The 72,089-nt window shown below is 37.6% G+C and overlaps 4 protein-coding genes across 28 annotated transcripts in view; 2 read left to right on the top strand and 2 right to left on the bottom strand.

Annotated features, from left to right (window-relative positions):
* Nucleotides 1-22,656: 22,656 nt before the first annotated feature.
* LOC311095739 (uncharacterized protein) lies at nt 22,657-27,213 on the bottom strand. Of its 3 annotated transcripts, XM_084134455.1 has the most exons (4): nt 26,763-27,213; nt 25,621-25,690; nt 25,244-25,299; nt 22,657-25,149 (listed from the first exon to the last, which is right to left on the bottom strand). In XM_084134455.1, the coding sequence occupies exons 3-4, from the start codon at nt 25,290-25,292 to the stop codon at nt 22,763-22,765; spliced, it is 2,436 nt and encodes an 811-aa protein (XP_083990581.1). In that variant the 5' UTR covers nt 25,293-25,299; nt 25,621-25,690; nt 26,763-27,213; the 3' UTR covers nt 22,657-22,762. The 3 variants fall into 3 exon arrangements, with proteins under 3 accessions (XP_083990581.1, XP_083990580.1, XP_083990579.1); XM_084134454.1 differs by lacking the exons at nt 25,621-25,690; nt 26,763-27,213 and adding an exon at nt 25,387-25,487; XM_084134453.1 differs by lacking the exons at nt 25,621-25,690; nt 26,763-27,213 and having other exon boundaries at nt 25,244-25,382.
* Nucleotides 27,214-27,337: 124 nt separating this feature from the next.
* glrx3 (glutaredoxin 3) lies at nt 27,338-44,085 on the bottom strand. 2 transcript variants are annotated; one of them, XM_084134456.1, is made up of 11 exons: nt 43,961-44,084; nt 39,243-39,351; nt 37,451-37,525; nt 36,280-36,481; nt 32,333-32,505; nt 30,719-30,780; nt 30,584-30,641; nt 29,497-29,549; nt 29,319-29,358; nt 28,994-29,086; nt 27,338-27,950 (listed from the first exon to the last, which is right to left on the bottom strand). In XM_084134456.1, exons 1-11 carry the CDS (start codon nt 44,023-44,025, stop codon nt 27,900-27,902), a joined length of 981 nt encoding a protein of 326 aa, XP_083990582.1. In that variant the 5' UTR covers nt 44,026-44,084; the 3' UTR covers nt 27,338-27,899. The 2 variants fall into 2 exon arrangements, with proteins under 2 accessions (XP_083990582.1, XP_083990583.1); XM_084134457.1 differs by lacking the exon at nt 28,994-29,086 and having other exon boundaries at nt 43,961-44,085.
* Nucleotides 44,086-44,809: 724 nt separating this feature from the next.
* Nucleotides 44,810-47,871, top strand: LOC311095741 (uncharacterized protein). 2 transcript variants are annotated; one of them, XM_084134459.1, is made up of 4 exons: nt 44,810-45,180; nt 45,740-45,874; nt 46,624-46,686; nt 47,125-47,871. In XM_084134459.1, the coding sequence occupies exons 1-4, from the start codon at nt 45,109-45,111 to the stop codon at nt 47,152-47,154; spliced, it is 300 nt and encodes a 99-aa protein (XP_083990585.1). In that variant the 5' UTR covers nt 44,810-45,108; the 3' UTR covers nt 47,155-47,871. The 2 variants fall into 2 exon arrangements, with proteins under 2 accessions (XP_083990585.1, XP_083990584.1); XM_084134458.1 differs by having other exon boundaries at nt 46,621-46,686.
* Nucleotides 47,872-64,514: 16,643 nt separating this feature from the next.
* The window catches only part of ebf3a (EBF transcription factor 3a), a 93,465-nt gene continuing 85,890 nt past the window's right edge, over nt 64,515-72,089 (top strand). For 18 of the 21 annotated variants that reach the window (XM_084134436.1, XM_084134449.1, XM_084134439.1 and 15 more), the window contains exons 1-6: nt 64,515-65,551; nt 65,799-65,955; nt 66,274-66,337; nt 66,615-66,670; nt 69,141-69,214; nt 70,730-70,798. In XM_084134436.1, the coding sequence (XP_083990562.1) occupies nt 65,418-65,551; nt 65,799-65,955; nt 66,274-66,337; nt 66,615-66,670; nt 69,141-69,214; nt 70,730-70,798 (554 nt within the window). In that variant the 5' untranslated portion in view covers nt 64,515-65,417. The remainder of the gene's footprint in view (nt 65,552-65,798; nt 65,956-66,273; nt 66,338-66,614; nt 66,671-69,140; nt 69,215-70,729; nt 70,799-72,089) is intronic. The other 3 variants (XM_084134443.1, XM_084134442.1, XM_084134440.1) reach the window with 3 other exon arrangements.

Raw genomic sequence — 72,089 nt, 5'->3', positions numbered from 1 at the left:
TTCAAACTTTAAAGATTTAATTTAAACAGTCTTTTAATTTTAAAAGATCTAATTTAAACTTTTAAGGTTATGCTTTTAAATGAGAGAGAGAGAGAGAGAGAGAGAGAACCACTCTGTGATTTTATATTATATTATATAATTTATATACTTTTAAAGAATAGAATGATTTATGTAAGATGGATTTTATTTTTGTTTATCTAAAACAATTGGTTTCAGTAGATATTTTTATAACCATTTAATTTATATACTTATTAAGAACAGAATGGTTTTTTTAACTTTAGTTAGTGTGAGATACACTTCACAGTTTCACTGTTACCTTTGGAATGCGAAGGAGCAGAAGGAGGGGGGTGTCACGGGGGGGGGCTCTGTTTGAGAGACTTTTTTATTAAGACTTTTAATAATGTATTGAATTTAAAAACATTATTACGACTTTTAATAATGTATTACATTTAATAAAATAAAAAAAAATAATAAAAAAAACATTTTATAAAGATATCATTTAAACTTTGAAATAAATTTAGCCCTAACACAATGTCTCATTCTGATCGCTGAATAAACCCTAGGAGTCAGAGACCGTCAGGTGGTGTTGTAAGAGAGAACCACTCTGTGATTTTATATTATATTATAAGCAATTAATTTATATACTTTTAAAGAATAGAATGTTTTTCAACTTTAGTTAAATTAGCAAGATATTATTTTATAACCATATCATGTATAGTTTTAAAGAACAGTATGTTTTCAACTTTAGTTTAATTAGCACGATAATTATTTTAAAGGATAGAATGTTTTTTGTATGACATTGTTTAATCAGTGTCTGAACACCACGTTTCAAATGTCAGAGCTCAAATGCGAAGGCTGGGAGAGGGAATCCTGTGACAAACACAAACAAACACACACACACACACACACACACACACACACTACTCTGGCTGGTGAGGCATTCAGGAAAAACTTCTTTTTCTTCTCACTTTTCCAAAGGGGTCCACAATGCTCTGGAATGCGGAGGATATGCTGACACATATCCTATATAACAGCGCCTTCAAAACCATCAGCAGCATCACAGTGACCGAACCGCACATTTCAGATGTCAGAGCTCACATGCAAAGGGTGGGAGGGAGCGCCTGTGGCAACATATACCCAGACAGAAACCCATTTAACTGAACCTGACACCAACTTCAAACTTTCTGTCATACAAACACCCATCAAAATCACATGATCTAGGGATAAAAAGGTTCAAATAGGGCAAAACTTTCTGTCAAAATCACATGATCAAAGACTAGCAAGGTCAATAGGGCAAACCATAACAACATATGCCGGAAAGACACCGGAAGGCCAACCTGTCAAAACACATGATCGAAGGGGTAGGTAGGGTCAATAGGTCAATCCATAACAATACAGGCCGGAAGGGCGACCGGAAAGGTCAAGGTCAACAGGAAGCCATCAATCATTTTGACACATGGTATATCCTAATACTACTGCTGAAGATTCAGAAATGCTGTCTGGTCTCTTGTCTGAAAGAAACTCATCTGAAAGGCAGTGAATTGTGTGAATTCATTTGTGCTGTATGAGTTACAGCACAGGTGTCCCACAGGTTCCCATAGCCGGTTTTCCTTTCAAAGGGTCATATAACACAGGTCTATATTAGGGCTGTCACTTTTGTGAAAAAATCCTGTTCGATTTTTGAGACATAAGTGTTCATTGAATCGATTGTAAAATCAATTTTCCATGTCTAAAGACGTTTCCATTTTAAACGCCAAATATAGGCAAATCCACGGACAACTAACAGGCATTAGGACGTAAAGAGGGTAATATTCAGTCAGTAATACTATTGTGTACAGTAGTACACAAGTCAGTAATATTCCTGATGATTTATTGGCGTGAAGTTTCGTGCACGATGACAAACAGGAGTGCAACATTCTCGAAAAACAATAAGCAGAGTGAACTGACATAACATCAATGAAAAACATCACTGTAGTCTTCAACATGGCTGTGTTTACGATTAGAAATGTCAAACAAATTTCACCTACGAAGGCGATTGTAGCCCGAATCTGTATCTGTATGCATGAGACTGTCTGAATACCGACAGAATTCACATGTTTGTTGTAAAAAGAGACACATTATGCAGAAGTATAATCTGCTGTTATGTGTGTGTGTCAGAGCCTGCAGTCGCTGTGTGACGCGCGTTTGCTGCGGCCGTATCGTGACGAGCTGGACGCGCTCCGAGAGAAGACCGTTAAAATCGATTCCCTATTTTCGTTTTCGAAACTTGCGTTGGTTGGTCTGATCGATTGTGCAATCGATTTTCGAACGTAAAGTGACAGCCCTAGTCTATATATAATAATTTATCAAGTTCTCTTTTCCAAAGGATTTTATTTTTATTTTTTTAGTCTTACACTACCATTTTCTACCTTCTCTCGGACTGTTAGAATTAAACACGAGGCTTTTTGCTTAAACGCCTTCGTGACAGTGATACAAATGTGAAACGAGTAACAGCTCTTAGTTTGAGTTTTTGCAGAATATTTATGCAGCTCGTTCAAAAGTTTGAGGACAGTAATATTTTTTAGAAACTTACACTGATCAAATTTGACACTTAAGACAGCATATGTTACAAATGATTTCTATTTCTATTTGATATTTCTATCTATATAAACCTGTGCTAAAAGTCATTCTACATCTGAGAGACTATTTTAGTGACCTATTGGAAATGAGAATGACAAGGTCTAAATGGAGATGCCTACATTGGTGTTTAGCCCACAGTTAGGACCTTTATTTACTATAAATAAAGAATACAATTGTTTAAAGTTGATGTGTGTCTTTTTTCAATGTAAAAATACTTTAATTTACAGCTGTGAGTATACTATCTGTAGGTCAATTCTCCAAGAAAGTGTAACACAGTGACTGTGTGGTACTTTCAAAACATTATTCTGTTTGTTTGAGCATCTCAAACTGCAATGGTTTGAGTTTGGGTCAAGGCTATACCGTCCGATTAAAAGCAGATGGGGGAAACAAGAAAAAAAGTCATTATTTTGCCGCTAACGGTGCACACAAAATTAGGTACATGTTCACAAGAGTGTTTGGTGCCTTGCAACTATATATATCTTAAATCTACAGCACAATCTATTAGTGGTTGTTTCAGTAGTAAAAGACTGTACATTTAAAGTTATTCTTCAATGTTTTTCATTTCCCTGCTCATTAGTTGCTCTTTGTGTGTAAAAAAATCCTTCTCCGAATTACTTCAGGCACAAACTATATAGGCCTACTCTATGAAATATATACATATTATCTCTGGAGATAGACTAAGTACTTTAATGGATTTTGTGAGGGCTCTTTTCCACACATAACTGAACAGCTAAATTAGTATGAATTATAAAACTCCCTCTCACTCCGTCTTTCACGCACACACACGCATCTGAAGTGTGACTAAAAACTGAAAAGGGAAAAACAGAAAAAATATTACAAGTAAACATAAAATTAACTTGTCAAACAGGTGCTGAGAGCTTAAGGACCTTAAACTCTTGCTCACATTGTGACTAATACAGACCTTCATTACCATTCAGATATACTTCCATCTGGAGTGAAGAAATAAATAAATCACACAAGCAGTGAAAATTCAGTCACTTTAGTTAAGGGTCCAATTCTCACTATTAACTAACTATTAACTACGACTTTTGCCTTAATAAACTCCTAATTACTGCTTATTAACAGTTGGTAAGGTAGTTGTTAAGTTTAGGTATTGTGTAGGATTAATGGATGTAGAATATGGTCATGCAGAATAAGTCATTAATATGTGCTTTATAAGTACTAATAAACAGTCAATATTATAGTAATATGCATGCTAATAAGCAACAAGTTAATATTGAGAATTGGATCCTAAACTAAAGTGTTACCAAAAAATTTGAACTCAAATTAATATTAGATCTTACGCCTTGTATCGGAAATTAGTGAGCTGCCTAGATAGGCTGCATTAAGGAATCATACAAAAGTTGTGCTCACAATGTGAAGGCAGAAAGGGATATTATGCTATGAAGATGCCTATAAGGTAGCACTGCATACTGTATCATTCACAGAGAAGGTAACACCATAATGCATTGCAATGGGGATCATAATAATGATGTTTTACCGTTTTTTAGCTTAGCAACATGCTATCAGTAAACACTTTTGAAACCAATTTCAAGTACAATCTAAGAAAAGTCCATAACAATAGTGCACATTGTCACTGTGTCAATATGAAGGAATTACACTTTATTTCAATTTTTCATTTTTTTTATGCCCACTTGCAAAGTTGCAAAGTTACTTATAGTTAGTAGAATGTCTAATGTAATGTCTAATGTCTAATAGAAATGAAGTGTTTCCGAAGGAATTTTCCGTATAGATTTTTTACCCGTATTTTAAATTATACATTACATTGTGTTGTATTTCAGGATTAAAGGAAATGTCCATAAACTTAATGTTCTGGCATAAAATACCAGTTCCTTCGCTGTTTATAGAGAATTTTTTATTTTATTTTTTTACAGTGAATCTCTGGTGCGCTTCACTATTTTGTATAATGCACAAAGTTGCTGCCTATGTAAAACGTTCCAAATCTGTAACGCAAGGCAGAACAGAGCTCAAGTGTTCATTACCCCAGCTTTACATCCTCCTCAAACATTTCTTTTGTCCTACCTCACAGAACACATGACAACAAAGCATTGTCATGATATCCGGTTGATCTGACTCTTTCGATCCCATAATTAGCCTCCCAGGAGAGCAACGCTGGCAGACCAGTGGAGACAGATCATCTCTAGTGAGGTGAGTGTGGTTGGCCAAGTTTCGTCCTCTGTAATAGTGATCTTTCTGCTCTCGGGAAAACAGTATCTCTGAAAGAAAGATTAGCAGAATGGAACAAGAATGAGTGTTGTGGAAACAGCTCCACAGGAGCTACATGTCTCAGTGCTTCAGAGCTTCATTTTGTCCAATGCTCTTGTAAACATTTCAGCTTCATGTTGGCTACAAATCTGTAGTGAAATGTTGTCACATCGCAATAAAACGCAGTAAATAAAAGAATAGTTTAAAATTCTGACATCATTTACTGACCTTCATTTCAGTTCATTGGAGACAAAAGACTTGCTTTTTATTTTCCAGAGTTTTCAAAGGCAAAAATTACCTAGACATTCAAAGACAACAGTTAATCAAGTCTAAATGTGCGATACGAAGTCAACTTTGTGTGTACGTGAAATGAAAGATTTTAGCATTGCTTTTCATATCCAAAAGCAAACATATTATAATTAAAATGTGTTTTAACAGTACATGCATTTGCATTTCTTTCAGAAAAAGAAGCCAAAAAGATTCTATAGGCCTGCATGCAAAACTAGTTGTGCTTTTAAATATTAAATAAATACATTTGAATTAATAATAAATGAGAGATTTAGCATCTCTTTAAATTGTTAGTCAAGTCTCAAAATCTGGCCTCTGTAAACCGAAATTCTTGGTTTGAGCCAAGAATGTAAATGCTGAAGGATTTAAATATGCATGAAATTTTAATGAATTTACCAGAGTAAAAAAAAAAAAAAACATCAAACATTCTCTCAAACCCCATGAGACGTTTTCTTTTTGAAGTCCAGTGTTTACTTTTCAGGCCAGGATTCACCTTTATACTGCTGTGAACAGCAAGTTTTACTTTGGGTTTAACAAAGAAATACATCGCTGCATGCAAGTCAACATGACCCTATTTACTTCATTAATGCATAATCCTGGTCTTATTATTACAAAGAAAAAATGTTTGTCTTCATAATATTGTATTGAAATATAATGACTTTCTCCTCCTCTAAAACTGCTTTGTTTTTTGTTTCATGCCCAATAAAGCAGCGTTTCCATCCCAAGTGTTCAAGAGAACAAAATCGCCACTTCCTAGGAAATTTGCACAAAATATCTGCAATAAAATATCTGAAACTAGTCCACTGGTTAGTCCAGATATCCAATCACATCCACTGCTGAGGCAAAGTCACGCAAATTATTTTGTTGCACATTGAAGGATGTATTCGGTAAATGACCTGCAAAATTGAATTAATAATTCTATTGATTTTTTCTGCCTTGAGTTCACGAAGTTTCCAGTGTTTCTTTTGCAACTTCTTCCGTTGACAGAAAAATCTAAAATGGTGAATCATTTATTGGATAATATTATAAATTATTTGCGATATGGGTTAAGACATAAAATACAATCTAAAAACTTTTTGGCTAATCCCTCTCAAAAACTTTTATAAAGTTCTGGAGTACTTTATAAATATTTAAGGTCTTTTTTTTCTCAATTGCTTCCTTTCCTGCTCTGAAAAAACCTTTCTGCTATCAATTTACATGTAGAGTTTTGGGACAAAATGCAATTAGAAGGCAAGATTACAAAACTGTTGACGTTTGGCTTTCGCAAAAGTTCCTGCATTAGTGCTGATCTGGTGGAAAAGTACAAATATATTTAGGATCATGGAGAAACACTTTGCTCTCGCTTGATTTTCTCTTTCAGTCACCAGGGGCCTCATTTATAAACGTTGCGTACGCACAAAAGAAGGCGTACACCGCTCTCTACGCAATAATTGGTATTTATAAAAAGCAAACTTGACGGGAAAATGTGCAGTCCTTCACATTTACGCAAAAACGGGTGAAATGAGAAATGGCGACACCGTCGGCTGATGGAAGAAACACGTGAAAGTGTGTGAAACTGTAGACCGTTGTGTAAAAGAAATGGCAATACTGCCTCTCATAAATAACATGAAGACTTCACAAAGCAAGTCTTACAATTAACAGCCTACACAAACACCCGTTTGATCGATCTGCAGTGTAAAACAAACAAAATCAAACGAAGATTACAACAGAAATGCAATTTAACACATATTTGCAAAAATATATAAATATGTTCTGCAATAATATTAGCATGTTATGCAATTCATCCTCATAACACATCTGTAGCTTGTCAGATGCAATCAAATGGATGGTAATAAAATGCCATGATGCCATCACAATACGTAATGACGCACAATGGCTGATCATGCGCTTCACGCTTGCGCGTGAGTGAAGTTACGTTTCTTGGTTTTCCTCTGTGTTTGCCATGATTTCGCAATCGATGAATATTAACTTGTGGGCGTTTCACGTCTATTTATGGGCAACTATGGGCGTGACATGAAGCCGCAAAAGCTGCGCTACATTTAGAATTGATTGTGATTTATTAAGGGAAAACTGCGTAGGATGTGTGTGCGCACGGTTTTATAAATCCGAATATTTCTGTGCGTACGCACGTCCTATGTTTCATCCGTACGCCACTTCTGACGCAAATCCTACGCAAAGTTTTATAAATGAGGCCCCAGATCTCCAGAGGAAGGCAAAAGAAAAACCTCAAGTGTCTAGAAAGCACTGATGTACCATCTTTCCTAGTGTATTAGTCAAGCTAAATTTGGTTGGGCCTATACCTGGCTTTTGAATTAGATGTGCTGTAATTTTGACTTGCTTGGTGTAGAAATGAAACAATACACAACTCGATGCTCTTTGCATCTGACGACATTTGCCATATTTTTAAACATCTCTGAACAGAGAACAAAACCAGTGCCTTTGTATAGAAGTTAGTTTCTGCCATGGAACATAAAATAAAAAAGGTTACTCATACTCTGACCCAGTCGCCTTGCCATAACATGAAGATAGACTTTCATAGACTTTAGAAATAAAGTCATTGTGAGGTAAAAAGTAGCAATTACCTTTTTTAGTATTTGATTCCATGGTGGAAACAAGCTTCCTTTGCCTGGAAAACACACAAAAAAATAAGTTTGGAATAACTTTATATGTTTTCTTGTTTAATTCACTATGGTTCGGGGTCATTTTTACAGTATGTGTATTATGTTTTTATGTGTTATAAATAGTATGTGTATATTATTCCAACTGTGGAGACCCAAAGAAAAATTTCCAAGAGAATTCAAATTAATGAGAGTGATTTTGCCAGTCTTTCTGCCTCAATGATTTATTTAACTGACCTATCGCGTGTCTGTTCATCGTACGGTTGTTTTGCAGGCTTCTTCATGAAGGGAATATATTCCACATGCGTTTCCACAGAGTTCTGCAGAGACAAACAAGGAATTTTAGTTATCCTAGATAAACTATTTGTACATTTTCCATGTAAAAGCTCATGACAGAGTTTTCTTGAGTAGTTTTATATACTCACGTGTGTCACATTTTTGCCTGTAAACCCTCTGGAATGTCTTGCTTCATACAGTTCCACGCTTAAATATATATGCTTAAAGTTATCTCATCCACCTAATTATGAACATAAGTGTGAACATCAGCCCACTGCTGATCATATTCCTTTTCTTGACAATATGACATCATCGATTTAATGGTCTGTAAGAGATTAAATCTAATGAACAGTGCCAAACAGCTATCCTAGTTTTCCAATTATTAAATCCCCCATTGATAACCATGTGGACAGAATCCCTATTACTGTGATGATAAGCTTAGTTAAAAACTATAATGAAAAATGTAATAAGGGAAATGGCCTTTGTACTTAAGAGCTGCAACTGAGCACTTTGACAATTAGTCTATTAGAGCACATGCAGTCCGTTATTCATCTCGTTATACCAGCAGTTAACCAGGCTTGATCCCACTCAAGACACGCAAAGCCATTCCTCAAAAACTACAAGCACTTTTATGTCCCAAAAGTTGATTTTTATAAAAACTAACAGCTTTCTTGTTTTATCTTGGAACTTTTTTTTTTTAAATACCTGCATTTATTTTTGATACTTTCAGACTTTTATAATTATAGACCTTATGTAGCCCCGCCCCTTTACAGCGCTGCGCTCGTTGTCTCTTGACTTCCAGTCTGTATTTTCACAGCGATTTTGCGTGTTTATGAATGAACGGCTCGTTTTAAAATCTTCCCGGTCGACTGACATTTGTTAAGACATCTGCTTTAAACATTACAGTCCTCATGATAACTTTCGTTAACTTTACATTGAGTAAATCCACTTCAAAAGCTAATTACTCCTGGACAGCAGCACCATAGAAATATACAGAGCGACCGCAAAAACGGAGGTTAAAAGACAATATTCTAAAGATGGCGGCGCAGTCGTTTCTCTGGCGCATAAGGTCTGTACAGTATATGTTTTACCCCTGTCCCCGACTTTAAATTTTTAAATATGAAAATTCACTAGAAACATATGATTACATTTTAAAAGTATGATTGCCTATGTGAACATCACTGTGTGTGTAGGAGTGTTATGTATATATTTCCAATTAAGCTGTAATTTTGTCAAATGTGAAAATATTATTTAATTGTGTGTATTAAATGCAAAAGAGTCCAACAAATTCAAATGTTATTTCCACACAAAATGAAGAACAAAATACATTTGAGGCAGCTCATACTGCAACACTCCATATGCATTTTGGTAAATTTCATTTGAATAACCTGAGACATTCTATGGCTTTACAACAGTGCAAGACAAGGGACAAACTCCTCTAGTCTTCTGGAGACAGTCTATGCTGTATGAGTCAATTAGTTGTCCCTAGCATCCAAGAAAGCATTGTGCTCCCATATCCCAATGTCAAAAGAAAAATCTATGGTTATGTCTTATCTCCATACTGCAGCACTGCTCATTTCCTATAAGCGAAGTGTTATTGTAAGACAGCTTAGACTCAAAAAAGAAACCATTACTACACTGAGCCTGTTAAACTCAATGGGATTTATGATGTAATGTGCCTTTCGGTGGAAACCAATAGGATACAAATAACATGTATCCTACTGAATACAGTAGCTCTCAAAACCAAGTGGTCTTCCGACTTACACACCACTGAAGTCTTTATAAGCTCTCCTGACTGTAAAAATATTTATTTCATATTCTGAGGAAGCACTGCATGTATCATTCATTGAGAAGGCATTTTGAAAAATGTCCAAACTCTCCCCCCACAAACTTTTTGGGAAAAAAATCATAGTATTTTTTTAATTTGCCTTGTCACAGGGTGGAGGAAAAAATATAGCTGACTTCATAAAACAAACAAGAAAACAAGTACTCAACATCCGTTGTTCAGCAAATCCAGCAAACGTCACAGTGTGATCAATATTCATGACCAAAGTCGTGCCTGGCACAGCTTGAGTGCTGACAGAAAGTAAACTTCCTGTGGTGAGAAGACAAGAGAAGAAACAACATCTTTGACACACACACAAAAACTTTATATTCAGATGTTGCAACATGTTTTAGGCCTAATTGTTAAACTTTTCTGACAATTTTTATTTTTATTTTAGGGTTATTAGCACACTGTATTCTTACTTTTAATATAGCTGCACACATCTACTACCGATGAGGTCTTTGAAAACTGAAAATACTGAAAACTTTGAGGTCAGTATTTTTTAGTATATTCAGCATTAAACTGATGAAAAGTGACAAAGAACTTTATAATGTTACAAATGATTTATATCTCAAATACATGCTGTTCTTTTGAACATTCTATTCTATTCAAAAAGTCCTGTATCACAATTTCTGTAAAATATTAACCAGCACTGTTTTTATGATTGATAATAATAAGAAATGTTTCTTGAGCAGCAATTCAGCATATTAGAATGATTTCTGAAGGATCAGGCGACATTGAAGACTGGAGTAATGATGCTGAAAATTCAGCTTTGCATCACAGGAATAAGTTAGCCTACATTTTAAATTATATTAAAATAAAAAAAATTATTTTAAATTGTAATACAATTTCTGAATATTACAGTTGTTGCAATATTTTTGATCGAATAAATGAAACCCTGGTGAACATAAGAGACTTATTTCAAAAACAATTAAAAAAAATTACAGACCCCAAACTTTTGAACAGAAGTCTACTTATTTATATTCCATTTCTGTTAGGAATCTTCCTATAAGAAGTAGACATCAAGGCTGCTCGCTTGGTTCTAGAACAGTGAGCGCCCAATTATTATTATCCTGAAATCTCTCACTGTAAAGTAACATTGATAACAAGCCCCTCAAATAATGCGAGCAGGAGAAGCAGCGGGGATCCTCAGAGATGCCACAGTTGCTTCTACTTGCAGCATACGCAGTAATTAAATCCTAATAATGATTTATGAATAAAAATCTAAAAAGGCTGAGGGCTGAAACAAAATAATGCAAAAACTGTCAGAGGGCACTGGCAAAATTTTGTATGCAGAGCCAAAGGAACCGCTCGTGATTAGATTTCATTGTGTATGAAAATTATTTTTTCAATTCCTTTTCAACTCTTTCTTTAAAAAGCCACATTTTTATTCACCTTTCACCTGTAATTAGTAACAATGTGAACAATGGCTTTCCCCTCCTTTCATACACTGCAAATAATGATTCAAGCAAGGTTCACATTCTTGGATTTAGAAGCTACTGAAATTCATATGAGGATAAAAAGTCCGGAGACAAGTTCTCAGGGTTTCTCTGAGGTAGAGCAGAATGACATGACGTGGTAAAAGAAGCAGAGCTCAGCTCACTCTCTCAAAGCTCATGCCATGCCGTCTCAAGAATGTGCTGCAATTTCACCTGCTTTCGATCACTCGGCTAATTTGAATGCAGATCTGTAGTCAGTTCTGAAAAGGAGACTGACAGCACCATAATTAAACATCTTTACAGTGGGTCCTGCAGGTAGCCCTGTATGTCACAATTACTTTGATTGGAAAATTTGCTAAGAATGAATCATACCCAATGATATTAATTTGCATGAGTTGTCCGTGTATAGTTTTAGCACCGAATCCTCTTAAAGAGATAGTTGGAATGAAAAATTAATTCATCATTTAAAGCCCGTCCACAACAAGGACAATAACTATAACGATAAAGTTAGATAGATAGAGTCCACACCTCAGGTTTAATGATAACTGCACAGATGAACAATATTGTTGGAATCACTTTCATAATGATTTTTTATTTATTTTTATTTATTTTTTCAGATGATAAACAATAAAAACTTTGACAGCCAATCAGAATCCATCCTACTTTAATGAGCTCAAGCATTTAAAGTGGCAGACAGGAAAACTGCAGTGTGAGCTCATAATAAACAAAGTTATTTGCTGTGGATGCTAATATTGTTATAGTTATCATTCTTGGTGTAAGCTGGCCTTTACTAACCCTCATGTCATTCCAAATCTGCAGAACATGAAAGAAGATTTGGGATTGGAAAAAACAATGAGGGCCCTATTTTAACGATCTAAGCACATAGTCTAAAGTGCACGGCGCCAGTGCACTTAGGGCGTGTCCGAATCCACTTTTGCTAGTTTAACGATGGAAAAATTATTTAGATGAGTAATTGTGTTTTGGGCGTAACGTGCAATAAACCAATCAGAGTCTCATCTCCCAATCCCTTTAAAACCCAGTTGCGCTGGAGCCATGGCGGATTCGCTATTTACATGACGGAATTTGCAAGCGGAAAGACTGAACGCTTCTCTAGCGAGGAAACGGATCTGCTCGTGCGCGAGGTTGAAGCACACAAACAGACCATCTAGCAGGATTCCACCATATCTTTATGTACACAATAATAATATTTTACATTGTAATCCTTTTATTTTGAATATTTGCCATGTTTGTGTGCTGCTGCCCTGTGTGTAATAAGCAAAGTGTACGCGTGTTGTGGACCCGCCTATAGGCACACATTACTAACGCGCTCTTTAAATAACAAATAAAATATATTGGCCATTGACTTTAGACCAGGTTTTTGTGGGTCAATGGCACAGTTTATGATGAAAATGATAACTGCGTCAGGCTGAAACTAGCAAAAAAAACACTTGCGTTGCGCCTGGCGCTGCATTGCGCCACATTTTTCCAAATATCTTTTCCGTTTTGCAGAAGAAAGAAAGTCATACAAGTTTGGAATGATATGAGGGTGAGTAAATGATTAGTTTTCATTTTTAGGTGAACTGTCCCTTTATAAACTGAATATTTTGTGGTGAAAAAGAAGGGTTTTTTTTCTTGCACTGAATTACCAAATGTTAAAGTGGTGCAGCTGTTTAGTGAATTCACCTGAGTGTGAGCGTTCAAGAAGGGAAACCGCTAATAAAGCCACGATTAATGAGTTCTGTTAATCAACACATTCAATACCTGACATATCTAGGACATCTTCTCTCTTGCACAAGAAATACTGTCTGGATAGAAAAGGCTCAATCATATTGATAGAATTTTTCACCTGCACTCCTTCACAGCATTCCTAAGATCTGGACTCTGCATTCTGAACAACACGCTTCATTGAAGCATTTTTGCATCTCCATGGTCCATCGCACCCGTAGCCCTGTCGTCCACCCACCTTCCACGCTTGGAGCACGTAAGTTCAAGGAGAAGACGTTTCAAAAAGACTTCTACAGGAAGTGCATGGGAGCAGAACATTAATTGATTTGTTTGTAGCAAAACATTCTTTTCAGGCCTATAAATTCCCCAGCTCTCAATCATTGTGCTCTCCATCACTCTTCTCCAGCCGGCCCCTCACGTCTCAAGGCGTACAGGAATCTCAAGTGTGGAGGGGACACGGACTCTCCTCTGGAAAGCTTTGAATTCTCAGTAGGTGTCTGCACACCAAAGATGTGTGGTGAAATCCCACTGGGAATGGGAGAGCACGATCTATGCTTATTTTCTATTCATTGACATACCGCTGTACCGCCACAGCGTGCAACCTCAGGATCATGGTGTGCACTGGAAAAACAAGATGAGGTAAAGCTCTCAGGAAATGCACTGAAAATGCCCGACTCATGCAGATGGGAAAATACATTAAACAGCAAATATCAGCCTCAAAATTCATTGGGCCATCGATCAGGCAGAAATTGCAATTCTGTTTTTATTTACTCACCGTTCCATGCTGTTCCAAACCCATATGTTTTTCTTTCTTCTGTGGAACATTAAAATGAGATTTTTAAAAAGAATATTCATGCTGCTGATATCTGTACAACAGATAAAAATAATTGTCTGGGTTGGCGAGATTTCTAATTTTTTTTTTTTAAGTTTCTTATGTTCATCAAAGCTGCATTTCCTTGTTCAAAAATACAGTAAAAACAGTAATATAGTGAAATATTATTACAATTTAAAATAAGCTGTTTTCAGCAGCCATTACTCCATATAAATGGACCAGGTCTTTGCGCCATTCAGAAATGAATTGAGAATGACTTGAATTCAACTTTTGTGGAATTGAACTTGAATTTAATTTCAATTGACCCTTCGCAGGGAGCTTGATTGACAGGCGATCTAACCAATCATAATCCGCCATCCGCCATTTTGTCCGACAAAGCAGTCAGGAGAGATAGCAGATTAACATGGGAGGATCTATTTGGAAAAACGGAATGTAATGACACCTTTCCGCGGTTTAAAACAACATTCCTTCTTATGTTCATTCATGTTTATTTGATGCTATAAATGAACTAGAAGGAAGAGATGATCGGTTCACGAGCAGCTTTAACTGATGTTCTACAGCGATCTGTCAGACACATTTAAGAGCCACAAAACAGTATGTATCGTTTAAATTTCTTTTAAAAAATGACCAAATTTGAAAGGTGAGACTTTGTTTAATATGTTTAATATCAAAAGTAACCGAAAAGTAACCTGGTCTGTCCTGTCTGTCAGCGTGTTGTCAGTCTCCTCTCTGCTCCGCGATGTATTTTTCACTGCGTGAGAACATGGTGTGGCATGAGAGCAGCGTAGCTTGTCGGACATAGCGACGGTAACTAAGGGGGGCGGGTCTTTGCGACATTCAAATTTGAATTTAAGGAGGCAGAACTAAAATGCAAAGAAATGTATAAACTGTAATCTGGAACTAGAAAAGGAACATTTTGCCAAGAAAATCTTTAAATGTTGGAATGACAGTCTTGTTCGAAAGTTTTGAAAAAAAGTTTAAAACACATTTTCGAAGGTTTATAGGCCTTACAGACAGATATAATGATGATAGATAGACAGAACGATAGATAGAGCGATAGAACGATAGATGGAATAACAGAACTGGATGGATGAATGTGTGTGCAATAAGCAAAGTGTACGCGTGTTGTGGACCCGCCTATAGGCACACATTACTAACGCGCTCTTTAAATAACAAAAAAAATATTGGCCATTGACTGTCGACCAGGTTTTTGTGGGTCAATGGCACAGTTTATTTCAGTTGCTTCAAAATAGCAACACGCCAACAATGCGCCTGAACACTCCTCGTTTTCAGACCAGCATGCACATCGGCAAACAGATGGGCGCAAATGCATTTGCTATTTAAACAACGTGGCGCAGGACGTGAAAATGATAACTGCGTCAGGCTGAAACTAGCAAAAAAAACACGCCTGTGTCGCGCCTGGCGCCGCATTGCGCCTGGTGTATGATAGGGCCCTGAGACATTTTTCCGAATATCTTTTCTGTTTTGCAGATGAAAGAAAGTTTGGAAAATTCATTGGGCCATCGATCAGACAGAAATTACAATTCTGTCTTTATTTACTCAACGTTCCATGCTGTTCCAAACCCATATGTTTTTCTTTCTTCTGTGGAACATTAAAATTCGATTTTTAAAAAGAATATTCATGCTGCTGATATAATGATGATAGATAGACAGAACGATAGATAGAAGGATAGAACGATAGATGGAATAACATAGCTGGATGGATGGATTGATTCATTATTTTAGTAGTAGTACTACCCTGCTGCTAATTACATACAGATTAAAACATTTAAATGTTCAAACAGAGAAATGAACACATTGAGAAACAAACACACCCCAGGCAGGGAAAGCCTTGCGCACAAGGCACCGTCTCACTGTTTTCACACCAACAGTACGCTTCCAATATATGACTTTCACACCAGCTTATTAGAAGCACCAGAGAAGCAAAATGTTTTCAAATAATTATGTTCTCTGTTTTTACTAATAATAGTCTCACTAAGTTCATTGTACGTCTTTTTGTTTACTGTTATACATCCTACAATCTCCTGAAATCTACTCACTACACGTTCTGTCTAACTATTCCCTTTAGCCACGCCCATTTCATATTGTACCATATTACACAGCTAAATTTACCTCCCATTTTCACTATATCACCAAACATTATTGTCCAACTATGTTTTTATTTAAAGGGATAGTTCACCCAAAAATTAAAATTAGCCCATTTTTACACACCCTCAAGTCATCCTAGGTATATATGACATTCTTCTTTCAGACGAATACAATCAGAGTTATATTAAAAAATGTTCTCGCTCTTCCAAGCTTTATGATGGCAGTAAATGTTTCTGTTTTGAAGTCCATAAAACCGCATCCATCCATTATAAAAGTCCTCCACACGGCTCCGGAGGTTAATAAAGGCCTTCTGAAGTGAAGTGATGCGTTTGTGTAAGAAAAATGTCCATTGTTAAAACTTTATAAGGTAAAATAAGATTCCGGCCAAACGAACATACTATACGTGAGGAGGACTTTTATCATGGATGGATGCACTTTTATGGACTTCAAAACTTATAAAGCTTGGAAGAGCCATGACATTTTTTTTATATAACTCCGGTTGAATTCTTCTGTAAGAATGTCATATACACCTAGGATGAATTGAGGGTGAGTAAATTATGGGCTAATTTACATTTTTGGGTGAACTATTCCTTTAATGCCAAAGTGCCTTCAACAGAATCAGACTTAAACCAGGAGACCCTCTATATAAGAACATTTGATCCAAAAACATTCTTATGCTACATACGTTTTTCAGAGCACAGTAGGCTACAATTTTACGTAAGTTGAAATCTCCTTGAAAAAAAGTGCACAGTGCACTTCTTATACATTATGAAGAGGAGTCACTCTTGAAAGCAAGGTACAGTAGTTTGCTTTTAACTAAAATAATGATGTTGTCTGAGAGATTTCTGTAGAATAGAAATCAAGTGGATTTATTTGCATTAGAACATATGGGGAAAGTAGCTTTGAAGACTGTGAGCGTCGTAAAGTTTCAAGGACTTACAAAGGACTTTCTTTCATGTTAGAAAGATTGTGAAGTGTTATTACATGAGACAAGGTCTCTTGCTTAAAGATCTTTATAAAATAAAGTAAAAGTACAGTCAAGAGGGGCCAACATCATCAGACACAAATAATAAGAGAATATTGCTGTTTTTGTCCTACCTTTATGAACAGCAGTAAATGGGAGATGCAGCCGAGAAAAGATCAAATTTCTCCAACATGGAGTTTGCAGATGTTTGTTGGAGACATTTTTTGTGGTCGGTCATTATAAATGATATCGGACTTTCTGTATGGACTGTAAATAAAAAAGACATGTTAATAGGTTAATATTCCTCTTCAAATAAAACAAAAAATAAATAGACAACTTAAAAACACATATGCATGTAAATATTACAGAACCAGTAGCGTCTCTTGTGGAGAGTCTACACTGGAAAACATGAGTAATGTCTCTACTGCTCTCTTCAGGTCAGCAGTGGTACTACAGTGACTTTGCAGCACAGTCTCTGGCGCCATACAGTGGGAAAAAAAATGAAACAGAGAGAATATTATTCAAAGAACATAGAGAAAACAAAGCTCTGTTTGATTTGCTCTTTTTCTCCAGTGGATTTCTCCACTTCCAATTTGATTCCTGCTAAACGGTTGCTTTAACACTAGAGAAAAATCCATCTCTCATCTGAAAAGCAATTCCAGCATCATCCACAGACAAAAATAAAAGCAGCGAGATGATTGAAATGTAAAGAGGAGAGTTTCCACTGGGGTTACTCTGTGTTTTGGGGGCCACTGATGAAACAAATTACAAAAGAGTTGAAAGCAGGAGGGTTTTAAATAAAAACTTGATAATCAGCATTAAACAAACAGATCTTATTGTGCATATAAAGTAAGAGATAATGTACAATCATGGTCATTATTGCAAAATACACCCGACAGGGTCACCAGGTCTTTATTTAGCAAAACTGTCAGGCTCATGTATAGGCTACATTACACCATCACATACGCAGCTACTTAGCAACATAATAAATATGGCCTAATATAAAATATCAACGTTTTTTTTTAAGAGCAGTAAATAAGATGCCAAATATACAGTTTTAAACACACACACACACACACACACACACACACACACACACACACACACACACACACACACGTTTAAATAACTAATAACTATATATAATTAAGTTTTTTTTTTTTTTACTGCTCTGTTGTTATGTAAGATATTGGCAATGCGTCATGGTATTGTTACCGTTGATTTGAAGCAGAAGTGTATATGCAAATTAGACAAAAAGACAAAGTTAGCAAGAGCCTGTTGATTTGTATTATTATTTATTTTTTTTCTCTGGAGAAAATGAATGGGAGAAGAACTTCTGGAAACAAGACCGCTGAAAATATAATCTGTAACTGTACTCCATGATTTTTATATTGTAAACATCATTCAACAATTTGCATTTTTATAGCTGTTTTTTGGACTTTTGTATATATCACCAAAACCGAACAATCTCTTTTATTATAAAAATTACAGGTAACATAGTATGTCCTTTGAACATTGGCATTAATCAAAACCATTATTTCAAGAGCAGATAAGCTCCAATTTGAGAAATGATGCTGGGTCCCCTTTTTCCCTTGAATATAATAAACCGTGGACACGCATTCAGCAATTCACAGTGTGCTCACATACATACACACTCACAATGCCATAGACCTCCAAGGCTGTCTCTCATCTCACTAAATGATGCTACAAATTGAGGAACAAAACTCACAGTCGTTTCCTCTCACCACAGTGCTGTGTCTAAAACATGAAAGGATCTTCACGGAGTCAGGTATCATTATAGTCATGAAAAGACTGTGTGCAACATTGTCATATCTTCACTTCCTCTACAGATCAGTCACTGTTGCTGATGGGTTTGTGGAGCTCATTACATGTCTCACAACACGGATCCACATCTATAAATCATCTGACCGCATTCTAGTCACCCAACTCTACTCTGTCAAGTCCAGGGGCTGCCAGTCTCTCCGCGGTCATGAAGCTAAATACTGAATCGTATTGCTTCAAGGTAATCCAATCAAAATGAGACGGTACACCTTGAGTGGAATTTGTTGCCGTTATTTGAGATAATGAAAGGGGACCAAGCATCTCCGGCGAGGAGATAAAATGCATTTTAGTGCCTCCTTTAACAAGAAGAAAATGGAAGTATTGATCTGTTCTGCCCCTGTGATTGAGTGTTTGAACAGTGATATGTATGCAGGTGCTCCCACTAGCTATGCAAGGCTAGAGAGAAAAAAGAACAGCATAAATGGTCCCAGCTGCAGTTTATTCTGGCCAACAACTGCCAAAGTAGAGACAGGAAAGGTCTGTCTGACCCCAAAAGGTCAATAATACCTGTTCACATTTAAATTGAACTTTGAACTTTAAATTGAAATTCTTCTTAAGTTCTTCCACAGAAGTATGCATTTTTTTTATTTAATTTTTTTATTAATAATAATAATAATAATCAAGCACTTGTAATATTTGCCATGTTGCTTTGTTTTTATGGATGCATGTTGGAGTCAGATCAACCAGCCTAAATGGGTCAACCCAGCCAAACTTTGATCCTTTGGTCTGACCTACATGAAACGCGACCAATCAGTTGTGTTTCCAAGTGTCATTAGAGAAGGGTTTACCTGAAAAAGTTGATAACACAATAACAGACTGGGGTGTTGTTTCACATCCAGCTGTAGGCTATAGAAAACAGAATAAACTAGTATGAAGTGTCTGAACTTTTTAATCAGAATTTCTGTCCATCCAAAAGTAATAAATACAGATTATTTCACAAATATGACACAAAAACCAAGTACAATTTATAATCCTGTTTGTGGATATCTACAATAGTTTACTTGCTACAGAGTGCCCCAGATAAAACTCATAAAATATATTTTTTTTAAAACTGATGCAATTAACCTGACAATCGAGTGATTAGGTTAGTGAACAGATTGGCAGTCCGTGGGCATGCTGTCTGAAGCTGAGACTACTGACCATATGACCTTGCCTGCCAAAGTAATAACAACACGACTATTATTTTAATATAATCCTAGATGGTAAATACATTTAAAATACACAACAATAAAAGCTACAATGCAAAACATCTGTCAAATCACAGCTGAAAAGGCTGCATGCACAAACAACAACAAACAACAAAACAATGTACATATTTTTGCACCATTTCTTAATGTACAAAGCTATACTGCGACACTTAGGCAATACACATATGCCAGTAAATACCAGTTAAATGTTGTATGGGTGTGAGGGAGTAAAATAGAGTGAGAAGGAAAAAGGAAGGGGTTGGCTCTCATTTGCTGACTGACTGCCCTCTCCTGGCCTCTCTGTCAGAGGAATATTAAACCGCATTTCATCTTCTCTTGGCTTTAATGAGGCTCAATAAAAATGCTCAGAGCAAAGACAGGGCAAGGTCAGAGCCAGCTGACATGCCTGTTCTTCAGAAAAATCCACCTGTCTCCCTGATCACCCTAAAGACTCCCTGTCCTAAAGATTTACCCTCCAAAGCCCTTAAACTTTCAGTTTTGAGACCCTTTATCATTGCCATGCATTCTAAAACAAGAGGGAAAAGACAGGATAAGGAAGTTATGCTGGTCTCAGCACTGCATGTCATCCAGACACTGGAGAAAGTTTGAATAGATTGACAATGTACATGAAACAAGAGAGAATACAGTACATGTTAAGCAGCAGAAATGGGCTGAACTCACACAAAAAAAACCTCCTTTTGCTTTGAGCATTTTACATTGCCAGAATGAAACAAGTACTTTAAAGAGGCACTGCTCCAGGTGTGCGTGTTCACTACTCACAGATCCTAATGTGTGTGCACTAACTTGGAACGGTATAAATAGAGGACAAATTCTGAGTTACCATACTTGGCCTTCATGTCACTTTTACAAATACCTCAAAGCAGAATGATTACTTGTGCAGTCTGATTTGACTTAAGGCAGGACATACAGCAAGTTTAAGCAATGAACACATTGGTTAGCAGACACCACTAGTTGCAGAAATATGACCCAGTATGTTAGGCAACCATTACTAATCAATAGCATTATTACATGAGTAACGAGTTATTGAAATGGAGGGGGAAAAAAACACCCACACCTGCTTGGTGTTTGTGCAAAAGAGTTAATACAAATAAGAGATGGAAACATTTGCAGATTAAATAAAGACATAATATTAAACCCACATGATGAATCAGCCATTTCTGCAGATGGTGTATTTACTATTGGTTACTAATACCATCATCTGCTTGAACAACTTGATGGAAAGCACCCAATTATAGTCTGTTAACTTTGAAAGAGTCACTTCACATTTGGGTGACGTGAAAGAAATAAAAGCTACTGATACACAGCCATTATTGTGAGAAGGGTCTGGCTGCAGACCTGCACTTGCACTCCCAGACTTGCACTCTCAGACCTGCACGCTCAGACACCAGCGCTTCCTCTGCAAGTGACGTCACTTGCAATCGACGCGTAGTGTTGTGTCGGATTGAGAACAGCTCCCAATGTCGTTCAAAAATCGTTTCTGTAAGTAGCCTATATACATATAAATAAATATATATCGTCGCTGTCTGGCGGAAACCTTGTATGTCCAAAGTTTGTCAATTTCATATTTTTTCACAAATCGATGCTATTGGTCAGTCCCCACGTGGTTCTGTTATTTTCACAAATTATTAACCAATCTAAAGTGTTGAAAATAGCTAGAGAGCAAATCTCTTAACTCCATTGGATACTTCAACTGTCTGAGAATCCTCATAACTCCACCTCTTCTTCACTTCGCGGCATTTTGTCTCCTCAGGATTGAAAGTCGCAGCGATTAAGAAATCCTCGTCGAGCAACACGTAAAGCAAGCCTTAACTCTGATTTTATCTGTGTTAAACTATGATATCAGTTATTGATGTATTTTAAATGTCTACTTATTACACGTGTGCATTTAAGTTTTAAAATGTATCTAATATAATACTTGAATTGAATTAAATGTTTTGGATACCAGCATTAAATTATTGTTTTTATTATTATTTTACTGACTCGAAGTTGGCACTGTGCATGTAAAATACCCCAAGTAGCAAGGTTTTAATTTATGGGAGAAAAAAGGTCTGCCTAAGTTACTGGCGCCAAGTAAGCCTATCTTTGGATAATTCTGTATGTTTTTTAGACAATAACGAGTGAAAATAGTTAGGTTAGATACATTTGAGTAGGCATGTTTTGTTAAAAATCGATAACTGTAATGCTTCGGTGCAGAAGGAAGCCCGTGAGCCACGAAGGTAAGTTTGCGTGCAGATTAGGCTCATTTCCGCCTATTAGACAGCCTAGTATTTTGGTATTGCATCACTCATATCTCTTAAACGTTTAAAATGGAGTTTAGGAAGATGTATGTAACAATCATTAAATATGAATAGCTCTTAAAGCCTTCTCTTGTCAAAAGGCTCAACGCGACCGCAGACTTTGATGAACACTGCTGACGGCAGCGACGTCTGTGTCCGTACTACTCTTATCAATGACAGCGTAACCTCGTATATCCCTGCTCCCAAGTCATAAATGTAGTATCTCCGATTAAACATGATTTTGGGGAAATGTGTTAATGTTGGTACACAACAGTATATGATAGCAATATAAGGTATAATACCAACTTTAACGATACGTTTAATAACAAAAAATATGCCGTTTTTTTTTTTCATGGCACCTGCAGCAGTGAGATTGGGGTTTAAAATACCACAGGAAACAACATTCCCATTAATGCAATTTATTGATTCAAGTTACATTTATAAGAGCACACCAGATTTATGCCATTTAGCACTGACATAAGTCCAAGGTACAGATAAATGTATAAGACAGTCCATTAGCCCTTGACAGATGAAAAGTCTCTCCAGGAGCTCCGGGAAGGTTTCTGGCCATAGGTGGTGGAGTCTGTGAGCTCAGATCTCAGATCACTGGTAGTGGTAGAGAACCTACTGGGAGACTTGGAGTCTTGAGATGGAGAGCTACTCTGTGATGCCACTGTACCAGAGGCCTGAAAACCTTGGGACCACCTAGAGGTGGAAGGCTGCCATTGAGACGGTTGGCTCAGAAACGAGGATCCACTTGGAGCAGCCGGTTTATACGGAAGAACTTTGGAAAACAAGGAAGCAGGGGCATACTGGCTGGAGATACCTTGAAGCTGAAGAGATGAGCCATCAGAAGTAGTGCTTCCCGTCTGCACAGGCACATCACGACTAGATCCTGCCAGCTGAGCACCAGCTCTACTTAGGGAGCTGGATGTATATACATTGGAGAAAGATTGGCCAGGACTTGCTGATGTAAGGGTAGAGAACCTACTGGGAGACTTATAGCCTTGAGTTGGAGAGCTACTCTGTGATGCCACTGTACCAGATGTCTGGAAACCTTGTGATGCCACTGTGCCAGAGGCCTGAAAACCTTGGGACCACCTAGAGGTGGAAGGCTGCCATTGAGACGGTTGGCTCAGAAACGAGGATCCACTTGGAGCAGCCTGTTTATACGGAGGAACTTTGGAAAACAAGGAAGCAGGGGCATACTGGCTAGAGGTACCTTGAAGCTGAAGAGATGAGCCATCAGTAGAAGTGCTTCCCGTCTGCACAGGCACATCACGACTAGATCCTGCCAGCTGAGCACCAGCTCTACTTAGGGAGCTGGATGTATATACATTGGAGAAAGATTGGCCAGGACTTGCTGATGTAAGGGTAGAGAACCTACTGGGAGACTTGTAGCCTTGAGTTGGAGAGCTACTCTGTGATGCCACTGTACCAGATGTCTGGAAACCTTGTGATGCCACTGTGCCAGAGGCCTGAAAACCTTGGGACCACCTAGAGGTGGAAGGCTGCCATTGAGATGGCTTGCTCGTAGGGAAGGAAAATCCACTTGGAGCAGGCTGACGGTACACTGGCACTTTTGCATCCAAAGCAGTAGGGGCATACTGGCTGAACAAACCACTATATCTGCCACTTCCATCCTGTGTGGAGAAAAGGTTGCCAGGACTGGCCACTGATGTAAGGGTAGACAACCTACTTGTAGACTTGGAGTCTTGAGATGGAGAGCTACCCTGTGATGCCACTGTACCAGAGGCCTGAAAACCTTGGGACCACCTAGAGGTGGAAGGCTGCCATTGAGACGGTTGGCTCAGAAACGAGGATCCACTTGGAGCAGCCTGTTTATACGGAGGAACTTTGGAAAACAAGGAAGCAGGGGCATACTGGCTAGAGGTACCTTGAAGCTGAAGAGATGAGCCATCAGTAGAAGTGCTTCCCGTCTGCACAGGCACATCACGACTAGATCCTGCCAGCTGAGCACCAGCTCTACTTAGGGAGCTGGATGTATATACATTGGAGAAAGATTGGCCAGGACTTGCTGATGTAAGGGTAGAGAACCTACTGGGAGACTTGTAGCCTTGAGTTGGAGAGCTACTCTGTGATGCCATTGTACCAGAGGCCTGAAAACCTTGGGACCATCTAGAGGTGGAAGGCTGCCATTGAGATGGCTTGCTCGTAGGTAAGGAAAGTCCACTTGGAGCAGCCTGACGGTACACTGGCACTTTTGCATCCAAAGCAGGGGCATACTGGCTAGAGGTACCTTGAAGCTGGAGAGAGGAGCCATCAGCAGATGCAGAGGACAGTGAAACAAACCTACTAGGATATTGAGAGATGCTCTGCAATGCACCAGATGTTTGAAATCCTTGCAACACCGCTGTACTAGATGGCTGAAAAACTTCAGTCCTAGAGGTTGAAGGCTGCCACTTCTGAGATGACTGGCTTAGAGACTGAGAGGATCCACTCAGAGTTGCTGGGTTGTACTGACTGGACACAGGCACTTTTGCACCCGAGGAAAAAATTGGAGCATACTGGCTAGTTGTACCTTGAGGCTGGGAAGATGAGCCAGAACTACTTTCCAGTGTAGGCACATATTGATGGGAAGCTGCCAGCAGATTTTGAGGCAAGGCCGAGGAAGCAGAAACAGAGGAACTCGGTGCACTTTGGGTGTGAGACATAGATGCATGGCTGCTGGAAATGCCACCTTTTACATACTGACGTGAAAGGGAAAAATGAGACCTGCTGGCATTCAGGCTTTTCTCAGCAAGCACATTAGAGGCCACTTCTTCCAAAGGAATGCTTCCAGTCACTGGAGCCTCCAACACTGAAGACTGGGCTCCCCGAGGTGAGGCAATCTTGTGGTCATGCCTTTTCTGGTGAGGCAGAACATCATGAGAACTCCAACCTACAGAACATGAGCACAGTAAATAGAGAGAAATTAGGTGAACATCTTAAAAAAAAAGAAAAAAAAAAGAAAACCTCATTAAAAGGATACCCACCTTTCTGTCCAAATGCGTGTTTCAAGAAGATCAATAATATCAATAGCATAGGGATCCTTGGGAGAAAATAAACAAAAGATATATAACTTTTGCACATTCAACATATGAACATCAGAAACAATTCAAATAAAGATTTAACTCACCTTTTCCACCCCACATCCATAGCAAAACTATTAACAGAACTACTTTAACACTAACAATTGAGTATGTTGCTCCAACCCAAAACAACAAAACATCTATGTATACATTCAAAATCAGGCATTTGTTTTTATAGGCCTATTTGTCCAATCAGCTCACATTTATAATTACATAAAATACTGTTCACCTGTGAACACTTAGTTGGATATTCAAATTTGTCACAAAGTAATTATAATCACCTGTCTCATCCTATACCAGCAATTACTCATCACATCAGGCCTGCACCATAAAGCATATTTATGTGGCTACCTGTAACATAAAATTAAAATGTGAAATTAATGCTATACATTGTAATGTTTTGAGTCATTAGTGCAGGAGATTGCACACACATTGCAGGTAACATGGAACTGATTCCCTCTGAAAAATGTCCACCTATTTCAGCTTAAAAATGCACATTTGTACCCAAAAGTTTTATTATGTGTTGCTTGGGGGAGAGAAAAAATAATAATTTCAGTATTGTTCTCTTTAACATATTGCCCTTTATACTAAAACACTGAAAATCCATTAATTGGCAGTCCAGCTGCATGGTCTTCTCAAACAGGACATTGAAAGTTTATTTTAACTTTAAGTAAAAATAATGTACTGGTTAGAATTATATTGCAGGCTAGGGAATCACACAATGACAATGGTTTGTACAACCACAAGGCTAAGCTGCATTGTTTGTTCAGGGAATAGTTGAATTACTTTTTTTCCCTTGAATATGGTGGCTTGTCAATAATCCAATAAAAGAATAGACAGACATAAGGGTAATAAAGAGGGCAATGCATTTTCACATTCAAATGTCTTTCATGCAAGCAAGAGTGCAGCTAGTAAACTAATAAGGTAATTTAATTAATTTACTGCTAAAAGCAGGTTATTCTTAAAAATACTGTAAACAAATGTTTTATTTAAACTATTGTTTGTTTAAGAGTAAGTGCAATTGTTATTTGTTGTTTTAATTAATCTTAAATGCTATCATAGTAAACCTATATGCATTGAACTATGCATATGAATATATTTTTATAACCTTTATTTTCAGAATAGACAAGAAAAAGCACTTTTTTTTAATTATGAAGTGTCTGACTTCATTTTAAACACTTGAAATGACTATGTGTAATACCGCTATAGTTCAACCATCAAAATGTAACCACCAGACCAAGAATTCTCAAATAATTTAAATAAGCCAAAATGTCAGTAATAAATGTGAATATAAAAGACACATTTTGGAGACCTTCTACTGTCATTACTGATACCTTATTACCCACAGAAAACAAATCAAATTTAAAGTATTTGTAGTAGTGTGCATTATATTTATAATGACCTTCACAATGTGTGTACTTACAATAGTGTTGTCTGGAATGCGTTCCTGCTCTTTGAGGCAGTGTGATGAGCCTGTGCTATTGTGTACCTGCGGTGATTATGCGTGAACAGTGGTTGCCATATGTTTCAGTTCATGCATCAATGAATATTTGAGCTTGTTATTGTGGGGAGATGTGTTGAAATGTTTAAAAGGTTTCCTCAGCACAACCATCAGGTTATCAAGGGAGTGCAGCAATTACCCAGAACCACAGGTGCATGTGTGTGTGTGTGTGTGTGTAAGAAAGAGGAACATAATGGCCACTTTACAGTCTCGGCTCAAAGCCAGATGAGGTGTGGGTCGACTTCCCCCCCAACCAACCGACGACTGCTGCTGATTAATATTTATGGATCTTTAAATAACAATAAGAGAGTTCTTCCTGTCCCCAAGAGCTTGGCAGTCACTCTGTCTGAAAAGCTGAAGAATCGCATTAATTAAAGCAAGTGGACGTGATCGTGGTACATCCATCATTCCCATACTCATTAATGAGGTCACATATCCAGGATAAAAACTCAAATAAAGGCGGAAAAATTGGCCTAATCTAATAACCTGCAATGAAAAGCAGTTAGTTGAGCTCTTTAATTAGGGCACAGATTCACACAAGATGGTTTTACATGCCAAATCACTGACTCTGAGACATTAAAGAAAAACAGGATTTATATTAATGGAAATGCACACTGCCGCATCCCAGAAAACAGCAAAGGACTAACACGTAATCATTGCATTTAAATAGTAAATACTAACAAATTTGAAAGAAAATTCCCATACATAGACATGTCTAAGACTTGGATCATGCCCAATGCCATTTTTATTGAAAATGGTTGCAAGCGAAGAGACACTCTCATTCAAAAAGCATTTGATTGGGCTTAACTTGGTCACAGGAGACACAGACACGTCAATATCAGGTGTACATTTTAATCTGTCTCGACTGACCACTTGTAATCAATCACCAGGTGTGCACAAGGTCTAAAATATGTCAGTGCAACCAAAACAGATTAGAACACAATTGGATTTATTGGATTTACTACAGCAAAGTTTCAAACTTGGATGGAATAAGTCTAATCCGAGTTCTCCAGTCCTGAGGTTGTGCAGGTTACAGGTGTTCTTCAGTGCTGGAATAGTTCAGTTTTCTCCTTTCAAGACAGACACCAGCTCGCCGTTCTCTTTCAGCTCCTGTTTAATGAAATAATCACATTTTCCATCCTTTTATCTGGAAGTATGATACAGTAAAAATAAAATGGAATAAATCTCAATTTGCATAGTATCCTTCCTCTTTAGCAATGGTTCTCCACTGGAGTGTCATGATACAAAAAGTAAAATTGTGTACATTTTATGACAAAATATCCAAATACAAGTCACCAAATACTAATTTTTAACAGTTCAACAACTTTTACTAACTTCTTTATGTAATGCATTTGTGCTATATTTTGTGTAACATTTATTTAAAATAATATCACTTTGGAGGATAATGGATCTAATGCATTGACCAACAATTGAAAAGTTGTTTTGTTTTTTCAGGTTCAGAGAGAGCATTGGCTGTAGAGCTCATGGTAAGCTTTATCTGCCCTCTGCTGGAGAAAAACACCCACTGCAGCACACAGTATATCTCACTTTTATAATGTTACAACAGCTCTATAGAGTGGGGCAGCGATGAGTATTTTTGTAGGCCAAAACCCGGAAACGAGTTAGCATCGTCCTGAAGTTTTTGCTTGAAATAAGGTCTGTGGTGAACAACTCAAGGCATTATCACGTTTTATTTTACAATATAAAATACATCAGTAATACCCTCTTGTGATTTTTTTTAAAGCTTAATACTTGTCTTGTAACAGGCGGTTGCTAACAAGTGACAATGGGACTACAGAAGTTGTCGGGGACATTAAATGTCATCAGCCGAACAGGTAAACTCATCTACTCATTAGATCCCTTTCACAGCCTCCTTGTGTTGAAATGACATAATTTGTTGTTTTTGGTTCATTTACATGTCAATCCTTCTGTTAAGGGCGCTCTCGGTCCGCTTGTTTGGTGTGCACCAGGGTTCAGATGGCAGTTCACACTTATTCAGATGAACCGCACTAACAGAGCAATCAAACCTAACATGCCAAGTGTGAACACACGCTAGTACTATATTACTGGAATCTATAATCATTCATTACAAATGCAATGCTACTTTTAGTACCTAATCCTACATTTATTTGTATTGTTGTTATGCGTTTCACCTTGACTATGTCCAGTCCTCCGATGAGATCCCCTTTAACATACAGCTGTGGGAAAGTCGGCCAGTTGGAGTACGTCTTGAGTCCTTGTCTAACCTGTGGAGACAATCAAAAGCTAAAAACACCAACAAACAAACTATTCATTTAGGGACATTTCTACAGTAAACAAAATCATATTCTAAACATAATGTTTTCATTTTTGTTCAGTTCTCAGTATATAGGGAGCTCACTAGGTTTTGGAACAGTCTTTCATGAAGTTGCTTTGGCAAGACAACATTTTCCAAGAAAATAAATAGAAATACAAACTTCAAACTGACTGAACTCTCACCTCTTCATCTTCCAATATGTCAAATGTATTATATTCAACACTGAAATGTTAATACAAAAAAAAAATTACTTTAATAACATGCATTTAGGCTTTTAATAATTCATAAATGTTAAGAACATTCTCTAAAATAGCTTTGTTAAATTACACTGTATGTGTAGACAAGTGAAAAGTCTCTCACCCGGAGCTGTTCATTATTTCAAGTATCTGACGGCTGAATCCACACTTGGCAGTCTGAGTATTCACAAAGACATGAGTTAAGAGGATAAAAATGCTAGAACATTTTTCATCTCATGAAAGGCTGCAGTGAAGTGATGCCCTGCGCTTGAAAGCCAATCAGAGGAAGCAAGGTTTTAACAAAACACACGCAGACTACTGGAAAAGCTCAAAGCACAGAGTACATAAGACTCGAGTGGCTCCTCTGGGCCCAAACCAGCACAGAACCAAACTTTCATTTAGAAACTTACAACTACAACCACCTAAAAAAGATATTCTGAAGTGCGTCTCAATAACTAGGGGAGAAAGAGGAGTTAATAGAACAAGAGAGACAGAGAGAGAAGCCAGTCAGACGAGAGGAAAGAGAGATCTCATGGGGAAAGACTTTAAACTACTGCAAAGAATGTCTTTCATGTGTGAGTGTTAAAAGATCAATACAGTTATGAGGAGAGAGGTGAGGGGTCTTTCTCCTCCATTAAAGAAAGACAAGTAGCTCTATCAGTGCTGGAGACGCCTGACATCGATTTCCAGAACCTCTTTACCCCTACACGCCTTCTCTTACTGTACGATAAAGGAAAAGATCACCCCAAAAACCTTCTCTTACTCACCTTTATGTCATTCCAAACCCACATCATTGGAACCCACTAACTAAAATAAAATTAAAACTGAAATAAAATAAACTAATTTTTTTTTTTTTTTTTAACTAATAAAATGACAAAAGCACATAAAATTACTAAATTAAAATTTTAAAAAGCAAATCTAAAATTTTAATAATACTATATGAATAAAACTAAAATAACACAGAATAGTAATAATAATAATAATACATTTTTAATATGATATTTGCTAAATAAATGTTGCATAAATGTTCAGTTCATCAAAATTTACCTTTACTTTCGGTTGAATAATTAAGAGAATTTTCATTTTTGGGTGATCTATCCCTATCCCAATTAACAACCTCTGCTTTCTCCTCACTCTTTTAAACTGTGTTTCTGGAGAGAAAAGATGTGAGAGAGAGAGATAAAAAAAAAGGAGTATTTAAGTTCACCCACCTCTTTATTGCCTTTCATGAAGAGCATGACGGGTGATTTATTGATTAGAGATTTCAGCCTGTCAGAAGAGAGAATGGTTAAACAAGTCCAGTCATTCAGAAGCAGGCGATTGAGCGTGCGTGTATCTGTCTTTACCGGTTTTCCAGCGAGACGGTCTTGGGGAAAGTATTCTCAAGTTCACCAGACTCGACCAGCTCCTGTGGAGGATATAAAATATCTTTGAATCCAAACTCCCTTTCAACTCGACACACACATCCACGCTCAAACAGCTCCCTGCTGAGATATTTTACCTCTCTGTAAAGGTAAATTCACTATCTTAATGAGGAAGGGCCTCTAGGACTCCTGAGAGATGAGACGATGGATGCTGGCTAATCTAGCCCTCCTCTCTCAGCAGGGGCGCTCTGCTTGCTTTAAGCAGAATGAGCTCGCTGGGAATGTAAGCAACATACAGCTACTAACAGCTAGCCGAGAACACACACGCCGTCAAAAGTCCAGCAAACACTTACCATAATATACACACGGGATAAAACGCACAACATCAAGTGATGACGAAACTGGTGTTGGGAAAAATCACGAAAATATCTAAGGGTGTGTTCACACTTGGCGTGTTTGGTTCGATTAAAACGAACTCTGGAGTGATTGCTCTGTTAGTGCAGTTCATTTGAATAAGTGTGAACGCTGCCATCTGAACTCTGATGCGCACCAAACAAGCGGACTGAGACTTGAAAAGATGGGTCTCGATACACTTCCAAACGAACTCTGGTGCGGTTCGACTGAAATATGAACGTAACACGGAACAAAGAACACCGAAAACAGGACATGGCGTCACAAGATGCAACCCTGCTAAAGCATACCTGTTTTTTCTCGTCATAAGCTATGTTTCCATCCACACGTTTTTATCCGAATTAAGTGATATCGAATGAAAAATGCCTTATGGAAACAGTAAAATTCGATTGAATTTCATGAATATCGACTCAAATGAAATGCGTTCGGTCTCATCGGATTTTATCTTGATCGATATACGGCTTATGCGACAAACGTTGATGGAAACGTTATTTGTATAATCCATTTTGTCTAGCAAAACTTTGTTCGCAAATGTTTGCTTGAATGTTGCGCAATTCGGTGTGAAAATGAATGGAAACACCTTAAAATGTCTCAAATCAATTCGATATACCAATTTGATCGCAAAACAGCATGTGAAGTCATTACGCACAGGTTTTTATTCACTTTAAAGCCGTTGGATGGAAACACACTTTCACCAGCTTTATTTGCATGAGTTTTTTTACCGAACTTCAGATAATTCGATTGACAAGTGGATGGAAACTTAGCTATAGTCACAATGTTGCCTGTTACAGTTCGGTACAGGCATCAGAACCACAGATCTTCGTTTGTGTGTGACGGAGGGATTCCTGCCACTGTTTTATAAGCTCTTCATGAGTTCTCAGCTGGTCAAAATACCAACATAGGTCAGCTACACACATACAACGAGCACATTTAGCCCAGCACACAGCATTGTTTTGGGTGTCCAGTAAGTTCTCTCGTGAAATATACTTAATAAAAGCCAACCAATCAGGTTGTGAACATATACCTATGCCTTTGAATTCGGTGTTAAAATGGCAATGTGAACGCTAAGCGGACCAAGCGTATCGAACTACAAATGTGAACACACCCTAAAAAACTCTGCTATGGTCTTATTTTCATTGAACGCAATCATATTGTTATTGGTATATAATTGTTATCATATCGCACCTTCATGATGTCCAGTCCACCGATGAGATCTCCCTTGACGTAGACTTGTGGATAAGTGGGCCAGTTGGAGAAGACCTTGAGTCCCTGTCTGACCTCTTCGTCCGAGAGGATGTCAAAACTGCTGTACTGTACATTGTGGTCCTTAAAAATCTGAATAATCTGACGACTAAAGCCTGCAAAAAAAAATTAAAATTAAATAAAGACAACAAAAGGTAAAACAAAATATTATTACAGCAGTTCATCCCGTTTAGTTTGTGATTTTTACTAGCTTGCACTTATTTAGAAGCTTTGAAGAAACTAAAAATTATTTAATGAAAGCAAAAAGTAAATAAACCTATTCATTCATATTCATATTTGTCACTGCAAAATTAAAATGATTTTATTAAAAACACTATTTTAAAGTTTTGAAGAAATTGTTTGCTTTTATAAAAAAACTTTACATTTATAAAGTAAATACATACACTTATTCATTTAAATATTTAATATGATAGTGTTAATTGAGTATCAAGGTATTATTATAGTTTTTATTAAAATTTTGACTGTTTATTTTTATTTTTTTTATATTAATTTTAATTTGTTAGTTTTAGATTTATTATTGCTTTTTTGTAAATTGTATTAGTTTTTTAAATGTCTAGTTTTTTATTAAGTTTTATTTCATTGTTAGTTATTTTAGCACATCAAGTTAAACTAAATGAAAAAGAGAAATGTTTCCTTGCCAACTAGCTAAAATAAAGATTTTTTATTATTATTTATTTTACGTTTTTTTTTTTTTCAGTCAACATTTATTTCAAATAACAAAAAACTATTTTTTAGGATTTTAGTTTTAGCCTTAATTATAATTGTAATACATTTAACTATAATGACAACAAAAAACGGTCATCTGTTACTGAAAATGTAAAAAAAAAAAAAAAAGCCATACAGTCACAGTGAGTAAAATTTTAAGTGAAATCATATTTACTAATTTTTAGATACTACGCAGTATTGGGCAACACAACTGAAAGCTGGAACTCGCAGAATAAAATTTGATGATTTCTGAATTTTAAATATAAGTTCTGTTCTTATGAGATGACTACAAGCCAAAAATGAGAGAAGATAAAAGAGAGAGAGAGAAAGAGAGAGAGAGAGAGAGAGAGAGAGAGAGAGAGAGAGAGAGAGAGAGAGAGAGAGAGAGAGAGATATTAGATGGGAGGAGACAAAGAGAACAAGACGCAAGAGAAACGGCACACAGGGAGGAGGAGTGAGCGAGAGAAAGAAAGAGAGAGATAGATGTGCAAGGTGATGTGTAGAGTCTGTGTAGCCCCTGCAGTAAAACACCCATTTTCATCTTGTGTGGCTCATGAGGGAATTCATTATAAAACAGCTTCAGGCGTCTCACTTGTGCTTATGCATTTGCTGGTATATTAGCTCGACTCTATCAGAGCGGGCAAACAGGCGGGCAGCTGCTTTCTCTGGCTCCGGGCGAACTCCACCAGACATGCTGCATTGATTGCCGAGTCCTTTACCCCTCTCTGCCTGCACCTACAGGGGACGAAGACCGCTCGCTTTGGCCCACTCTGCTCCGGGAGAGGGGCGATGTTACAGCCTCGTTCCTCTTTTGAAGGACAGCCCACTCAGAGCGAGAAAGGCTAAGAGATCTGAATTGCTATACGGACCTTTAACCTTTTAATTTGACAAGCATAACTGCTTTAAAGTTAGCGTTAGCCGAACACTTGTTCATTTGGCTCGACGCTCATATTGGAACGAAAGAGCGGGTTTACGTTTAGAACCCAATGCACGCCACCGACAGGCATGGCTTGCTCTCTGTGCATTATTTCTTGATTTGGATATCAGCCAAGCGAATGAGAACATCAATAAGTTCCAACATTATAATATCTCCGAGCCGGGCCGACCCACTGACACCTAGCATGGCTTCAAATAACATCAACGGCGCCAAGCAACAGGTTTCGGGCTCAGAGACTAAGCAGCGTAAACTCCGAGGATCTTCTATTAATAAAGCAGAGCTGGAGGAGCTGGCAGCCGTTGAAAGCCCAACATCACGTTTGAGATTAGAGTTCAATATGGTTTTTATTTTGATCTCAGGATGGCAAACGCCAGCCTTCCCCCAGACCTTCCTCTTTACACAGCCAAAACGTCAAACGCTAAACTGCGCCTCAGTCCATGACGAAATATGCTCTTTGAACTATCAAAAGTATTTTGTTTTGAATGGGTGAAATTAATATGAGGATATTTTCCAATGCTGAACCACACATCTTTGACATGAGGAGGAAGTGTTAGTAGGAGGGAAAAAGCAAGCCTGAAAATCAGCAAATCAAACAGAAATCAGCAAGATCAAACTGACAGCCTGAAGTTAAACACAAACTAAAGACTAACATACTATTAAGTTATTAAGCTGTCACTGTGAAGATTTAACTTGGATGTAAAAAAGCAGAACAAGTTCCTTATTTGGAGCGACTGCTTGTCGGCCAATTGTTGATTAACCAAAGTGGTTGTTCACTCTTTTGTCAGCTTCAAAATCCACCAGCATCCTTTTCAACAGACTGTTAAAAAAAATATTTGTTAGGTAATGGAAAGCTAATAATTAAAACGTGAAAATGTCAAATTAAAATCTGCTGTAGCTCAAACAGGTCATGGGTTCGATTCCCAGGGAATGCATGAACTGATAAGGCGTGCACCTTGAATGCAATGCAAGTTGCTTTGGATAAAACACATTAATGGAATATTTGAGAAATATTTTATTTGTTTAACTGCATGTCGTGACATAACCGACTTCAGAGAACAGTGAACATGTGAATGTGTTGTTGAAATATCAATTTAAAATCTCAGGGGGGACTTCAAATAAACATTTTAGGTTAAACAAATTGGGAATCCCTGCCACACGCACAGCACAAAACACATAAACCGTGGAAGAAGCTGTGCAATGTGACAAAAACAAAACTAGAATGTATCCTGTCAAGATCAACAGGTTAAACAGGCTGTCTTTCAATTAGGGATTTAAATATGTGGGCTCATTAAAAAAATTATATTCGATTATTTGTTCATTTGAATGAACTTTAACGAGAAAGACGTCCTTTTCTTTATCATTACGTTTTTGTCACCATTTCTAAACAAGCTTATGTTTAGGCAATATACACAACAAGCTTACAATATATATTTTCTTTTAGACGATGTGTGTGAACAAAAAAACAAAAGCATTTAAGCTCAAGCAGAGCGAACAAAAAAAAAAACACTAATAAAGATGGGCCAATTATCGCACAGAACGTACATACACTTGAGTCGGTATATGGTAATCGTTTATATTGTTTCACATGTTCATGTTGAGAAAAACAAGAATATCCACATGCTCGGGTGAAAGTCGGCTCCTAAGCTAACTAAGCTAAGTTTCTTACAGCGCTTACTTTGTGTTTTCTGTTCTTAAACCCATCTCCCTCGACGAAACTTAAAGGAAGAATGTCTCGAGATCAGGTAAGTTATCTTCTCGGCCCGCTCGTGGGTACAGCTGTGCTCACCTGTAGTGAACGCAGTGATGGACAGCTGTCTCTCCTTATTCGACTGGTCAATAACGATGGTTCAGTGTTTGGATTTTATGTGATTTCTCATTGTGGTTGTGATATTATAGTAACTCAATATAGTTTCACTCGACAATGTTTGCACACGTTATCATGGATCACATTTACGACCAGCAAAGCAAAATATTACAGATTGAATAATTCGTGCACATCCCTATTTTTAATCAGTGAAAACTTTAGGCCAAACCGAGCCAGATTGGACACCAGTCTCAGCACTCTTTTAGTAGAAAAGTGGTAGCTGGGATATAGTGGCACAACCAGACACATGTCCTTTGCACTCAAAACAAGTCCGTCCCGTTCACTCCACCACCAGCGGTTGCTCTAACTAACCCCCTGACCCCGTGTTAATTTATGCGAGTGTGTGTTTGCGGGTGTGTTTACCACAGCGAGGCTCCTGGGGCGATCCCTTCATGAAGAGCATGCAGGGTGCGGCGTTGATCAGCCTCTTCAGTCTCTCGTTGAGATCCTCTTTAGGGACGTCCCCCACCCCTGCAGCCCCGCCCCCACTGGACCCCAGCCGCTGCACCTTATTGGTCAGCTCAGGGGCATGCGCACCATCCAACCTGTCAATCTTCTCACCGCCCTGAGGGGTGACGGTAAACAAATAAATAAATAAATAAAAACACTCAAGAGTGAGTAGTGATAGATTGAGAGGGAGGGAAAAAACAGCATTAATTTTTTAGGATGCTTGCCAGTTTGTTTAGATTGTTTGCAGGGAGAGAGAGAGAGAGAAAGAGAGAGAGAGAAAACAGGCCGCAGGCTCTCCTGGTTCTTTGACATGTTACGCCAAGAGAGAGAAAGTCTTGCCAAGCCGTGTGTTTGTTTAACCTCCGATTATTTATCAGTTGCTTGATTCTAACACGAGGAGATTTTGCAGCTCACATTACTTGATCGTTAAACTCAAGCTTCCCAACAGACTCCGTTTTTCTAACCTCGTCTCCCTCTGCTAAATAAACACAAATAACTATCGCAGCACACCTAACATAAATGAAAGCTGTGTGTACAGAAAAACCTAGACGAAATCTGGCACAAATCAGCGCGGTTTAAGAAACATAAAGAACACAGTGTATTAGTGGACTTCATGCTGTACAGAAATTAAATAAATTCTGAAATTAAGACTCCACTTACTTTCTTAATAAATTTAGCTGGTTTTATTTATTCATGCATGGTTCATCAAGTGCACTTTATTGTAAAGAAAACAAATGGACCACTTGCACTAATCTTTTTGAAATAGTACAACTAATTTGTTTCCCGTATCTTTTCATTGTGCTGTAGTCACCTAGTTGACTAAACGCCACCTAAAATGATTGTCTGCAAGATTAATTAAAAATCTGTCCATTTTCAGAGACAGGAGAAGAGATATTCTGAGACACAACTGTTTGTTTGTTTGTATATATATATATATAATAGACTTATTTAAATCACATATATATATATATATATAGTATGTAGAAAGTATGTTTCTCATTTGTGGCTGAATTAACCTCCTACTCATATAATCATAATTTTAGGTCAGTATGAGCCCAGTAGACGTCAAATGTGTGAGTTTTACCTTGAAGAAGAGGAAGGTGGGAACTGAAGTGATCTCATACTTCTCAGAAACCTCCGGGACTGCCTCTGCCTCCAGCTAAAGAGAGAGAGAGAAAACTACTGTACTAATGATTGTTTATAATTCACATTAATAAAACATCACACACATCAACATGTCAAATATAACACACACACTGAAAGTTTACAAGAATAATTATTTTATTTATTTTTTTACATTGAACTGAGAACTAAAACTATCTAAACTCAACTGCTTCAGCTCTTACATGTAGTGATGACAGCCGATACTGGCAGTCAAACACAGTTTATGTTGATTTTACATTTCTGATGATCTTAAAAACATTATGATCTAAAAGCTTATGGTTAAATGGTTGAAATTAGTTTTGTAGACACATAAATTGTGTCTACTGCCTACGCATTAATTTCTTAAAAGAACTAAAATATTAAGCAAAGACAAATTATCATATTCCATGCTTATTTTAAGGAATCCAACATAATTTATATAGAGTTGTTGCTTGAAGAACTCTTCTGCTCTGTGTGATGAAAGACAGTATTAACCCTTGACAGAAGGTAACAATTCTCTCTGCTGGTTTAAGAGCCATGAGGAAGGTAAAGTCATTCACAGCCTGAGGCAGTTCAATGCGCTCCACTGGGAAGCGGAGCAGAGGGAGGAGAGCACACAGGAAAATTTGCAAGAATAATGGCCATTTTCAAACAGGTATCTCAAACACTCTCTGCCATCTGTGGTTGGTCAGTCAAACAGAGAGTTCTAACCCAAAACTCAGCCATTGGTTGAGGCATTACTGGTGGGCTGGTTTAGATGCTCAAACAAAAAGAGCAACATTCTGAACACTTAAAAAAAAAAATAATAATGATAATTTAATAAATACATTTAAAAAGAATGAAATACTAAATAACCAGAAAAAAAATATTTCTGGAAAAAAAGAGATTGAATAAAAAGTCAGCATGAAACGGTAGCTGTGAGCATCTTATCTTCCGTATTGTGACGCACATACGAGTGAAACGGCTTCTAGGATGAGAAAAACGTAGGTTGGGACTTGATTTTGCCCATCAGGAATTTACTGGATCGTTATCGTTTGCTAATTGCTGCAATCTCATTTTAATTAAAGATTACAAGTGCATATGAATTTAAAAAAAAAATATGTGCACGGATAAATCCTTTATAATAAACACAGTGATATTCCACAAAAAAATAAAAAATAATAATAATAATTATCACTTTTGATTTCATGGTGACTTAAAGATCCAATGGAAATACTTTATATCTAATTTATTATCTAATTATTATAATTTATGTGAGAACTAAGTCATAGGTGTAACCATTTAAAAAATTTTACCTTGAATGTTTTTGGTTGCATTTTTGGTTTGAAATTAAAATAAAATGTTTACATTATAATTTCTTTCAAAGCAGACATCAATTTAGAGGTCCAACATTTGCCTTTCTGCAAACTGGCCAAATAGCAAGCAAAAAAATAATAACTTTGCAATGAGAAACAAAATGCATTATAACAATATGGCATATTCAGAACATGGTTCTGTTGCTTACAGCAGCCAGACATGTACATTTCTGGCAGCTATTGGTGTGAGTTTGAGGCTGTTGGACTCTTTGGGAAACTTGTCTGCCAAATTCCACTAAAGATACAAATACTGCACTTTAACATTGCCGTATAACAATAGTTTGCACAAATTAATCATGATATTTATTGGCGAAAATATTGCCAGACAATAGCAAGCTATTGAACTACATTGCTGTAAGAGTCAATGGTTCCCTTTACCTTCACAAACATGGTGTGTTTGTGCTCTTTGGCTAATTCTGCCATCACATCGTTCATCTGTGAACACTGCGGAGCCCATGGCGCGAGGAAATGGACAACGGTGAGGGACCTGAAAGGTAGAAACGAAAATAAGCTTTCAAGAAACCTGGATCACAGACTTTGAGATCTACATTTAGGAAGGATTGTCTCAGGGAAATACACTTTTAAAGCAAATCCATGAAGAACTGAATTACTAGTTTCATTTAAAAGTGCATTTTATACTGTAATGTGGAGAAAATTTTAATATTTTTTTTACATGACAATGAAGACAAGAAGCTAAAAAAATTACCAATCAAATAAAACATGAATACTTACTTCTTATTTGTCTTTTAGCTAACATTATAAATGTCCTTTTAGAAACATTTTTGGTTTTAAAAGGTACAATATGTAAGAATTTTGTATCAAAATATCCAACCACTTGCACAGTGTTATATTTTTCTTTCAATTGTGTGCTTACATTATCCTAAATGTTTCCAAGAATTTGTAAATTCAGAAATTCACAATTTTAAATAGTGCCCGTCCCTTGTAATTTGTCGCCTGTCAATGACGTAATATCCGCGTTAACCCTGGTTTCCGCTTGTACTGCCATAGTAACCATGGCGACAGACATGGACAACTGCGTTACGTCTAGCGGCACACTCACGCTGTTGTTGTTTCGTTCAACTTCAAACATTATGGACCATGGCAAGCAGACTTTGGGACAAAAGGAGAACTAAAACGAGGATCAATATCGGCGTGGCGTTTTCGAGATGCCTGCGACTAACTTCCACTTGACAGAGACGCCGCTCTTGCATGCACTTTATTAGACAGGTGAGCAAATGTACATAAAACGATTCAATGTTATATAGCTCAACATGATGAAATGTTAGAATATGATCAGTATGTTATTCTAATGTTGATCTAGCTTACTGCTAATCTCATACAGCCAACAAACTAACACACATAATAACATTATAACTTTCAACACACTCAAATGCAGTTTAGTGTGATAGTTTAGACCAGGGATGGGCAATCCTGCTCCTGGAGGGCCACTGTCCTGCAGAGTTTAGCTCCAACCACAATTAAACACACCTGAACCAGTTAATCAAGGTCTTACTAGGCATTCTAGAAACTTCCAGGTAGGTGTGTTGAGGCAGGCTAGAGCTAAACTCTGCAGGACAGTGGCCCTCCAGGACTGAGATTGGACACCCCTGGTTTAGACCAAGTGAAACAGCGCTGCGTTACCTCATAAGTTTAATTCGTCAAATAAACTGACCTGTGTGAGTAGTAATTCAGCACTTGCGGGTAGTTCGGTAGAATTAAACATCCTTATTCCTTTAAATCCGCGGGACTCGCGTGTGGCGCTGATATCTGTCTCTTATTAGCAATCGCGCCCTGCTTCACACCACAGTCATGTTAAAAAACATCAATGTATTCACTCATCCATAAACATTATTAGATCCTTTGGCATGATGACATGTTCCATGATTCCACTTATCACTGCGTCATCAACCTACGCCTTTGTTATTGTAAGAGGTTAGCGACCCCTAGCGGCGAAAAATATATTGTAGCTTTAAAGCTACACTGTGTAAGATTTTCTAGCAGTGAAATTGTATATGACTACCAACTGAATATTACTTTCTAGCCCCTCCCATTCCGAGGGCGTTTTAACTCCTACGGTGGCCGTATTATTCCAGTCGTGAGTAATCTCCCCCTCGCATTCGTCACGGTCCCACTGAGTGTAAAAACATAAAAGGCGAAGCTTGAATTTCCAGGTATGTCCCGCTTTGGCTAATGTATTTTCAAGATGGGGGCGCAACATGGCTGCCGCCATTCGAGCGACTCGCTCGTAGGGCTGGGGCGGTTACCGCATTACCGCAATACCGCGGTCACATGATGCCTACCGCGGGTCTGAGCTCGTCACCGTCATCACCGCAAAAAAAAAAAAAAAAAGCATTGGCCTGCACATGTGTGCACGTTGTGTCTAATTACATTGATTCTAATGACATGGATTGTGTCTAATGACATTGTGTCTTACATAAGTTTTGTTTAGAAAACCTTGAATCTAATGACATGGATTGTGTCTAATGACATTGTGTCTTACATAAGTTTTGTTTAGAAAACCTTGAATCCATCAAAAGATGGAGCACATCCGACCTTTCGCGAGTTGGGGAGCGCAATGTTCCATGACACATAATAACATTCCATTCGTATTGACTATTAGGCCTATATGAGAGAGTACCTACAGACATCCCAAGTCTCCCAGAAGTTGGCCCGTTTCGGTAAGTCAACCAATCAGTTGTCAGTGTGGGTGGGCTTTTATCTCTTCTTCTCTGACTGCGCGCGCGCCTCCCCAAGTGGACGAGGCATTTTATGCTTGACGCGCTCGCCGTATACTATTCTTTGAAACGACAGCGGGCGACTCGTCCTCTAAACCATCAGGAATCAGCAGTGAGAAGAAGTAATAAGGTACACTCGTGAATGTTTATTTTAGAACAACACTTTAGTACACCAAACTACAAAAGAATCGTGTAAGCAGTAAACCTTGAGATTATTAGGCTACCTGTGACATTAGAAACGTAACCTACAACTTAATTAACGTTATCTTACATACAACATTTTCATTTAGTTTTGTGAACATTTTTATAAAACATGGCTATTTATTTGTATTTAAAAGGCTTATGTCTACTATTGTAGGATTATTTTGTTTATTAGACGCAAGAACTGGGTGCGGGTGCTGTGAGATGTACAGATATACATATACCGCGGGAATTTCTTGCTTTTCAACCGCGGTAAGAAAAAATCCATACCGTCCCAGCCCTACTCGCTCGGTATGTATTCTAAATGGCAGATTCTACGCTTACGAGAATACTTGATTAGTTGGTGGAAGTAATTACACATGAATGAGCACATATAATTTTGAAAGAACAAAGTGTTTTTTGCTAAGAATCAACTTTAAAAAATGACACAGTGTAGCTTTAAAGGCACAGTATGGCATTTTTCGCCACTAGGGGTCGCTAACCTATTTACAATAACAAAGGCGTAGATTGATGACGCAACATTTGCTAAGAATTATGGATCTTGTCGTCAACGTCAAGCCGACCGATCTAATAATGTTTATGGATGACTGAATACATCGATGTTTTTATCATGACTGTGATATGAAGCAGGTCGGGATTGCTAAGAGACAGCTATCAGCTCCAAACCGCTCCAAACGCGACGCGAGTCCCGCGGATATAAAAGGAATATGGACATTTCATTCTACCGAACTACACGCAGAATTACTACTCACAGGTCAGTTTATTAGACAAATTAAACTTGTGAGGTAACGCAGCGCTGTTTCACTTGGTCTAACATTACACTATCACACTAAACTGCATTTGAATGTGTTGAAATGTATGTGTTAGTCTGTCTGTATGAGACTAGCAGTAAACTAGATCAACATTAGAATAACATACAGATCATATTCTGACATTTTATCATTGTTGAACTATATAACATTGATTAGTTTTATGTAAATGTGCTCACCTGTTTAATAAAGTACATGTAGGAGCGGTCGAAGTCTCGGACGTGGAGCTCTCGTTTATATACTGTTTATGGGAGCTCTAGGCATCTCGAAAACACCGCGCTGATATTGATTCTCGTTTTAGTTCTCCTTTTTTTATCCAAAGTCTGCTTGCCATGGTCCATAATGTTTGAACGAAACAACAACAGCGTGCAAATAGACATTGCGAACTACAAAGTTGTCCGCGTCAGTCGCTTTGGTTACTATCAGACGGCTCTGGTTCATAGCTCTGGTTGCCATGGCAGCACGAGCGGAAACCAGGGACAACGCGGATATGACGGCATTGGCGGCGACACAACGGAAATAAAGAAACGGGACGTGTCTTTGAATTAAATTACAAATTTCTCCTGGTTTAAAAGTTGTTGGAAACAGTCGGGATAATGTAAGTACACAACTAAAAAATATATATAACATAGATATAGTGATTTTTGCTATTTTTAAAGCAAAAAAGTTACATATTGTGCCTTTAAGTGCTTCGCACAATGGTGGTAGCTCATGTATAAACACTTGCAAGGTTTGAACCTCCTCCTTTACTGAAAACAGCTATTATTATTATTATTATTAAGTCATATTCGCTGAAAATGTCAAATACCCATTTAAAAATTAGTTTTGGCATACAAGTTTGGAATGACAGTACCTGACATTGACAACAAAGTACAAAAGAATTCATTATAAATTATTTGAATTAGTATGTCAAATACTGTCAAACAATATGTCAAACAAAATATTTCAAACTCAGACTAATAATATTATCCATACTACTACCACCACGTCTACTAATAGTAATAATAATAATAATAATAATAGACTGACTGTAAATGAACAGCATGAATTTCTCAAAGCTCCCAAAAACCAAGCAGAAAATTATAAAGGACAGCTGACACAATATATTGCTATATTAAAGTAATTAGTCGATGATCCTAATCTATCTAGATCAGAAAAATCAATTCATATGGATTTACATGATATGTTTTTGTGTTTATCTGAACAGGCCATCGGTTATTTAATTCTGTTCGTTCAAAAAGGCCTCTATAACCGTTCTATACCCGTGTATATGTGTTAAATTAGCTAAAGAGCAGTGAGAATTGTATTATATTCAACGAGAGACTTGACAAATTGTAAATACTTCACTTACTTGCTGTTATTTTTTAATAATTCCTCAAACTGCTTCAGTGATGTCGCGTCCGTGAGGTTCGCCATGCTGCCAGACGTTATTAAGCGATCACCGAACTCTCCATCAGGACATTCTGTGGTGATGCAAGACTTTACTAAACGATCAACGATACCCCTAACACCGAACACATATCACACACAGTTATATGATAAATATTGAGTTAAATATAAGATATTAGTTTAACATATAAATGTTCTTGTTATATGTAACATATTAAGTTTTAAGTCACTTTTCTTACACTTTCTTTCAGAGGTGAAATTGCAGTATGTGGAAATAACCTGATCATAACTTGAATCAGTACTGCACCTTTCACTTGAATATTTGTATTAATACTTACAATAATCACACAAAGTTATACATATTACCACACAAAGATATCTTATTATTTAGAATACTTGAAATATATCACATGAATAATGAACTACTTCTATGAACATTTTGTGTCATTTTGTAACTTGAAAGTTTACTTCAATTCACTTTGATTTAAATCAAGAATGAACAATGTATAAGTACATTGGTAAATCCTAAGTATGATCAGAGTGAAATACGCCACAAGATAAGCAGCAAAATTAAGAATGACCCTAGGTTAACACATGTAAGTGTGAAAAGTGCAAGGGTGAGAATAAACTATAAAAGTTTTTATTTTGAGTGAACTATTCCTTTAAATTACATTGGCCGACTCATTCGCGCTCAATACTCTCTCGTCGAATAATAATGCTCTGTTTGACGTAGCCCCGCCTCTGTTTACCCGTACTGTTCATTGATTGGTTGGCCACACTGTATGTCACTCATCTTGAACGATACAGGAACTATAATTCGGATTAAAAGCAGGACGTGAAGAGTCACACAAGGGAACTACAGCATTGATTTGATTTTTGAAACCGGTATTTTTAGAATTTCTGTTTGTGTTTATTATATATTTTATAATACTATTATATTATATAATAGAGCCTCGATGTGCGATGGATAAAAGTACCCGGCTTTGGCTGGTGAATACAATGGGATTTTGATTTTGCAAATTTATTCATATGGGATTTCTGAGCGGATTCTATTAATTCAGCAAGTGTTTTGAACTAAAACTCTGCGAGCTTAAGTACTGTAAATAAACAATGGATTGCATAAGTCCCATGCAGAACAAGAGAAGACATGGTGGAGAGTTTGAACAGTTGCACAAACAGGCGGTAAATTGACTTATTTACTAAATATTTTACTAATTATTTACTAACCCCTAATTCATGCTTTAAACGTTAAATATGCCTGTAACAGTTAACGTTATGTGTCTGCTTTGGATAGCATTTGTTTGACCTTCTGTCCCATTTGCACAGACTGTTGCCCTTTACACAAAGAGTTATGAGTTATTATTAGTACATATCTATAAACACCCAGCTGATCATCACTGAAAATAGCTGTTATGATTTATAGAAACAGTGGGCACCATGGCATGACAGCTGCTTTTGCTCTCATTGCCATCTTGTTACATAATTAAGCTGAATATACAGGGTGGGCCATTTATATGGATACACCGTAATAACATGGGAATGGTTGGTGATATTAAAGTCCTGTTTGTGGCACATTAGTATATGTGAGGGGGCAAACTCCTCAAGATGGGTGGTGTGTACTAATATATACTAATGTGCCACAAACAGGACTTTAATATCACCAACCATTCCCATGTTATTACGGTGTATCCATATAAATGGCCCACCCTGTAGTTTTAATGCATCTATCTGGATTTCACAGAAAAGGCCGTGTAATGGACTAGGAGGCAGTGGGCATGTTGAATATGGTCTGGTGGTGGTGGACACTCCAATGGACACATGGGACGCCCCAAATCACAGCCCTCAAAATGGACACAACGCCAACGTCCCCGGCATGGTATATGTTCTCACACGTGCCTGTTCTCTGCCTAGTCGAAAATCCTATTGGAATTTATACCGTAATTTGGAAGCAACTCTGACGGATCCTAATGGGATTTTTCTTTTTTCTTATAGGATTCCAAATGCACATAAAATAACAACTAGGTATTTTTGACACATAGTTCCCAATGGGGAAAAATGCCTATTATATGTATTTCTCAAGGAATTTAAAGATAGGCCATTATTCCAATTCAAAATACATGCAATATCCAGTTTGGTAAAAAAATAAAAAAATAAAAATAAATAATAAACTTCCTTCTTTCCTTTAGGATTGGTTCCAAATTGTGATTTTTCATTTTTTTTTTTTTTTTTTTTAATGCACTAGGGCGCTCTCTCTCTCTCTCTCTCTCTCTCTCTCTCTCTCTCTCTCTCTCTCGTTTACAGTGTTGTGGTGAACATGTATATTGCTCTTATCTGATGTTCTTGTGTTTATGGAGCATGTGGAATGCAGGGGTTAAAGGTCACAGTCTATTAAGTGGTCTCTTCTATGGCACTGTAGAGACACATAGCGAATATTTGTATTTTTTTATTTTACTCAAGAGCTAAAGTTTACCTCAAAGTGATGTTTTACATTTAAAGTAACATTGTTTTGAACCAGTATCCTTAACAAAAACATATTGTTAGTCTTATTAATCTTATGTTCATTAATGGTGCAGTCTATTTGCAAATCTTTATCTCAATCTCTAATGTGCTTGGGCTTGTCAGCAGGTGTTACCCGCCCCGGGGCGTGGTGCAGGACAGTATTGCCCCAGATGTATGGCGGGTGAACCTGTGAGTAATATTTGATATTGTTCTGTGTGGGTTGCAAATAATATTTCCCTCTTCTTTTATGTCATCTAAGGGTTTGACAAGGGAAAGAATGTGTGGATAACATGCCACCTTTTCATAATATGACACATTCATCAATTTCTTGTGCAGTTTTTTCATGCGCGCACCGGACGGCGTTGATACAAGCATTATGATTGCCTTTGGAAATTTTGTACTTCCTGCAAATCAATATTTATTCATGACAAGAGAGAAATGCACATTTTGAACGGTTTTCCCCCAGGCCAGAGTACCTACCAGCTGATCTAACCACTACGACACGGGAACAGTCAGCATATATGAATATCAATTTGCGTAGGGTTAATGAACATTATACATACAATGCATTGGGTGTTGAGTGAAGCTGACCTGTGTCACATCAATGTTGCTCTCTGTCTCTGGCAGGGCCATATAAACCACATCGTGAGGTATTGATCAGCATTGCCGATGACTCCTGGAGAAAATGAATTGACTGAATAAACGGGGAAGGGAAAAGCGCCGCAGAGAAGCAGTCTGCGGTTTATCCGGACCGTGTGGGGTTTTCCCACGTTGCTTTGTGCCTTTCATACATTTTCCAAATCACCTCACCTAGTACTGTTTTATCTACAGTAGTACCTTTTATTTATTTTTTGTACCAATGAGGTTTAAAATACCAAAAACATGCACTCCAGTGACAGAATGATGGTTTAGATTACACTGCACTGAAGTGTGTCGACATCTTTGCACTGTACATTTCCCAGTGTTGCTTGGTCTCGATTTTCAAGAAGGAATTACTGCTGTCGTCAGTGAAACAATTGCATAAATATTTTTTAAACTATTTTTCTAAAAATTTTAATAATGAAATAATTCTCATGATTAAATACATTTTAATTCAAGTGTAGATTTGTTTTCTTTAACTATATTCATGGTTTAACATTTCAGTTTAAATTTATTTGGTTGTTAAATGTTAAAAAAATGTACTGTATGTCAGCCTTATTTGAAATGAAGGATATTTTTGTAAATATATATTGTCTCGGTTTTGTTTTATCTCAATAGATTTTGTTTTGTTTCCTTTATTGTAGAAAACATTTCAGTCTATTCAATGATGTATAATTTTACATCTTTCTCCTCCTTTTTAACATAATCCAGAATATTTTGCATTAAAGTCTAATTTGGTTAAATGTTTTGTATGTTCTTGGTATCAATTCAGTCTCTCTCTATATACAGTATATATATATATATATACACACACACATATATATATATATATATACACACACACACATATATATATATATACACACACACACACACACACACACACATATATATATATATATATATATATATATATATATATATATATATATAATGGTTGCTGTTCTCCAAAGTGAGCACAAGATGGCAGTGTCCCATTCCGTTTCTCTTCCAGAGAAACTGGGACCAGTCACTAGTGTTTAAAATCCAGCTCTTCAATATTAGATACCATCATACATGTTTTTGTGTTTGATCCATTTGAAATATTCTTGGCGTGTTTTTTAATTTATTTTTTATTATTCAATTTCAGAATATATACAATTTTGTTAGTCCTGTTTGCATGCATATGCACTGCTTGGCCAAAAAAAAAAAAAAAAAAAAAAATCGCTGTTTGGATTTAAATTGGCAAATACTATATGATTGGATCATTATTGCAGTGATTATTATGTTTCTAGCATGTTATACAGTGTGTGTGGCAGCAGTTCTTCTAAGCCTAATTGATGGAGTGTGTAGCTTTTCATTTCTTAAACGGCTATGTAGGAAGTCACATCATGGCCATATTCCAGGATGACAAGGTCAAGATTCATCAGGCTCAAACTGTGAAATAATGGTTGGGAGGAGCATGAAGAATCATTTTCACACATGAGTTGTCCAGACCTTTAATTCATTGAAAGTTTTTGGGATGTGCTGGAGGAGACTTTACAGAGTTCTGGACTCTTGCATTGTCAATACAAGATCTTGACCAAAAATTGAGGCACCTCTTGATCAATTAGGGTTAGAAAAACTGTCTCCAAACAGTTATAACATGCTAGAAACACAGAAATAATTATCAAGTAATAGACTCCTAAGTATCTGCCTATTTAAATCCAAACAACAACTTGTTTATTATTTTACTTTGGCCGGTCAGTGTTTAACGTACTTCGAATTAAGTTTTTTATTCTAAGTAATGACTCAGATTAATAAGAAGAACACCTGCACCACATACTGATGCTTTTTCCATGAGGAGCAAAGACCTGTATTAGCTATTCCCCTCGGACTGCAAGTTTTAATACTCATTTTGACATGAGCGACTCTTCCCGCTGATATGACTTCCTCATGCTGCGGCCCAGCTCATAAAACAAGCTTCTCCTACAAGAGACTTATAAGAGTGGCCGTGTATTCATAAGTCATAGTTTCTGCTCCTGTAAGTTATAAAGGAATTACCTCAGCTCAGGAGGAGCCGTGGGGATGGGTCGAAGTTTGTGCTAAGTCAACCAAGATGGATTTAAGTATATTACCAACTCAATCTTCCTCACCCTCCCTCAGTGTTAGCTTTTGTCGGTGGAGAAATGAGAGGCAGCGTTCAGACAAAGCTTGACCTCTAGGGGCCAGCTCTCAGAGCCTAGATTTTCAATAATGTAGGACAATAAAGCTTAGTCCTATAACCAACTGCAATATGCTACAAGTGTAAAGAGCTTAGCTGCTAATAAAGGAGGCCGACGAGGAGTGAGAGAAAAACAACAACTCATCTTCCGAACTCATATTTGGAGATCAAGTGCGGCCCATAAGAGCATTTCATAAGGACAGTAATGAGATGCTGCAGAGGAAGACGAGGAGATCAGACCGGTAAAGCCTGACAACTGCTATCTGACACAGTGGATATGAATGTGGGATCTTCTTCTAGTCCCTGCGACACTCGTGACAGGTGCACATATATGTTTGTTCGGATGCTGGTGCTCTCGTCCTCATAGATGAATTATTATTTTCCTCTCCAGCCCCAGCCGAGTGACCTGACGCTGCGTGGACTTGCTCCTGGTTTCCCGTAAGTGGCCCAGGTTGCCTGTGTGTTCTCCTCAGGGAGACAAAGGGCTATTATGGGTTTATTGTACAGATCAGCGGGGTCAGGGTACGCCGTGTGCGCATGCAGGGAAAATTTCTGGTTCTTGTTCGTTGTCAGCAGGGAGGAGGAAAACCAATCGAGCGTTCCAACGTGCTGACTAGTTGCTTTCTTGATTATGCGTATTAATGATGAAACTAACATTGGCTATGTTCGCAATGGAATATGCTCTTAAAAATTGTTTCAAAAGGGGATTTTCAAAGCGATGCCTATAGAAGAAATATTCAAGAACCTTTCAGTTTTAAAACTGTGAAAAACGTTTTAATTATCTGAAGAATCTGAAGGTTCCTTGGAAGGTTCTTCATGAAACATAGATGCCAATGAAATCTTTATTTTTTTAAGAGTGTACTAGCTTGCTGAGTAGGAATTACACTATAGCTACTACCCACTTTTTTTTCTTTTTTTAAATAATGCAAAAAAAGTGCATGTGAGTGGTGGCAACTTATTAAAAAGAGATGTTAAACATAATTGCACTACTTCAGATTCATCCATTGCACTGGAAATGGAAGGAAAATTTAAGCACACTGCATTGTGGGATAAAGTAAAACCATATAAAACCTGTTAAAACCATAAGCTGAATTCGAATACTATCCTACTATATATAGGTGAAAAACAGTATGTGACAAAAGAAGTATGTCCAAAGTCACAGTACTCATAAAAGAGTAAGCGAAAAGTACCCGATGCATATGGACACTTTACTATCCCATGAGCCCACAGGAGAGGATTTGACGCTGGTATAGGTCACATGATAATGACAAGATGGCAAATACAGTAAGATTACATTCACACACATTCATATATAGAACATACATGTATAAGCAGTCACAAAATAATTACTTGTGCAAAATAAGTGTCTACTCAAGAAAGTATGCGATTTCGGACACAGTCATTGTATGCTATTGTTGTCACATGACTTCATCATGTTGCATGTAAATGCCATTAAGTTACCATTAACAAATTGATACATTTTGAATGTAATTTGGAGTAAAAAAATAAAATAAAAAAAAATGCAATCTGAACAAATAATGATTAAAAAGAGATGCTAAAATCACGGCATGCCTTTCATTTATATATATTTTAGCATATTATTTTCTCCTCCCTTTTAAAAAATAAGTCTATTCCTAGTTGGATTTCCTTAATTCTCTCAAAAACTTTTTTTGGGGGCTGCATCCCACAGGTTGAGAACCACTGATTTATGCATACTGAAAATGAGCATTCAGTGTAGAAATAGTTTGTATTGCTTTTCCGAACTTAGCCATTGTCTGGTCATTAAAACTGTTGTAAGCAGACCCTTCCTTAGACTTGAGAATCTCATAAAACAGTGAGATTCTACAGATCTCAGTTAAAGAGTCTAAAGGCCGAAACCCAGCAGTGACAGAATTTCCATCTTTCCTCTGCCTCTTCCTGAAGTTTAGGCCCGTCTCTTTCATGGCTGTGTTCTTTTCTGGATCTCATATACTCTTACACCATTTCCACCTACTTTGTTTATGAGGCTTTGATCCACAATATTCTAGGCTAAGTTACACCCATGCTCTGCAAGGTGAACCTGTCGGCATTGTTCCCAATGGGAACCCAATACTCGTGGAGTCTTTCCTCTCTCCTCTCAAAAAACTGCTCTCTTTAGTAACAGAATTCTCCAAAGATGCTGAACAAAAGGTCATGCACAAAGACACAATTTTATGCTCCTTTAATGAGTCAAATTTGCTACCTCTGCACTCACTTAAAGATACTTTGCTTGATAACGGCGCATTATCAAAACCCTCGTCAATAAAGGGCGTAACTCTGAATGCGGTTAAAGGGAGCGAAAAGTGTAAATGCACCATGCGGGTGACCTGTGTATATGTGACCATTTTGCACCGATGAGATATCTACATCTTTCGGCCTAATCTTTTGATGTTTCCTGTTTATGAATGGACTGAAAGCTGCACATTGTGGGAAAGAATAAAGAGCCGTGGAGGTGTCTGCATTATATCTGTTAAAGAGAGTCTCGGAGTCATGAATGTGGGGCACTGATTCATTGTGTCCTCACGGTTGCCTCATTCAGACTTTCATGGAAGCCTTTTGTCCTAAATCTTAAGATCCATCCATTTAAAATCACGTCCGACAATGCTCTCATAGATGCTTAATATGCATTCATGGACTGGTGGCTTGGCTTCTGTTAAATTGCTTTCATAAATGGATGATTTGGAAGGGATTCGCTGGATTGTTTATTTATTTATTTCATTTTTATAGAATCAATATCCTATTGCAGAGAGATATTAATGTGTAACCTTTACCCAATATGTTTTATTCATCTTCAGAGGACAACGTGGGATGCAGAGGGCTGAAATGTAATAATCAAACCACACAAATTAGTTTGACTACAAACAATATTCTACCATTGTGGTGAGACCACATTGTGGTAAATACCAAGGATTATTGCCTAAAAATAACAAAAAATATCGCCAGGTTTTCCTTTGTTCTGCATTAGGAACCCTTCATGGGTTGAACATAATCACATAATGGTGTCTAGGACACCTTTATCAAATATTAATGTCTCATAGTATGATGTCAAGGTCGGTGGACGATAAAAACAGGTAGAGACATGAAGGATTATTGTGGATCTTACAAAAACACATTTCAGGTCATATTCTACCCTTTTTTTAAAAATAAAAAAGCGTAATATAAATAATATTTTGCATAAAAAAAGAGGCCTTTGTGATATTATTTTATGATAATTAAGCACAATAAATTCTAATTACTGTAATGCAATGACTTTTGCGTTGTAATCAGCAAAAAAAAAAAAAAAAAAAAAAAAACAGTAACAATTAAGTTTTTGGCATTACAGTAATGCAAATGAGAGTTTGTACAGTGCAATGACTGAATGGGGGGTGCCTAATTTCATAAAAAAATATATATATAAATAAATAAATAAATAGCCTATATGAAATATGGTCCAGACATACACTGTCTTTATAGCCATGTGACTTTATACAGATAATCATATCCAGCATTATGTGTGTATTTTTATTTTCTTTGTTTTAAATTTCCACAGGTGACAGGTTTCAAAACAATTCCAGCATATTTGTATTGGTTTTATTGAATCATCTATCGTGTGTGATGATAATATGTCACAAACCATGTGCAAATTTGTAGCTTGTGCTTTGAAAGCAACACACATCAAGTCATGTAAAAACGCTCTTTTATTTCCGAAAGCCACATCTCTTATCATCGCAGGCTCTCCTGGGAACGGAGACCTCGGTGAGACCTCTTTCTCTTCAGCGAAAAAAAAAACAAAAGCACAACTGATGCTGGTGTATTTTAAGGTTTTTTACTTAGCCTCGATCACCTCTGTGGCTCTTAGTGAGCCTTGACAGTGCTCGAAGCTCTCCAGGCGCTCAAAGCATTCCCCACAGACCCACACAACATACATGATGCCATGAAAGCATGTAGAGTAGCGCTGCCGTGTCGACCTGTCAGTCAGGAGTCAGACGCTGCTAACAGTTGAAATGCTGGAAGTGTTCGAGCACACACACACACACACGCATAAAAACAGGCCTCTCTCTCGCTCTGTTTAACGCCAGGCTGCGTGTCAGAAGAGACAGAAGTGAACAAAAGGAAGCTAAGCCCACGTGTGACATGCAGAAAGGGAGCAAAAGCTGCTAATGCTTGCGTTTTATCTCCTCACACCCTCGTTATAAAGAATATAAAGCATAATATAGATTAATAATGCATGCCGAGTTCACAGACTTGTTTGTATCTACGCAGCAGTCGTGGTAAATACGTCGGAAGATGTTTACAGAGGAAGCTACGCACCTGGCTTTAAAGGTTAAATCAAATCCGAGTCAAAGAGGGGCGAACGTGTAGCCTGTCCCCTGAGGAGGAACAGAAAGGTAAAGAGAATTAAGACGCATGCTGTTCTGCTGGGAAGGAAACTTTGCTGTTCCTGGCAATGACAGGCCTGTTGATTCACACTCGCGCAGATTCAATTCACATCTTTCTACTTGCCACCTCCAGCAGCCAAATGGGATAAATGCTGCTGGCTGTTTGCTGATTATCTTGAAATATCATTTTGAGGCAGCGTAAAATGCTGAAAAACACCTGCAAGTGATAGCGTTTGGCTTCCTCCAAAATATCTGCTGCGTTGACAGTTTTTTTTTTAAGTAGGCCTAATGATTTTTGTCTGAAAAAAAAAAAAAAAAAAAAAACATTTACAGGGCAAAACAAGGAGACAGAAAGGGATGTGTGAATATTGGCCTACTTAAATCCTACATGTTACATTTTTTAATCATGATTATAATTTTTATACACTTTTTGCAACCCAAATGCTATGAGATTTTAATTAGAGAGGAAACTGTTTATTATTCCTGTTGGTTCTTTTTTCTCTATTTTATTATTTATTTAAAAAAAAAAAAGTTTTCTTGGGAATATTGTTTTGAGTGGTCCGAGTGTCAATGGCTGACATATAGGCTATATTGCATACTTCCCTACTATATAGTGCATATGATGGACACTTTACTATCCCATAAGGCCTTGGGAGAGGATTTATGAATGGCAATGAAGCGTCCATGCTGGTAGGTCAACATGGCCAATGTAGTATGTATGTATTACATTCATACTACACATTCATACTATTAAAACTCTTCTTTTTTTTTGCGGCCGTGAAATAATTATTAATTCAAAATAAGTACCTTGTCAAGAGAGTAGGCTATATGATTTCGGACGCAGCCAATTGTCACTTGTCATCCTAAACATCTTTTGTAAAATCCCTTGAAATTACAGACACTCCCTAATGACATCATCATCCTGGAAGTGACATCAATTTGGAGGGAAAACAACAGTACAGAAAAGCGATGGATTCACTGAATTCTGTTGCATTTCATTCTCTCTAGAACATTTCATCATGTTTGATGAAAGTACAGAAATTGGTTTGGTATAAAGGTGGTTAAATATGTCAAGTTCAAGTTGACACTCATGTAAACTGATGATGATATATTTCAGCTTATAATCAGATTATAAACAAACTAAACTGCTCAGATCATTTAACATTTGCCACCTTCAGCAAAACCTCCATTGAAAATAAATAAATAAATAATTATATATATATATATATATATATATATATATATATATATATATATATTCTCAATGGTGTTTTTGCTGAAGGTGGCTAATGTTAAATGATCTGAGCAGTTTAGTTTGTTTATAATCTGATTTGATCCATGAAATTGAGGTTTTGGTGTTTCAAATATTAAATCTTGTTGATTGTTCTGTGAAAAGACTTTAAAATGAAGCACATTCTGAGAACAGAAGTCATTTACTGCACATATTTCACACTCAAAACCATTTCACAATGAGTTATGAATTTATTTTCTGCTCCAAACAGGAAATAACAAGTACACATGAGTGCATCATTTTTATTTATTGCATATTTAGCCCATGCTACAGCTCAATGAACAAAATCATCATAAACAATAAACACAGTTCTTTGCGCGGTCTCTGTGATCAAAGCTTTGGCAGTCTAATCTAACCAATTAATCCATTTATCAGCGGCGCACTAACAAACATGCCCTCCACGTGCTGTTTCCAACACACACTCTTCCTCGCAGAGCTGCTCAGAAACTAGGGCGTCGTGTTCACCACAATCTCTGCGTTGTTCATTCCCTTAGATTTTTAAATGAGTGGAAATGAGTTGAGCATTTCAGTGCCTACAATCTTTTCAAACTTTTGCACATACTTAGACACACACACACACACATGAAAAAAGTGAAAACAATACATGTGAAATTGGGGGTAAAAGGTTTTTGAACACAGATGTTGGATTTCACTGTTTAATTCAAAGCTCTGTGAATTTTTTTCACAGTTGTTTTCACCTCTGTGGTCCCGGTACACAGTGCCAAAATCACAGCACTTATTTTAAGCATTTACTTGGTGTGTGTGTGTGTGTGTGTGTGTATGTGTGTGTGTTGTTGTTGTTTTTCACGGCTGCATCTTCATCTTTCTGTCTGTTAATAATGTAGAGTTCACACATCAGAATGATCTTCACATTCTCCATCTGAGCTGGTTTCCTTTCTTACTTTCTTTGCTTTTTTTTCTCAGCTCTTAGATTCTCTGACAGCATCTGTGAAAACCTACTGCATACGACTTTACAACAAGGCAAACATCCAGTGTAAAACCTACGATCTAAAAACCACTAGATGGTTGAGCCATTTTCTCGTGTTCCATGATGAACTGATCAACTGTAATGGACACATCCTTTAATAAACTGAGCTGAATGGGGTCCAAAACTCTGAGAGGACATTGAAAATATGTTTTTTACAATTTTAATAAACATTATAATGCAACATAAAAAAAATAAAAAAAAAGCTATTTAAAATGTGTCACTATCACAGGTCGCTAATCAAATGTAAGCAAATTTGTGACATTGATCATTCTTAGAATCAGATTTTTCTTACAAAATTCTTTAGCTTTTATGGTGCTGTGATTAAAGCAAACGGATGACATTAAATACTTAGACATTCTGAAATTCATGAAATTCTCATTCTGGTCACTAAACTTTGCACTGGAAAATTCAAACATTTGGACCCCACTTTATATTTTGCCCACTCTGTCTGACAGTTTGGAGTGTCACTATTCCACTGAAGTTCCTCTAAGATAGCCTATGTGAGAGTAATACATCCCAAAAGCAGTCGTCTGGTAATTTCGAGGAATCCACATCTGATGTTTTGTGCTGCACTTAAAAATGCATAAAAAGCTGCTTTTAGGAAATAAATAATTCCACCAGCTGTTTTCATCTCCATCTTTTGAGGAATATCATTGAAGAGGCTGTTTGTTTGCCTCCTCTGTGTGATTAAAGGTTCAGTTATGCACGTGGGCGGCGTCGAGCATCTTTAGAATGAAACTGTGTGAATCTGTTCAGGGCAGAGATACAGTAGAAAGAAACCACAGAAGACTGAGTTTTCCCAGCGTGGTGTAAAACACACACACGCACACACGCACACACACACACACACACACAGATGTTGTGTTCATGTTTTATGGGGACTTTCCACAGACATAATGATTTTTATACTGTACTGTATATTCTCTCCCCTTACACTAACACTACCCCTAAACCTACCCATCACACAAAACTCTCTGCATTTTTACATTTTCAAAAAACATCACTTAGTATGATTTATAAGCTGTTTTCCTTATGGAGCCTAAAAAATGTCCCTATACAAGAACAAGGCTTTTGGATATTGCCATCTTTGTGGGGACATTTTGTCTCCACATGCAATGTAGGCTTTTCAAAGACACGCATGCACACACACAGTTTCCATGTATTATGAGGACATTCAATAGACAAAATGATTTTTAAACTGTACAAACTATATTCTATCCCCTAAACCTACCCATCACAAAACTCCATGCATTTTTACTTTAAAAACAAACAAAAAAACTATGATTTATAAGATGTTTTCTTCATGGGGACCAAAAAATGTCACCACAACGTAGGCTTTACCAGGACGCACACGCACACACACACTCAGACTGCCTTCCCATCTCTACAGCCGTGGGACTTGTCATTACTGTAGTCTGTTTCCAGACAAAGCCATTCGTTCACCATCCAGTGTGTTTTCTCAGAGTTTAAACTCTTGCATTTATTCATTTGTGAAATTAAAAGTAGCCCTTTTGGCTGTGAAAATATATTTTTCAGTGCAATAGCATTGAAACAATTCAAGCTTGATATGCAATTGACATATATCACATCAGGAAGACGAAAAAGAATTAACTACCAGACACTATCAATATTAAGGTTACTCGATTAAACATTTATGGGCTAATAATGCACCTGGATACAATCTGACCTGCCATTATGTGGATGTAAGACACGTCTCTGAGTGTGCGCCTCCACTCTTATGCCAGTGCCACTGGGAATTTAAACTGCAACGTAACACAGCAATAAGGGGCTGTGTGAACTTTGACCTGTTGACCCTCCCTATTAGAGCTGGCAGCTGGGGAATTTCATTTTGATACAGCAAGGCAGTCACTAACAGTCCCGCTTCGTGCTACGAGTTGTCATTTCTCACATTTTCAATTTCTTTCCTCCGTAGTTTTCATTTCATAGCGTTGACCTTTTTGACTCTGTCATGTGGAGTGTTTGGGTGATGTGTTCTCAGGAAATGGCAGGAAGTTCCGAATGATAAATTGTGGACTACATTTACTAGTCTTGTTGCGTCATGGTTTGCCTCATACACACGTGAGCATAGCATGCAATTGAGTGAGATTTTGCTTTGTTTGGCAGCTTAATCTAAAATGTAACATGTTGGTTTGGTGTTTCCTAAAGAAACATCTGTAATCCTGTAGCTTTAACCATCAACACCCACCTCTCCATAGTGCAGTTCTTGACTTAACATCATTTTAAAATGTAATGTGACTTGTCCCTGAATCATTCTGCATGCAAAGGTGAAATATATATAGATAGATAGATCTTGTATATTTAAGTTCAGTAATTTCACTTAAATGACAACTAATAGGTCATTTTCATTGCCATTTAAGTGAAATTACTGAACTTAAATATACAGGCTTGATAAAAAATGATCATTCTAGAAGAAAATTTCAGATGGCACTTAGAGGCTTTTGCATCTGAACTCTTCATATATATATATATATATATATATATATATATATATATATATATATATATATATATATATATATATATATTTAATTACATGTTTAGACAACTTATTTTAGAGCAAATAAAAATGTGGATGCCATTTTTCCAAATGCCATTGTTGGTGTAGTAGGGAAGCCCTTTCTAAATAGTTAATAAATATATGATTTTTTTTTTAAAAGATTAAAAAAGTAAAAGGAAAATTATTTAAATGGAAAAAGGAATTGTCATAATGACTATAAACAATTACACATGCAGCATATTCTGTTGTTTAAATATTCTATTCATCGTCTATTCTATTCTATTCTATTCTATTCTATTCTATTCTATTCTATTCTATTCTATTCTCCAGCAGATGCAGCCTCTGACCTCTGGCTCAGACTGCAGGGTGTTTGTTTTTACCCTTCAGGCCTGTAGGTGGGGCAATGGCACCACATAATGGTCCTTTCCGTGCCGGGAAAGCCCGGGATCGTCTCACCTACAGGGGCAGAAGTGACCGAGCGCCTATAGAAAGGCCTGGATAGACAGACCGGTGGCTCTTCCTCTCGGTTACCAGATGTTCAAGCTCCCAATGAGCGTCTGATTTGTGAAATTAACTGGGAGAAAGTAGGTCAATCACGTCTCATGAAGGACTTGCTGCTGGTGACAAACTCTTTGCAGGGTGAGCTGTTTAATACCGAGAGTGTTGAAATAATCTCTATCACTGTCTCTGTGTGTGGAGGGCCCCGAGCGCAGGTGCAGCTGACGGCCCCGCGCCGTTAATTACTCCGGTAAACTTTGTAATCACGAGAGTTTACGGGATCTGCTGAAATGAGGTGGAGCTGACCCGCTCCGTCTCTTTTCAGAGCCCATTTCCACTGGATATTTTACATGTTAATTGTGTAGAATGGCTCTCCGCTCTTTTCTTTCTATAGGTGCTGCCTGGAGCTGCGCCTCGGGCTCTCTCTCTCTCTCTCTCTCTCTCTCTCTCTCTATCTCTCTCTCTCCCCCTCTTCATTTCAGCAGCAGAATGAAAATGCTAATTATTATATGGCAACCTCGACATAACCAGCCCATTTCACATGTTCTGCTGTTTTCATCAAAAATCAGCTGTGAATCACGATCTTTGTTACACTGACACACAAAGAAAGCACTTTAGGTTGATTGTGGTTATTATTATTACGGTTATTTAATAAGTAGGCTAACAATAGCCTACATTTTATCCATTTAAAATGAATATAATTTATATTATAATTTTAACTTTTGATAGGCTACTTTAATTTTTATTATCATTGTGTTTATTTTTAATTTTTAATTTTATTGTAACAACAGCAATAATAAAACAACGCTATAATTATAATGCATAGTGTTTTTTTATATTCATTTAAATATTATAAGACAAGTTGGTCTCGTGTAGTGTTTTTGAAATGTCACTTTCGAAACATAAAATCGTAATGAATCGAATAAGGATAAGATGCATGAAAGTAGTATACTTATAATTAAAAAAAATAAATAAATAAAAAATGTTGAAGGCTATAGGAATGGTGACCTGTTTAATGTCTTCCGGCTTGAAGTCGTTTCCAGAGAAGTGAAGTTTGTAATTGTCACTGGAGTTGTATTGGGACATCTGCTCGACTGTATCAAAGCCGACACGAGAGTCCCAGCGGCTGAGCAAAAATCTGAGTTAATTAGCGCGATACATGTTTAATTAAAGCCAATTACAATATCTAAAATTACCTAATCGAAACCTGTTTTCACAGTGAAGGTGCCCTCAGCACGATCTGCTTCACACACAAATAACACATGCATTTTGCAGCACATGCACTTTGTGCTTCTGTACAATATGATCCTGCTGCATATGGAGATTTTTTTATTTTTTTTGTCTTCAAATAAAAGCATCAGCAGGTATTGGAAACGACAGCGTGTCTTCAATACTTTTATTGTCATTTTATATGTTTTCTACAGCTAGGCTACATCATCTTATATGTATTAATTAAATACGTGCATTTACATAAATGTAATTTATTTTGCATTAAAAAAAAGTCATTTTAATCGGCGAAATAAGGTTAATAAATTGTTCCGTATACATTTGATAACTATATCAGACTTTTGTTTAGTCCTTACAATCTTGATGTTTGCAATGCACGTGATAAATTCTGGCACTCTTTAAAAGAAAATCAGAAACTGATTGGCTCATGTTTGATCGATATTAGGCTATTGATTCGAGCTCTTCTTCCCCGTTTAATTGTGCTGTGATCTCAAACGCTGTTCCACATATGCGTCGAAAGGAGGCGCTCTTTATCAAATTTCTCGTGAAGATTAAACGCTGCTCCGCCAAAAGCTCCTGCAGTTTCCTCCGGAAAATAAATTCATTTATTTTCACGTTTTATTCATTTAGGCGGATGCTCAAAAATTCTTTATAAAGAGAGAGAATGAGATTGAGATATTGTTAATGATATTTTAGACGAGGTAATTGATTAAGCATATTGTTTGGCTATGTTTCTACTATTAATTTATTATTTATTCATGTATTTTATTATTTATGTATTTTTATTAGTTAATGCTATTTGCTTTGTCTATTTATTTCAACCCGCTACAAATCCACAATGGAAAAAGGTACATTAAAATATATATAAACTTGTAGCTGTTTCATTATATATATATATATATATATATATAATAAAAAAAACATAAAAAAATAGCCAAAATGATTTTATGCAATATCTGCGCTTTTTACGCACAACTTTATATAATGGCGCAAGAAACAATAATAAACTGTTAACTGAAATGATGACTTGACACTAATAGCAATGCACATAATTCATCAAGATTTTATTTGCCCTCATTTTTCCCTTTTCTGATCATTAACGATGTAATTAGTTGTCATGATTAAGGCGAAGGGAAAATATGCAACAGTTTAAAAATGCAAAGACGAATGATTGATTCTCCCTGTTTGTCATGCACTGACGTTTACGCTGCTTTGATTTCCATCTCTCTCCCTCTCTCTCTCTCTCTTTCTCTCTCTCACACATTCCCTTTTAGATAAACCCATTACAAATAATAATAATATATATATATTCTTTTTCGAGTCTTAGCATAAGAGGACTTGGTTTTAAAAGCATGCAAATGTGATATGTTGATTCTCGTTTGCTTCCACTCTAGAGCCCGAAAATAGCCTCTATAACATATTGTGATGAACTGGGAAGTCTGGAGCTGGCAGATGCGCTTTAAACCCAGAAACTTGTGCTCTTGGATTGATAGTCCGAAGGTAAATCATCTTTCAGCAGCTCTGCGTTAGTTATGATGAGCTGGTTCACGCCTTTCACTACATGGCGTGCTCTCTGAGTGGTCAGTTGTCCGATTTTACGCACAAGCTTTAACCCTGAATCTCAGCACTGCTAATTTAATTTCTTGTATTAATGCCATCACCAGCCCGAACGCACATGTCAACGCTTTTCTGTGATGTTGGAGACAGACAGGCCCTCTCCAAGCAATTTGACTATAGCCATGCCTCTTCTCTAGCTTCTCTGGAGTTTTGCAGGTGTCATTCTGCTCCAGACCTTTAAGATTAAAAATGGGCTTTGGAAGATCTGGCCGTGCGCAAAGATGCAAATAGGAAAGTCGTGGTGCGCTGGTATGATGCGTGGAGGGGACATCTGGGCACTGGCCATCTGACTGACTTTGCCTTGACATCTGGGAAAGCCACTGGTGTGTGGCACGCGAATCGGTTGATGTCGCTATTTAAATGCAAATTTGTTGGGGATCATTGGAGCCTCACCCCGTAAATTCACACAAAAGGAACACTTCACACACAATAAGGAGGAGGGTCGTTTCTTCGGGAGGTCTTGGCAACGCCGAACAAATCTTATTCAAACCCACACACACCTTCTGCATGACTAACTTTTCCTTTGTCCCGCGCGCTCGGTTAGTACATCTCCCCAAATAAGATCTAACATGGGCAGACAGAATAGAGCTCAATCCGCAGCGTTCAGTTTTGAAGAAAAATAAAGCTTTTTGTCATAGTAGAATATTTAAGGTTCTTTTAGACAGATTGTTTTCTAAAACAATTAAAATAAAATAAAAACCAAAACTGATGAACCTATAATGTAACATCAAGTTTTATTATCGTCAACAATTAAAGATAATATTAAAGGTCTAAATATTTAATACACAAATCAATTTTTTTCATTAGCCTATTGTTATTATTATTATTATGCATGCGATCATATTTTTTTTTGTGTGTGTGATGTTGACAAACTCTTTTTTTCCCACGGAATATTTTGAATATTATTTTAGATGCGGTTTTTTTTTTTTTTTTTTGCATAACAAAAACTGACATCTGACACTTGCGAAATGCAAAACGCAATTAAATCGGTTTCAGAATAAACACAACGGGTTTTTGGTGTCATAAAATTTGTCGCGCACTTAATTTCCGAACGTCGAGGAGTGAAAGTGAAAGTTGGTGAATTAAAGAGCGCATTTTGCACGCTTTGGCTCCGTGCTCCAGATGAGCCTCAGAAATGAGCCGAGATGGATTCAGGCGAGCAGCTGATTCTCCAGTCTCCGGCCAGATGGCTTCTGAACACAGATTTGCATTCATTTTCGCCTAATATCTTCCAAAATAGAGGGGCAGCTGCATTTGTTGTCAAATAAGGTTTAAAACTCCTTTTTAGGACGGGATCGTTACCTACGCGATGGGATTGTTGAACTTCTCTAGTCAACAGTATCAGATTTAAAGGGATTTAGACTAAAACCCTAATTTGGTAATCAGATTGAAATCGCTTTGGTGTGTAATCTGTATTAGAGATACTGTAGATTAGGCCTAGAATTAGCAAACCTGAAATATTTATTATGATAAGTTAGATAGATAGAATAGGGTTTGGAAAAATAATTAAAATAATACAAATTTGATTTAAAAATAAATAAATAACATCAATTAAAAAGATATCACATGCCAAATAGGTCTACGGATACTTTAGATTTATTTATTAGCACACACGTAATTATAGTTTTTGATAACAATAATTATAAGAACACTTCACGTGAAACAAAAAACAACTGTTTCGTAATTAAGATAAACGTGTGATAATGATACAAAATAATAATACTAATCATTTGCTGCCTAGAGTGCCATTTAACATTAAAGTTCACAGAGGCATTCAGCGTATGCATGGATCAAAGTCATTGCGAATTAAAGACAAAAAGCATATCAATCTTAAATTGTCGTAAAATATAATTTTATTACTTACGTATTTAATTAGACGACGATGCAATGTGATGGATTTTGAGTCGAGGCAAGAGCAACAGCTTTGATAATTCACTTATCTTTGGCAATAGTCATTAACCCCCAACACTAGCAGAATAGATTGCTGTGTAAAACACATCTCTCTTCTCCTCTCTCCGTCCATCCATCCATCCATCCCTCCCTCCAGCGCACAGGGTCCCCAGATAACCAACATCGGACTTCCATTTTCGCCCATTAATTCAAATATTAACATACATGCACTGTCTGCCAATATCACGAGCACCTTACGAAACGAAGGAAAAAATGACCCTTATTGTTCTGATAAATTATTATATTTTTATTACAAAAGACATCCTACTTCTTGCGCATAGAAGGAGAGGGTGGACGCAATGTTTCCCCCGAGTCCTTTCACAGTTTCAGATGTAATTCTGCAATAATTTACAAAATTAAGCGCGTACGCATAGGACTAGGAGTTTGACATCGCCTCGTTTCGCTCCACGCACGCAAACTGTGTGTGTTAGATTCAAGCAGTCAATGTTCCCATAATTTAAGACGCGCATTACGCCATTATGCAGATGCCCAGGGTGTTTATTATAAGGAGCATCTAGTCTTAAAATGCCAGTACACATTCCTGACTTCAGAGTAATCAAAGGAGAAACTAGTGAATCGATTTTGTCAATTACGCGCCCGGGACGTTTGGCACTGTCATTGTGATGATTATGATGGCCCAGTAAGAATTTTATTCTGGAAACCGGCTAACAGTTGCAGCGGATGGGTGGTCAGTGCTCTTTTTTTTTTTTTTTTTTTTCCCTTTTGCACTCTATAAACTTGCATGGCAGTTTCTCAGAATATATAGTTCCTGCGCGCCGCGCTTTATTCGCGGGCTTTCGTTATCATTCATTTTTGTTCCTCTCTGATGATTACTTGACATGATGTTCACTGGAAAAGCAGTAGCAGCAGCAGCAGCGACTCTAGTCTTGTGTGTACTCACGGTCCAAGCTTAAAGCCCAGCGACAGGAAGCTTCAATCCTCTCCATGTATGGGCAAAGCCACGCCTCCGTGCGCGTCATCCTCTGACAGCGTGGATCCCGTGGGTCTGGAGTTTTTGGCTCCCGGGAAAGGTTCCAGTCCTGGGGGATAGAGGGTTGAGTTTTGTATGCTTCCATCCATTCTGCAAAGACGCGCTAAAGGCCCCTCATCATCCTCTCCCGTGTCCGGGAACACCTCCACGGTGATCATTTACGCGTTTATTTGTCTTTTGGAGCCAGAAGTGGTGGATTCAGCAGTGTCCCGAAGCCTTTTTTGATGCTGTTGTTATAGAATGCCACCAAGCTAAGAGCATCATCACCATCATCATCATCCTCATCAACAGCAACAACAACCACAGAAAGTTGCGAGAAATGTTTAACTGAATTAAAACAACTCTAATATCCCTGATATTTGCGCGAGTTGTTCCGCTTCTTCCACGGGAGGATCTTCATCTATCCAAACAAGCTGCTGGAGAGGCTTGAGAATCTTTACGCACTGAATCGTTCATGTGGTGCCAACGCAGGACGGACTGAAGAAGGAGTCGGGACTGCTTTTTTCTTCTTCTTCTCTTTTCGACAAATCCCAAACAAACTCTTACTGCTATCCGAAGGGGCTTCTTGGAGAAACGACGCGCCCTCGCTCACACTCTCATTTCATCTCTTTGGCTGGAAGTGGGTTGCACGCGAACTGTTTTAATGTTTGGGATTCAGGAAAATATACCGAGAGGGGGGACCACTATGAAAGAGGAACCGCTGGGCAGTGGCATGAATTCGGTCCGATCGTGGATGCACACGGCTGGGGTGGTGGATGCGAACACGGCCGCCCAGAGGTACGTTTGCCAAATCATCCGATTTTTAATGCATTTCTCAGATCGACCCCTAAATCCCCAATATGCCATGTATCAATTACACTCTCCCCATGCACCTCTTCGCCGCTTTCCCCTGTTCATTACATCATATTACAGTTTAAGTGACAAATCAAGAATTCTCCCATGTTTTCATTCTATCTACATCTATCCAGATCTCAAGTGTACGCCTGTTGTTTTAACCCACACTGGTGTCTTGTTTTCCCCGCAGTGGAGTTGGTCTGGCACGGGCGCATTATGAGAAACAACCGCCATCCAACCTCAGAAAATCCAATTTTTTCCACTTCGTCCTGGCGCTTTATGACAGACAGGGACAGCCAGTGGAGATCGAAAGGACAGCTTTTGTGGACTTTGTGGAAAAGGATAAAGTAAGCGCCACTCTGGAATACAGCTCTGAATTTTCACCTTAAAACTTCCACATCTCTAGATCTTTGGAAACACGTGCGCCATAAAACACTTTTGATGGATATCACAGAGATAACAAAAAAAATAGATATGCATTATACACATTATTGCCAGGAATTATTCTACTAAATTAGCAAACTTGAAATAGAGTTGCTGGATAAAAGCTTAAATATGTACATGCATACAGACAAAAATGCATGCATTTCATAAATATATAAAAAAATAAAATTCTCAGCAGCCCAATAATGCCAATCTGACCCCAAACAAATGCTTATTTTCAGGAACCTAACAGTGAAAAAACTAACAATGGGATACATTACAAACTACAACTATTGTACAGCAACGGTAAGTGTAAATTTCTCTATTCAGCAGGGATAGATTTACAAGTGTTTTATTCGCTCAATGGAGCCGTATTGACTTACATTCAGTTTACTAAAATGTAGTTCAGTTTATTCCACAAATGTAATTCTAGTAGATGGCAAACCTTCGATGTTTTTTTTATTTTTTTATTAGTGAATTTCAAGAATACTTTCTATTTTTTTTTCTTTTTCCGAGGGAACGTTGTATAGTTTTTTACACCAGACTTTTTCCACATTGAAAAACAAAAAATAATTTCCCACAGGCGTCAGAACAGAACAGGATCTTTATGTTCGGTTAATCGATTCCATGACAAAACAGGTAAGAACTTTTCTTTTCTCTTGCGTGTATCTGTGTATTTATATTTATAATCTCTCTCTCTCTCTCTGTGTGTGTGTGTGTGTGTGTGTGTGTAAGTTTCTGTTGCACGTGCTTTACATTAGGCTACATTGTTCATGTTTCTAGAAGTAAATACAGGATAAGCAAATACATCTTCTTTATATGTATTATTTATTGGAGATGCAGTGCAATTTATTGATATTGCTGCTTTAACTTGCTATATTTACTTGTACTTGCATGGACACTAATGTAAAGCCGTGGCTCATTTTGGGTTGCTCTGATTAATGGGGGGAGGTTATTTGGCGGATTTAATTTAATATGAATCACATTACCACGTTTTTCTTCTCTTGTAACTGCTTGATAATTCATTGCGAATTAATGAAATAGTGTGGGGCACAAAAAATGTGTTTACATTTAAATATATATATATTTTAAATGACGCATTTACAATAAAAACATATATATATATATTCTGAGGATAAAGACACAAATAACCTAAAGTGTTAATGATTTCTTTATAATTTACGCGGATTGGTATTTTATAAGCCACATTATAGTCTCACCCTCGCATATAAAGCATAATAGTCAAAACCCATATTTGTGTATTGCGCTCAATTAGGTTGTTTTTATTCAATCTTATTTTTTTATTAATCTGAGACAATATATTGCTCATATGCGTGTACTTTTATAATGCATACATTATTTTAATAATTTTACATCACAGCATATGAAACAAAATAAAATATTTAAAATGCACTTTTTTATTTGGCAGTGCAATATTTATAAATTGGCATTCAGTTACTAAATGTTCGTGTGTCATTTATATCGCTCGTGAAAACGCACTTTTGTAGTGATGTAATCAGATCTGGTTAAAGGCATAAAAATAAAGCTCCAGGCGTGAGACAGACACTTGAGTTCATATTGTGCTCTGATGTTCTCTGAAATCACTCTCAGCTCATTCCCATTGTCCATTTCAGCCTCTCATAGTAAAGAACAGGGCGGATCTTTAGCTTGATTTTGAGGCTCTTGTTATCTGTAGTTTATCCATCGTTTGGCATCACAGGACAGAAAATATGAAGGTTTTATCTGAGGCGCCTCTGAATGGAGCTGAACATGATCAAAGAGTCAATGGCGCTGAACAGACACTTTATGGTTTTCCGTATATTTTCAGTGAGAGGCAGGCGTGGAAAAATAAGGACACGTCAAATAATGTCTGATAAATTCAACCCAGTGCTCATTTTGTTATTTGCAATTTCTAGACGGTTTGTTAGATATGACCTAATAAAATTCATTAATAAAATTAATGACATCAAAATTAGAAACCAACGCTTGATTTAGCATGCAGTTGGCAAATTAAAATTCAAAAGTGACCTAATTGCGACTATACTTTATTATAAGTTCTCATATTTTTTAATGCAATTTATTTTCGCTCCGTGCTTATTTACGCACATTAAGCTTGCATTTTTTTATTTATTTTTTCACTTTAATGTGTAGATATACAGCAGGGCTTGGATTTTCATACATGTACCAACAGTACTGTTTGTGCATTTATATATTATTTAATATATATCTTTTTATTATTATTACAATGATGTACTGTGCAAGAGCGCACTCCAACGCGCCCCACGGATCCCACGGAAGGACGCGTTGGAGTGCGCTCTTGCACAGTACATCATAACGGGAGCAGGGCAAACAGGGAGGGAGGGAGGGAGAGAGAGAAAGAGAGAGTGAGACAGAACGCGCAAAAAGCACCAAGGCCCGTGCGCACCTACAGCTCCAAACGCCATCTGTTAAAGCCAATGCTCAAAAATTACTCAAGCGTACCCCCCGACACCGCTTTTTATCTAAAGAAAAATCATTGTTAGCGGCTCAAAATAAACAACAGATTGCCCATTAGCACTCTACCCCTAAATATCTGCAGATTATAACCGCGTTGATGTGTACGGTTATGGGTATTATTTACCGCGGCCATCTGCGTCGGAGAAGCGACAACTATGTGATTTCTATTATCATTCCCCAAATAAATAGCGCAAAGATCTAAACAGAAGCATATGCGACTCTTCATTTCTAAAGTGATATGCATGTGGTATAATTTGTCATCGCAATGACCGGCCAAGTGTTGATATTCATTTCAAACATCATATTTATTTATGCAAATTAATAACACAAAGGTTATCTCTATCTAGAATGTGGGCATGTGTGTTGGTTTACAGATAAAACATTGTTTAACAATGTATGTGGGCTAAATGGATTTTATTTACGCACCTTCTCATGTCCATTTTTAATTGATGAACCTGAACTTTGTACCATAAACCACATTTTATTTTATTAGGTCCAATTATTTATTTTTTTTCTAATGGAGAAATTAAGTTTTATATTTAATATTTTGACTGTTATATTTTACCATGTGTGCAATCCTCTTGAAGATATTCACTGTTACTTTTATTTCAAGGCTATTATTTATGAAGGACAAGACAAAAACCCAGAAATGTGCCGAGTTCTTCTCACACACGAAATTATGTGCAGGTAAGAAAATATTTTCAGATAATTATAAACTATTACATTCGACTGCATAATTGTATTTTATCAGCCATAATGTCTTGTTTTCATAAATGCGTAACGCACACGATGTAGGCCTATCCAGGCCTCCGAGCATCAGCCTTACAGAAAATCAATGAATCCCTGAATAGATCTGCCTGGATACGCTGAAAAGAATCCAAATGTTCAGAATTGTCAGGCGGCTTATTCATAATGATTTACGGTTCGCTTTGCGTCCTGCTCTGTGAGTTTCAGAAGTTCTACTTCAAAAGCGCAAATTTGACTGAATCATTTGGTGACATCGGATTTACGAATGATCTCACTGGACTTTTAATACTATAGAGGATAAAATGAAATTCTCTCTCTCTCACACACACACACAAACACACACACATACACACATGCAGACGCGTGTGTGCGTACTCGGGCCTTTTGGAAAGTGGCTTTTCATCCTCAGCAATTTGACCGTGCGCCACTTTGTCTGTTCTGATTTTTACGCGCGCGCCACAGACGGTTAATTTAAAAGTAAAAAGGGCATTAAATAAAATAACTGCACTAGAAGAGAACCCAACACGTATGGAAGCAAGCACTCAATTCCCCACCAAATCGGAAAAGAATCAGAAGCTTGCTCAGAGGTCACGCCACATCCTTCTGCGCTCAAGATAATAACGCTTCAAACTTTTAAGAGTTTACGGAGCCGTATTTACCGATAAAGAAAGTTCTCTGTTGCGTGCGTCAAACCGCACAGATGCGTTTCCGAGTCCCAAGCAGAGGTCCAAAGACATACTTTAATCACTTTAGCTGTCAGCTTTAAGGAGCTTTACATGTTTTCCATACCATATGGTGTTAATTTAGCTCACTTAGACATGTAACCATTATACAAGTGGGCTTCTTTAAATTCAAGAGGCATAACATTTTTTTTTTTTTTTTTTTATCTCAGTAATTTCAACATTAATTAAAGAAAGCATAATGGAAGCATCTTCAGGGCCTCAAAATGGAGGCATTGGCACATTGTAGGAGACTGATGGAGGCTTTTTGAGCTGGTAATTAATAAGTGCCCCACAGAAATCCTGGTTGAAGGTGGCATCTTGCATCCTCTCCAGACACAACAGCTTGACAATTAGAGGTAAACAAAAGCTGGGGCTGAGAGAGAGCTCCCCCCCCCCCCCCAGCCTCCTGGCACCCCCTCTCCTCCTCTCAGCACTAAGACAAACACCAAAAACATGCTGTTTTCCCTCCTTCAGCCACAGCGCCGGGCTCCGTGTTTACCCGCCGCCCGCATCTGCGAGAACCGCAGCCACCAACACCATCAGGCTCTGCCAGAACCTACGCCAAACACCTCGCGGTTAGCTAGAAAAGAGGACGAGAGAGCGTGTCAGATGAATAAATCTAAACACACGGTGCTCGAAGACCAAAGACACATGCAAGCTGTTAGCTGATTCTCTCATATCTCATCTCATGTCTTGTCTTCTCTCTCTCTCTCCCTGTGCTCTCCTCCACAAGTCGGTGTTGTGACAAAAAAAGCTGCGGAAACAGGAACGAAACGCCCTCAGATCCCGTGATCATCGACAGGTAAGACTCTATCTGCTTCTGTGAGTGTAGGGCGCTGCGGCCCAGCGTCCCGGCCTGGGTTTGCCCTGTGTTGTTGTGCAGGTGTGTTGATGTGGAAACCCGAGGGTGTCTTTGGGGACCGTGTAATTGCTGGTGAGTTGTCAGGGAAGCCTTTTCCTCGAGACTTGCGATCTAGAGAGCGTTTGGTTTTAAACTCACAACTCTTTCATCCTAATTTGTTAACAGCAGCTCTGCTTATGTTCTCTGTAAACAGTGCACTGCCTCTCGCTGGCTTTGTGGCACGACTGCGTTCCGCAACAGAGCAGGAACGTTGCATCTGCGAGCGTGCATGTTTGAGGCAAAAAGGTGTCTTTACGTTGCGCTCTGTAGTGCTGCCGGTGGGAAATGAGTAATGTTTCTGGGCTGGCTGTTGGCGGTTGCATGTTGATCACATTAGGGAAAGCGTGTTCAAACACACCGGCTCCCGCCGAGTGGGTAATTGACGTTCTTTCTTTTTTTTTTTGCAGCTTATGTTTCTCTTTGTGAGTCTGGCTGAAGGTTACACTTACTCGGCGAGACTTACACTTCTTCCTTTTTGTCCAATTATCCCTGTAGTGGCAGCACGTATGTGGATTACGGCAGGGCAGTTCTTGGACTCGCGGTTGAAACGGTAAATGTGACAGGGAGCGCTGGCTCCTCGAGTCCGGGCCTCTTGGAGATTAGTGAGCTAGAACAAGCCTACCTTGCTCTATAAAGCCAGGAGTCTTTCTGTTTCCATCTGCTGTAAAGAGCCATGAATAAGCATCAAGTGCTGCCAGCAGCAAGAGTCTCTCTCTCTCTCTCCCTCTTGTTTTCTTGCCGTAGCTGTTGCAAAGTTATCCCACGATCACAAACTTGTCTGTCCACTGAGTGAGAAATTAGATTGGAGGGTTAGATGATGGGTAAAGCCGTGAACGAAATATGCGCCACCAGTGGATAGCAATGCTAATGTTTGACTTGCTGAAATAGCTGTTTGCTTAGCAGGGAATGTTTGGTATCTGACAGAGGGAACATCTTTCTTATTAGTAATCAAATAGCAGTGACCAGTTGCCGCTGTCAGTCAGCATGCATGAAGCGTGTGAAGCGTCGGAAAAAAGGACTCATGCCCTGTGTGTTGAAGCTATGGCCGTGCATGCGTGTTTGGAGGTCTGAGCATTTCCCGCTCTCACGTCATGTGGTCGTGAAGTGGAAACCCTGCCGTACTACACAATAATGTGAGTGAATTGAATAATGTGAGTGAACGCTAACCATAGCTCTATAGTAACTACATGTA

Source organism: Abramis brama (assembly GCF_963993115.1).
Source record: "Abramis brama genome assembly, chromosome: 14".
NCBI lineage: Eukaryota > Metazoa > Chordata > Actinopteri > Cypriniformes > Leuciscidae > Abramis > Abramis brama.
The sequence above is the reverse complement of the archived record's forward strand: the minus strand, read 5'-3'. Positions and strand labels throughout refer to the sequence as shown.

Excerpts from the sequence above, each read along its gene's own strand:
- LOC311095739 (XM_084134453.1), bottom strand. The coding sequence starts at position 25,340 with ATGTGCAAAAGTTATATATCTTTTGTTTATTTTCTCCCAAGGATCCCT. Across the intron at positions 25,150-25,243 it reads ACACGCATTTGGACAGAAAG|GTTGGAGTTCTCATGATGTT; the intron begins GTGGGTATCCTT and ends CATGTTCTGTAG.
- glrx3 (XM_084134456.1), bottom strand. The coding sequence starts at position 44,025 with ATGGCGAACCTCACGGACGCGACATCACTGAAGCAGTTTGAGGAATTA. Across the intron at positions 30,642-30,718 it reads ACCGTCTCGCTGGAAAACCG|GCTGAAATCTCTAATCAATA; the intron begins GTAAAGACAGAT and ends CTCTTCTGACAG. Across the intron at positions 29,550-30,583 it reads TCATGAAAGGCAATAAAGAG|ACTGCCAAGTGTGGATTCAG; the intron begins GTGGGTGAACTT and ends GTGAATACTCAG.
- LOC311095741 (XM_084134458.1), top strand. The coding sequence starts at position 45,109 with ATGGATTGCATAAGTCCCATGCAGAACAAGAGAAGACATGGTGGAGAG. Across the intron at positions 45,181-45,739 it reads AACAGTTGCACAAACAGGCG|AAAAGGCCGTGTAATGGACT; the intron begins GTAAATTGACTT and ends TGGATTTCACAG. Across the intron at positions 46,687-47,124 it reads GATGTATGGCGGGTGAACCT|GGCCATATAAACCACATCGT; the intron begins GTGAGTAATATT and ends TGTCTCTGGCAG.